The sequence below is a fragment of the Anser anser genome, assembly GCF_964211835.1.
Source record: "Anser anser genome assembly, chromosome: W".
In the NCBI taxonomy this organism is placed as follows: Eukaryota; Metazoa; Chordata; class Aves; order Anseriformes; family Anatidae; genus Anser; species Anser anser.
The window spans coordinates 9,007,657-9,079,745 of NC_139731.1; the positions used below are offsets into that span (position 1 = coordinate 9,007,657).

The following is a 72,089-nucleotide window of genomic DNA, read 5'->3' on the forward strand; positions in this document are numbered from 1 at the left end:
AACTTCCTGAGGAGAGGGAGTGGAGAAGGAGGTACTGATCTCTTCTCCCTGGTAACCAATGGTAGGATGCATGGAAATAGCAAAAAGCTGTGCCGGGGAGGTTCAGACTGGACATCAGGAAAATTTTATTTACCATGAGCGTGGTCAAACACTGGAGCAAGTTTCCTAGTGAGGTGGCCGATGCATTTGAGTAATGCACTTAACAATATGCTTTAACTTTTGGTCAGCCCCAAAGTGGTCAGGCAGTTAGACTAGATGATCTTTGTATGTCCCTTCCAACTGAACCATTCTATTCTATTCTATTCTATTCTATTCTATTCTATTCTATTCTATTCTATTCTATTCTATTCTATTCTATTCTATTCTATTCTATTCCATTCCATTCCATTCCATTCCATTCCATTCCATTCCATTCCATCCTACCCCACCCCACCCCACGCCACGCCACGCCACTCTAATACAGGCCTAATTTTAATAGTTCCCCCATTTCTCTGTGTCCTGGTTTTGGCTGAGATCGGGTTAATTTTCTTCATAATGGATGGAAAGGTGTCGTGTTTTAGATTTAGGACTGGAATAATGTTGATAACACACTAATGTTTTAGTTGTTGAGCAGTGCTTACACTAAGTCAAGGACTTTTCAGCTTCTCATGCTGCCCTGCCAGCAAGGAAGCTAGGGTTGCACAAGAAGCTGGGAGGGAACAGAATCAGGACAGCTGATCCAAACCAGCCAAAGGGATATTCCATACCATATTTAAGAGAGCATATTTAAGAAAGGGGAAAAAAAAACAACTGCTGTTTGTTGTGGTTTAACCCGGCCGGCAGCTAAACACCACACAGCCGTTCGCTCACCCTCCCCCCTCCCTCTCTGGGATGGGGGAGAGAAACGGGAAAGTGAAGCCTGTGAGTTGAGATAAAGACAGTTTATTAAGACAGGAAAATAATAATAATAATAATAATAATAATAGTATTACTAATAATAATGTGTACGAAACAAGTGATGCACAATGCAATTGCTCACCACCCGTTGACCGATGCCCAGCCTATCCCCGAGCAGCCGATCCCCCCACCCTGGCTAGCCACCCCTATATATTGTTTAGCATGACGTCAGATGGTATGGAATACCCCTTTGGCCAGTTTGGGTCAGCTGTCCTGGGTCTGTCCCCTCCCAGCTCCTGCTGCACCCCTAGCCTGCTCGCTGGCAGGACAGAGCGAGAAGCCAAAAAGTCCTTGGCTTGGTGTAAGCACTGCTCTGCAACAATTAAAACATCAGCATGTTATCAGCGCTCTTCTCATCCTAATCCAAAACATAGCACCCTACCAGCTACTATGAGCTACTTAACTCTGTCCTAACTGAAACCAGGACAGATATCCACCCCTTATTCCATACCATTTATGTCATGCTCAGGTTACACTCTCCAATACCTTCTAATTAATCACCATTTTCATCTATGATATATAGCAATCATGGTAGTGATGACATACAGTATTATATAATAATTAACATACTACAATTCAACTCATGGGCTATTCTCACCCAGTATCAAATCCCCTTGAGGTACACACCGGACCTCCCCATTCTTTTGCATTACCCACCAAGTGCATCCAGGTCCCTGAGCAAAAGCAATTCCACGAATGGGTTTGCCTTTTCCTGAGGCAGGAGTAGCCCAGACTGTCTTCCCCAGCATGTTTCTTACGTGCACTACAGGAACTTTATCCCCTTCTACAGTGCGTAACAGGTTTGATTGGGCAGGTCCAGCTCAGTTGGGAGATCCCCTAGTAGGGGATGTCAAGCCCTCTGTCCTGCAGGTGAGCAGCTGGATCAGCTACTGTCCTTTGCAGGGACTTAGGAAGGGGCTGCTGGGCTTCATTGGGGGCAAGTTGATACCTCCTATCTGTCTCCCTCAGAGACTCCCAGTAGCCCCTCAGGCTGCTGCTTTCTCGCTGCAGGCTGGCCATCTTCTCAAGCAGTTCCTTGAGCAGGGCATACCTGCACACGACAGCCCTCTCTTCCCTCAGGACCCAGGGGCGCCTCCAGATTCCAGAGCTCCCCACAGTCTCCAGTCTGGACTGCCACTTTACCCCTCAGGGGATCCACCTGGGTGCCCACATGAGCCCAGAGAGCACCAAATAACATCACAAAGCCCATGGGACCATACATTGGTGGGACATACAGGGCAGATGGGCCTCACACCTGACAGTCGGTTGAACCTAGTCACTCTGGTAATCAATGGCAACGGAATATACTTGCAAGATAGGTAGGAATGGAATGAGCAGAGGAAATTGCTATGACTGATCACAACTCTAAATGATGATATAATGGTGGAATGCTGACTGATTAACAACCTTCAGATTGAGAGAATAAGACACATCTCCACAACCATGACTAACTGCACGGCGAAACGCACGATGGTACTATACTCTATCCTTTAGAACATAGAGTGTGGGCCCAACGAAACGGAAACAAATGGCAAACTGTTGATGTTAATGCATGTGTTGTTCAAGAACAACAAGGTTTCATTTGTGAAAGTAACACTCCTAAAGCTCAAGATACCTGTCTAGATACAGAACAGAATATTTGCCACTTTGAAATACATCATGATGAGATTCCTGAAATAGTAGTTATATACATTGGGAAAGGATGTGTACGTATGCGAGCATTGTGTAAATCCTTGTTAATAGATGATGCTGTTTATAGTGTTACTAACCACTCTAATTTATGTCTGTATAACTGTCCTGGTTCCAGTTAGGACAGAGTTAATTTTCCCTCATAGTAGCTGGTAGGGTGCTATGTTTTGGATTAGGATGAGAAGAGCGCTGATAACATGCTGATGTTTTAATTGTTGCAGAGCAGTGTTTACACCAGACCAAGGACTTTTCGGCTTCTCGCTCTGTCCTGCCAGCGAGCAGGCTGGGGGTGCAGCAGGAGCTGGGAGGGGACAGACCCAGGACAGCTGACCCAAACTGGCCAAAGGGATATTCCATACCATCTGACGTCATGCTAAACAATATATAGGGGTGGCTGGCCGGGGTGGGGGGCCGGCTGCTCGGGGATAGGCTGGGCATCGGTCAGCGGGTGGTGAGCAATTGCATTGTGCATCACTTGTTTTCTTACACATTATTATTATTAATACTATTCTCATTATCACTATTATTATTATTATTGTTATTATTATATTCCTGTCTTAATACACTGTCTTTATCTCAACTCACAGGCTTCACTTTCCCGTTTCTCTCCCCCATCCCAGAGAGGGAGGGGGGAGGGTGAGCGAACGGCTGTGTGGCGTTTAGCTGCCAGCCGGGTTAAACCACAACAATAACTTTTCCATAATCATAGGTTGTGATTTTAATTTATCTGCACCCATAATTACTTGTGAAGATTTGTCTTTTGATTATATGCTATATCATGAATTGCAACCAACATCTATTGGAATGAATTTGACCCTGGTCAAGTAGTGTGCCCTGGTGGCCAAGAGGGCCAGCTCGGTTGGCAGATCCCCTAGTATTGACTAACCAGGTGGCCTTTGCCAAATGCGTATCCCAATTTTTGAATGTCCCAGCACCCATTGCTTTCAGTGTAGTCTTTAACAGTCCATTGTATCGCTCAACTTTCCCAGAGGCTGGTGCATGATAGGGAATGTGATACACCCACTCAATACCACGTTCTTTGGCCCAAGTGTCTATAAGGTTGTTTCGGAAATGAGTCCCATTGTCTGACTCAATTCTCTCTGGGGTGCCATGTCGCCATAGGACTTGCTTTTCAAGGCCCAGGATAGTGTTCCAGGCGGTGGCATGGGGCACAGGATATGTTTCCAGCCATCCGGTGGTTGCTTCCACCATTGTAAGTACGTGGCGCTTGCCGTTGCGGGTTTGAGGGAGTGTGATGTAATCAATCTGCCAGGCCTCTCCATATTTATATTTCAGCCGTCGTCCTCCATGTTATAAGCGAGACCACACAATTTTCTGGTCTATCGAAGATAGTTTATTAATTAAGTAAGCAGGTACAAGCAAAACAGCGCTGGGCGGCTGGGGAGTCTCCGCTCCACCACAGCACGCAACTTTCCCTTTTCAGTGTCGCCGTTTTATAGCATCCAAGTTCGGCTTGTCAGCATCCAAGTTTCGGCTTGTCAGGACTTGTTGAATCTTCTGAAGCTGTGCAGTTCGTTCTGTTTCTTTCAATGATCATGCGTTATGCTCGTGTTCAAGGGTAGCAAAAGCAAAAGCAGCAAACAGTATTTCACAGAGTCTTTGTTTTACCAAGGACGTTTATCCAACACCCCCCCTCCCCACTATCTACTTGCTTAGTCTTCCCCTTAACAAGGTCGTAAATTGCAAAACCTTATCTTCTCAGCAGATTCTCTGAATTCCTTTTAAAGACAATGAACAAACACCCGCTAATTTATCACAATCCCTCCTTTTTCTTTTTCTAACATATTTTGTTCATTGATGAATTTTTGAAGCACTTGTTTGCTCAATATTAAAGTTTCTGCGTCATCCTCCTCCTGTTCAAGAGATTCATATTTCCCACGCACAAGCATAAGGTGAGCTGCCTCTAATCGGTTTTTTACAATCACGATTATTTGATTGAATATACATGGTCCAAAAGTTAGTGTAAATATGAGCAGCAACAAAGGTCCTGCTATAGCTGATAGCAGTGTAGTGAGCCAAGGTGAGTAATTAAACCAGGATTCATACCAATTCTGGTGGGCTTCATTTTCCCTTTTTCGTTTTTCTAGCCCTTCTCTCAATTTAGTCATTGTGTCCCTTACTACTCCAGTATGATCAGCATATACACAACACTCCTCTCTTAGGGCTGCACACAGTCCTCCTTGTTGTAGAAAAATCAGATCTAATCCCCTACGATTTTGTAGTACTACTTCAGATAAGGATCGCACAGATTTCTCTAAAGCTGGTATAGATTGCTCGATATGGGCCAAATCCTCATCTACAGCAATGCGTAGAAAGGTAAATTCTTGGCTTTGTTTTACCAGAGAGGTAATTCCAGTTCCGGCTCCTGCAGCCCCCAGAATCATCAGAGTGGCTAAAGTAACAGCCGTAATAGGCTCTCTCTTCCTGAAGCGGTTTTTTGCCATAGCACGTTGAATGTACATATACTCCTCAGAATGGTAAAGAATCCTAGGTATAATTACTACCTGTACACAAAAATCATGTGAAGAGTTGAACAATTTTAAAGGTAGACATGGTGTTATCCCCAAAGACGAACATACCCATCTAGTGTTCTTTGCAGGAATTAACCAATTATGTGACTGATGCCCATTTTCAGTAATATTACATACATTTCTCTTCCCATTTGGGACTGTCCCCACACATCTACCTTTTCCCGTGACCTGAATTAGTGTTATCCCAATCTCCTGTCGCCAGCTACATTTGTAGGGACTAGTTTCGTTCGAGTATTCAGGGGTCCCCATATCCCCTACTGCTTCGTAGTACGGAGGCCTAATACCAACACACAGCCAACACCCTCTTGTTATATCCGGGTTGGTTTGATTGAACACTTGGAAGCTAGCATTTATGACTTTCCACATACCGTTTATAGGGGCAATCTTATCTCCCTCGGTAACACTGGGGAATTGGGCCAAAGGGGGTGCTGTTTCGGTCGTACTTATGCTTTTGTTAGACTGTGTGAAGCGGGGCACCGTATAAAGTGGTCCCAAACTTCGGTTGGACCCCACGGGTCGCGGTGCCTCTGGTGGCCTATTTTTCTTAATTAGAATAAATCCTCCTCTGTCGCTTCCGTGCTCATAATATCGTATTCCCCAAGTTTTTCCAAAAATCCATCCCTGATCCGTAGGGTTAGTTACATTTATCCATAAAAATGTGCAGTTTCCCCTAACGAGGGGAACCCCACGTATCCACCTTGTTACCCTGTGGTTTACACAGCCCTTAGGTCCAAATTGGACAGCTAAATATTTGTCTTTCCCCCCACCTGGATTCCATGCTGAGGCAATAGTCTCACATCCCCAGGAAGCGCAAAAATACTGAGTTGGGACATTACAGTAACCTTTTCCTGGATGGGAGGCTGGACAAAGATAGAAATCTGATCGATTATTGCACGGTTTTACGGTTGTTATTTTGCAAAGGTCTGTCTTAAAACTGGGGGCACCAGCCGCAATGATTTGTTGTACCATAGTGGTGTCTTCCCTTCTTATCAGACTCCACTGGAAAGGCTGGTGTGGGTGGTGTTGAGTCGCTACGCAGGAGGTGATTACTGCGAGGACCCCCAAATACCAATAGGAATGACCGAGACCCATCTTTCCCCACTAATTCACTCCTCTGCCTTGCTCGTCAGTTGGGTTGCAACCAACTACGAGGTTTTAGTTCTTCTCGGCAGCAGTAGTGTTCTTCAGGGGAGGGCCTTTGCCTTAACCCACGATACTTATCGGGTCCGTCGCAGGGTGAGCTTCAGGTCCTCAGTTCCTGGAGCAATCTCCCACTTTTCGTCATGGATCAGTCCTTTAATACGACTGGCGTGTGTCCATCCCTTTTCCGCAGTTCGAACGGCAGTTTCTGTAGTAAGCAAAACAACATAGGGACCTTCCCATTGTGGTGTCAGTGAAACTTCCTTCCATGTTTTGACCAAAACTTTATCACCTGGCTGTATGTTATGTACTGCCATGTCCAACGGGGGGCGCTGTGCGATTAAACCCTTCCTCTGTAATTCCCTTCTCCGGTTCATTAGCTGTATTAGATAGGGCCTGATTTTATCATCTTGTAAACGAGGGTGATCAAGAGGTACCTCTAAATCATAAGGCATGCCATATAGCATTTCAAAGGGTGAGATTCCCAGGTCAGCCCTGGGTTTAGTACGTATGTTTAACAAGGCTAACGGCAAGCATTTTATCCAAGAAGTCTTTGTTTCTAACATGAGCTTAGTAAGTTGTTTTTTAATTTCTCCATTCATTCGTTCTACCTTTCCTGAACTCTGAGGATGCCAGGGAGTGTGATATTCCCATTTAATTCCTAAAGCTTTCATGGTATCACGGGATACTTTTGACACAAAATGTGGTCCCCGATGAGAATCAATTGTTTCTATTACCCCGTATCTAGGTATGATGTTTTCTAATAATATCTTTACCACGGTTTGAGCTGTGGCCCTTGCCGTAGGGAATGCTTCAACAAAGTTTGTGAGGTGGTCTACAATAACTAATAAGTATCTATATCGCCCCGTTTTTGGAAGTTCAGTAAAGTCCAATTGAATCTTTGCAAAAGGCCGATGTGCCAATTCTCGTCCTCCTCCCGGGACCCTTTTTCTCATGTGTTGAGCATTTACCCTCCGACAAGTTATGCAATCATTTATGATTCTCTTTGCTATATTATAAATCCCTATACACATATAATATGTGGCAAATTGATCCACCAACGCCTGAGTACCCCAGTGCGTCTGTTCATGAAATCTCCGTAGCACCCTCATAGCTACTGATTTTGGTAACACTTCCCGTCCATCGGGCAGTACCCATTTCCCTTTATCGTTTTCTCGAATCCCCATCTGAGTCATCTTGTCCTTTTCTGTGGTAGTGAAACAGAGCAGGGGGAGGGGAACGGGTTCATTTGACCACAGGGAGTTAGCCGGCCCGCACTTGTAGCAGTTTTTATAAGGCGGGCTCTCTTCCTCAGAGCAATTGCATTCAATCCCATCCACTCCCCATTCACTCCAGCAATCATAGCATGGAAATTTCTTCAAATCCTCCCCCTTTCCACAGCTCGGGCAATCAGCCCTTTTTGTCACCTCATATACACACAGGAGTGCTGCCCATTTGGCCTCCTGGTCTGCCAAATTGTTTCCCCTAATTTGAGGGCTTGTTCCCTTCTGATGTCCCTTGACATGTACCACAGCGATGTTTTTTGGTTCCCTTACAGCTTGTAGCACTTGGGTAATTAACTCCTCGTGAACCAGCCCTTTCCCTTGAGAATTAATAAGTCCCCTTTCTTCCCATATTTTTCCAAAGGTATGGATTATTCCATATGCATATTTAGAATCCGTGTATATTGTTCCACTTTTATCTTTCAGCAATTTCAGAGCTCTTAGCATTGCATATAGCTCGCAGGCCTGTGCTGACCAGCTCGGGCTCAGAGGGCCTGATTCTATTACCTCGAATGTTTTTCCATTAACCAATGCATATCCCGATTTTCTTTTCCCTTCAACTACCCTCGAGGATCCGTCTACATATATCTGTTCCCCTAAGGGTAACTCCACATCTTCCAAACCAGGTCTCAATTTTACCTGCTCTTCTATATTTCTAAGGCAATTATGTTCAGGCTGCTCGCTCGGTTCACCATAAAGGAATTGGGCGGGGTTCTGTACTGAGGTTGTTTCTAATGTTAATCTGGGTGAAGATATTAAAATTCCCTCATATTTTAGCAGCCTTGCATCTGTAATCCATTTTTCAGCTTTCTGTTGCAACACCCCACGTATATTGTGGGGGGATATAACTCTGATTTCTCCCCCGAATGTAATCTTTTGAGCTTCCTCCACTAATAGGGCGGCTGCCACCACTACCTGCAAGCAGCTAGGCCAACCCCTACTAACGGGGTCCAATAATTTAGATAAATAGGCCACAGGTTTTTTACTGCCTGCCCACTCTTGGGCAAGCACGCCGTAAGCAGTTCCCTCTGTACTATTTACGAACAAGAAGAATGGTTTCTTTAGCTCTGGGAAGCTTAAAACTGGCGGATGCACAAGCTCTTCCTTTAATTTTTCTAATTGCTCCTCATCTTCTTTTGTCCATTTGAGTAATCCATCCTTATTCAGCTTGTTATATAAAAATTTAACCTTTCCACTGTAATCTTCTATCCATTGTCTACAGTATCCGGTCAATCCTAACAACTGCCGTACCTGCCTTTTAGTAGCTGGGGCTTTTATCCCTAGAATTCCTTTAACCCTTTCAGGATCCAATCCTTTTGTCCCTTTATTTAACAAATGACCCAAATATTTCACTTTTTCTTCTACAAACTGCAGTTTTGACTTAGACACTTTTAATCCCCGTGACCCCAAAAAATTCAGCAGGCTAATGCTAGCTTGCCTCACGGCATCCTCATCTTTCCCTGCTATTAGCAGATCATCCACATATTGAATCATTGTTGTACCCGGTATCCTATTATATTCTTGTAAAATTTGCTCCAAGGCTTGCCCTAACAAGTTTGGGGATTCTGTAAAACCCTGAGGCAAAACTGTCCACCTCAGCTGTTGTTTTCTATGTGTGTCTGGGTCCTCCCATTCGAAAGCAAAATAGTCCCTAGATTTCTCGTCCAGAGGGCATGCCCAAAATGCATCTTTCAGATCGATCACACTATACCATCGATCGTCCGGATGTAGGTGGCTCAACAGGGTGTGTGGGTTTGCCACCACAGGGAACCTGGCAACAGTTCTTTTATTAATTTCCCTTAAATCATGTACTAGTCTGTATTTACCATCTTTCTTTTTTACTGGTAAGATAGGAGTGTTAAAAGGAGACATACAAGGCTCCAACAGCCCTTGCTGCAATAATCTTTGGATCTCGGGTTTCAGCCCTCTCCTTCCTTCTTCTGAAAGAGGGTATTGTTTTATCCTAATCGGTATTTCTGGTTTTTTTACAGTTACTTTGAAAGGTCTTATATTCAATTTCCCTACGCTTTTTGAGGTATACCAGACTTCAGGATTAATATTCGCTTCGTCTTCTACTCGAAGCGGGCACAACTTAATTTCTAACCTTTTACCTATCACTTCTAATCCTATTCCTAACTCTATTATTAAATCCCTACCTAACAGATTATATTCGGCCTCCGGTACTAGGAGCAAAGATCCCTTACCCTCTTTAGAATCAGATTCAATGGTTACTTCCTTTATAACAGGGACCCCAAAGGGCTCCCCCTTTGCTCCGATCACCTGCACTTTTTCTGTAGAGGCCCTACATCCAGTGGGTAAGGTTTGAACTGTTGATCTTTCAGCCCCTGTATCTACGAGGAATTCCACCTCCTCGCGCTGGGGACCCACTTTTAGTTTTATCAAGGGCTCATTTTTATTTCAGATCCCCAGCAGATAGAGCCCCTGACACCCCTATTCAGTTTTGAACATCTTCTCATCTTCCTTCTTCTGTCTGCACTCTCTTTTCATGTGACCCTTTTTGTTGCAATAGAAACAGGTCACATTTCTTTGTCCCTGGCCACTCTTTTTCTCCTTTCTGAATTTCCCATGCATGAGGCCAAACCTCCGATTCAACCCAACTCCTCTCTGTCCCTCCCGTACCGCTGCCACCATCATACGCACTTGCTTCCGTTCCTTTTCATTTTCTCTACGAACATACACCTTCTGTGCTTCCCTCAGGAGTTCATCTAACCCTCTGTCCTGCCAACCTTCTATCTTCTCTATTTTTTTTCCTAATATCTATCCATGATTTTGCTACAAACTGAGCTTTGAGTAATGCCTCCCCGACCGGGGTTCCAGGATCCAGACCACTATATAACTGCAAGTTCTTTCGCAGTCTTTCTAACCATTCTGTCGGGGTTTCATCCTTTTTTTGTTGTTCATTGAAAGCTTTATTTATGTTCTGTCCCCTAGGGACAGATTCTCGTATTCCCTGAATTATGATTGTTCTTAAGTCTTGCATATGCCCTCGGTGTATAGGGTCTTGGTTGTTCCAATTGGGCTGCTGCATTGGCCACTTTACATCTGCAGCCGGCCCCTGCTGGTGCTGCTGATCCCAAATTCGCATACCGGCACGCCTAATCATTCCTCTTTCCTCTAATGTAAAGAGAATTCCCAGGATGGACTGTAATTCCTCCCAGGTATATATATTGGGACCCAGGAATTGATCTACTCGTTCTGCTACCCCCAGTGGGTCCTCCAACAGGCTTCCCATTTCTTTTTTAAAATCTCAAACATCCCCTGAGTTAAGGGGGACTGCTACATATCCCATCCCTGGCTGGAGTCCTCCCATTGCTATTTCTCGCAATGGATACAATCCTCCTCCTAGATCAATCTTTTGATTTCTTGCCCTACTTCTAGTTATTGGCCCTTGTATCTCATGATCTGACTCTGATTCCTCTGATTCGTCTGATATTATTGGCTCGCAAAGTCTGTTAGGGACAGGGGCCGTTGGTGCAGGCGGTGGTACATAGGGTGGGGGTGGTGGTGGGATTTCTAAGTCTCTCCTCTTCTTATTCTTCTTATTCCGCCCTCCTTTTTCTTTTAGAGGGTATAAATGCGTCCTCAAATCTGAATTTATCCAGAGGTGCGCATACTCGCTTTCCTCCAAGTTAGAGGGCTCTTTGGAGTTTACATAAATATTTAAGGCTTGACATACCCAATCCTCAAAAGAACCAAACGGGGGCCAGAAAACACTGTCCCCTTTTATGGGCTTATTGCCCCACACTTCAATACTATAATAAATCATTTTAACTTTGTTCTTTCCCCACCTAGAAGGGGAATCATTCCAATGTTTAATCATTAACCCTAACGGGCTATCAGAGGGAATGGAGGGTATCCCTATACCACTGGATTCCCTTCCCATGGGGCCAGAAGGCTTACTTTTCTTCTGCCCCATCTTCCGGAACACCTTCACACACTCACACACAACGCTTCCCCCTTTTCGTGGCCCAGTCCCTCGCGGGATGTGGGAACCGCACTACCGAGGGGTCCACACTCACTTCGTCCGCAATTGGACGTCTCGTATGTCGTGTTCCAGGATTTCCAACCCCAACCAAATGGATCACCGGCCTATACTTACTCAATCCTGAGTCTTCATTCGGTCTTCGTGCACAAAGATTGCTTGGGGTTACCGGTTTTATTTGCTTGTGCCTAATTTTAGGGTTCGTCGGTGAAGGGCTCGAGTGAGGCTTTCCGTTCCAGGGGCCGCCGAAATCGGCGGGGCGCCTCCCCCAAAAGGGTCCTCAGTCAATTTGCCTTCATCCGAGTCACGGCACCAAATTTGTTATAAGCGAGACCACGCAATTTTCTGGTCTATCGAAGATAGTTTATTAATTAAGTAAGCAGGTACAAGCAAAACAGCGCTGGGCGGCTGGGGAGTCTCCGCTCCACCACAGCACGCAACTTTCCCTTTTCAGTGTCGCTGTTTTATAGCATCCAAGTTCGGCTTGTCAGCATCCAAGTTTCGGCTTGTCAGGACTTGTTGAATCTTCTGAAGCTGTGCAGTTCGTTCTGTTTCTTTCAATGATCATGCGTTGTGCTCGTGTTCAAGGGTAGCAAAAGCAAAAGCAGCAAACAGTATTTCACAGAGTCTTTGTTTTACCAAGGACGTTTATCCAACACCCCCCCTCCCCACTATCTACTTGCTTAGTCTTCCCCTTAACAAGGTCGTAAATTGCAAAACCTTATCTTCTCAGCAGATTCTCTGAATTCCTTTTAAAGACAATGAACAAACACCCGCTAATTTATCACAATCCCTCCTTTTTCTTTTTCTAACATATTTTGTTCATTGATGAATTTTTGAAGCACTTGTTTGCTCAATATTAAAGTTTCTGCGTCATCCTCCTCCTGTTCAAGAGATTCATATTTCCCACGCACAAGCATAAGGTGAGCTGCCTCTAATCGGTTTTTTACAATCACGATTATTTGATTGAATATACATGGTCCAAAAGTTAGTGTAAATATGAGCAGCAACAAAGGTCCTGCTATAGCTGATAGCAGTGTAGTGAGCCAAGGTGAGTAATTAAACCAGGATTCATACCAATTCTGGTGGGCTTCATTTTCCCTTTTTCGTTTTTCTAGCCCTTCTCTCAATTTAGTCATTGTGTCCCTTACTACTCCAGTATGATCAGCATATACACAACACTCCTCTCTTAGGGCTGCACACAGTCCTCCTTGTTGTAGAAAAATCAGATCTAATCCCCTACGATTTTGTAGTACTACTTCAGATAAGGATCGCACAGATTTCTCTAAAGCTGGTATAGATTGCTCGATATGGGCCAAATCCTCATCTACAGCAATGCGTAGAAAGGTAAATTCTTGGCTTTGTTTTACCAGAGAGGTAATTCCAGTTCCGGCTCCTGCAGCCCCCAGAATCATCAGAGTGGCTAAAGTAACAGCCGTAATAGGCTCTCTCTTCCTGAAGCGGTTTTTTGCCATAGCACGTTGAATGTACATATACTCCTCAGAATGGTAAAGAATCCTAGGTATAATTACTACCTGTACACAAAAATCATGTGAAGAGTTGAACAATTTTAAAGGTAGACATGGTGTTATCCCCAAAGACGAACATACCCATCTAGTGTTCTTTGCAGGAATTAACCAATTATGTGACTGATGCCCATTTTCAGTAATATTACATACATTTCTCTTCCCATTTGGGACTGTCCCCACACATCTACCTTTTCCCGTGACCTGAATTAGTGTTATCCCAATCTCCTGTCGCCAGCTACATTTGTAGGGACTAGTTTCGTTCGAGTATTCAGGGGTCCCCATATCCCCTACTGCTTCGTAGTACGGAGGCCTAATACCAACACACAGCCAACACCCTCTTGTTATATCCGGGTTGGTTTGATTGAACACTTGGAAGCTAGCATTTATGACTTTCCACATACCGTTTATAGGGGCAATCTTATCTCCCTCGGTAACACTGGGGAATTGGGCCAAAGGGGGTGCTGTTTCGGTCGTACTTATGCTTTTGTTAGACTGTGTGAAGCGGGGCACCGTATAAAGTGGTCCCAAACTTCGGTTGGACCCCACGGGTCGCGGTGCCTCTGGTGGCCTATTTTTCTTAATTAGAATAAATCCTCCTCTGTCGCTTCCGTGCTCATAATATCGTATTCCCCAAGTTTTTCCAAAAATCCATCCCTGATCCGTAGGGTTAGTTACATTTATCCATAAAAATGTGCAGTTTCCCCTAACGAGGGGAACCCCACGTATCCACCTTGTTACCCTGTGGTTTACACAGCCCTTAGGTCCAAATTGGACAGCTAAATATTTGTCTTTCCCCCCACCTGGATTCCATGCTGAGGCAATAGTCTCACATCCCCAGGAAGCGCAAAAATACTGAGTTGGGACATTACAGTAACCTTTTCCTGGATGGGAGGCTGGACAAAGATAGAAATCTGATCGATTATTGCACGGTTTTACGGTTGTTATTTTGCAAAGGTCTGTCTTAAAACTGGGGGCACCAGCCGCAATGATTTGTTGTACCATAGTGGTGTCTTCCCTTCTTATCAGACTCCACTGGAAAGGCTGGTGTGGGTGGTGTTGAGTCGCTACGCAGGAGGTGATTACTGCGAGGACCCCCAAATACCAATAGGAATGACCGAGACCCATCTTTCCCCACTAATTCACTCCTCTGCCTTGCTTGTCAGTTGGGTTGCAACCAACTACGAGGTTTTAGTTCTTCTCGGCAGCAGTAGTGTTCTTCAGGGGAGGGCCTTTGCCTTAACCCACGATACTTATCGGGTCCGTCGCAGGGTGAGCTTCAGGTCCTCAGTTCCTGGAGCAATCTCCCACTTTTCGTCATGGATCAGTCCTTTAATACGACTGGCGTGTGTCCATCCCTTTTCCGCAGTTCGAACGGCAGTTTCTGTAGTAAGCAAAACAACATAGGGACCTTCCCATTGTGGTGTCAGTGAAACTTCCTTCCATGTTTTGACCAAAACTTTATCACCTGGCTGTATGTTATGTACTGCCATGTCCAACGGGGGGCGCTGTGCGATTAAACCCTTCCTCTGTAATTCCCTTCTCCGGTTCATTAGCTGTATTAGATAGGGCCTGATTTTATCATCTTGTAAACGAGGGTGATCAAGAGGTACCTCTAAATCATAAGGCATGCCATATAGCATTTCAAAGGGTGAGATTCCCAGGTCAGCCCTGGGTTTAGTACGTATGTTTAACAAGGCTAACGGCAAGCATTTTATCCAAGAAGTCTTTGTTTCTAACATGAGCTTAGTAAGTTGTTTTTTAATTTCTCCATTCATTCGTTCTACCTTTCCTGAACTCTGAGGATGCCAGGGAGTGTGATATTCCCATTTAATTCCTAAAGCTTTCATGGTATCACGGGATACTTTTGACACAAAATGTGGTCCCCGATGAGAATCAATTGTTTCTATTACCCCGTATCTAGGTATGATGTTTTCTAATAATATCTTTACCACGGTTTGAGCTGTGGCCCTTGCCGTAGGGAATGCTTCAACAAAGTTTGTGAGGTGGTCTACAATAACTAATAAGTATCTATATCGCCCCGTTTTTGGAAGTTCAGTAAAGTCCAATTGAATCTTTGCAAAAGGCCGATGTGCCAATTCTCGTCCTCCTCCCGGGACCCTTTTTCTCATGTGTTGAGCATTTACCCTCCGACAAGTTATGCAATCATTTATGATTCTCTTTGCTATATTATAAATCCCTATACACATATAATATGTGGCAAATTGATCCACCAACGCCTGAGTACCCCAGTGCGTCTGTTCATGAAATCTCCGTAGCACCCTCATAGCTACTGATTTTGGTAACACTTCCCGTCCATCGGGCAGTACCCATTTCCCTTTATCGTTTTCTCGAATCCCCATCTGAGTCATCTTGTCCTTTTCTGTGGTAGTGAAACAGAGCAGGGGGAGGGGAACGGGTTCATTTGACCACAGGGAGTTAGCCGGCCCGCACTTGTAGCAGTTTTTATAAGGCGGGCTCTCTTCCTCAGAGCAATTGCATTCAATCCCATCCACTCCCCATTCACTCCAGCAATCATAGCATGGAAATTTCTTCAAATCCTCCCCCTTTCCACAGCTCGGGCAATCAGCCCTTTTTGTCACCTCATATACACACAGGAGTGCTGCCCATTTGGCCTCCTGGTCTGCCAAATTGTTTCCCCTAATTTGAGGGCTTGTTCCCTTCTGATGTCCCTTGACATGTACCACAGCGATGTTTTTTGGTTCCCTTACAGCTTGTAGCACTTGGGTAATTAACTCCTCGTGAACCAGCCCTTTCCCTTGAGAATTAATAAGTCCCCTTTCTTCCCATATTTTTCCAAAGGTATGGATTATTCCATATGCATATTTAGAATCCGTGTATATTGTTCCACTTTTATCTTTCAGCAATTTCAGAGCTCTTAGCATTGCATATAGCTCGCAGGCCTGTGCTGACCAGCTCGGGCTCAGAGGGCCTGATTCTATTACCTCGAATGTTTTTCCATTAACCAATGCATATCCCGATTTTCTTTTCCCTTCAACTACCCTCGAGGATCCGTCTACATATATCTGTTCCCCTAAGGGTAACTCCACATCTTCCAAACCAGGTCTCAATTTTACCTGCTCTTCTATATTTCTAAGGCAATTATGTTCAGGCTGCTCGCTCGGTTCACCATAAAGGAATTGGGCGGGGTTCTGTACTGAGGTTGTTTCTAATGTTAATCTGGGTGAAGATATTAAAATTCCCTCATATTTTAGCAGCCTTGCATCTGTAATCCATTTTTCAGCTTTCTGTTGCAACACCCCACGTATATTGTGGGGGGATATAACTCTGATTTCTCCCCCGAATGTAATCTTTTGAGCTTCCTCCACTAATAGGGCGGCTGCCACCACTACCTGCAAGCAGCTAGGCCAACCCCTACTAACGGGGTCCAATAATTTAGATAAATAGGCCACAGGTTTTTTACTGCCTGCCCACTCTTGGGCAAGCACGCCGTAAGCAGTTCCCTCTGTACTATTTACGAACAAGAAGAATGGTTTCTTTAGCTCTGGGAAGCTTAAAACTGGCGGATGCACAAGCTCTTCCTTTAATTTTTCTAATTGCTCCTCATCTTCTTTTGTCCATTTGAGTAATCCATCCTTATTCAGCTTGTTATATAAAAATTTAACCTTTCCACTGTAATCTTCTATCCATTGTCTACAGTATCCGGTCAATCCTAACAACTGCCGTACCTGCCTTTTAGTAGCTGGGGCTTTTATCCCTAGAATTCCTTTAACCCTTTCAGGATCCAATCCTTTTGTCCCTTTATTTAACAAATGACCCAAATATTTCACTTTTTCTTCTACAAACTGCAGTTTTGACTTAGACACTTTTAATCCCCGTGACCCCAAAAAATTCAGCAGGCTAATGCTAGCTTGCCTCACGGCATCCTCATCTTTCCCTGCTATTAGCAGATCATCCACATATTGAATCATTGTTGTACCCGGTATCCTATTATATTCTTGTAAAATTTGCTCCAAGGCTTGCCCTAACAAGTTTGGGGATTCTGTAAAACCCTGAGGCAAAACTGTCCACCTCAGCTGTTGTTTTCTATGTGTGTCTGGGTCCTCCCATTCGAAAGCAAAATAGTCCCTAGATTTCTCGTCCAGAGGGCATGCCCAAAATGCATCTTTCAGATCGATCACACTATACCATCGATCGTCCGGATGTAGGTGGCTCAACAGGGTGTGTGGGTTTGCCACCACAGGGAACCTGGCAACAGTTCTTTTATTAATTTCCCTTAAATCATGTACTAGTCTGTATTTACCATCTTTCTTTTTTACTGGTAAGATAGGAGTGTTAAAAGGAGACATACAAGGCTCCAACAGCCCTTGCTGCAATAATCTTTGGATCTCGGGTTTCAGCCCTCTCCTTCCTTCTTCTGAAAGAGGGTATTGTTTTATCCTAATCGGTATTTCTGGTTTTTTTACAGTTACTTTGAAAGGTCTTATATTCAATTTCCCTACGCTTTTTGAGGTATACCAGACTTCAGGATTAATATTCGCTTCGTCTTCTACTCGAAGCGGGCACAACTTAATTTCTAACCTTTTACCTATCACTTCTAATCCTATTCCTAACTCTATTATTAAATCCCTACCTAACAGATTATATTCGGCCTCCGGTACTAGGAGCAAAGATCCCTTACCCTCTTTAGAATCAGATTCAATGGTTACTTCCTTTATAACAGGGACCCCAAAGGGCTCCCCCTTTGCTCCGATCACCTGCACTTTTTCTGTAGAGGCCCTACATCCAGTGGGTAAGGTTTGAACTGTTGATCTTTCAGCCCCTGTATCTACGAGGAATTCCACCTCCTCGCGCTGGGGACCCACTTTTAGTTTTATCAAGGGCTCATTTTTATTTCAGATCCCCAGCAGATAGAGCCCCTGACACCCCTATTCAGTTTTGAACATCTTCTCATCTTCCTTCTTCTGTCTGCACTCTCTTTTCATGTGACCCTTTTTGTTGCAATAGAAACAGGTCACATTTCTTTGCCCCTGGCCACTCTTTTTCTCCTTTCTGAATTTCCCATGCATGAGGCCAAACCTCCGATTCAACCCAACTCCTCTCTGTCCCTCCCGTACCGCTGCCACCATCATACGCACTTGCTTCCGTTCCTTTTCATTTTCTCTACGAACATACACCTTCTGTGCTTCCCTCAGGAGTTCATCTAACCCTCTGTCCTGCCAACCTTCTATCTTCTCTATTTTTTTTCCTAATATCTATCCATGATTTTGCTACAAACTGAGCTTTGAGTAATGCCTCCCCGACCGGGGTTCCAGGATCCAGACCACTATATAACTGCAAGTTCTTTCGCAGTCTTTCTAACCATTCTGTCGGGGTTTCATCCTTTTTTTGTTGTTCATTGAAAGCTTTATTTATGTTCTGTCCCCTAGGGACAGATTCTCGTATTCCCTGAATTATGATTGTTCTTAAGTCTTGCATATGCCCTCGGTGTATAGGGTCTTGGTTGTTCCAATTGGGCTGCTGCATTGGCCACTTTACATCTGCAGCCGGCCCCTGCTGGTGCTGCTGATCCCAAATTCGCATACCGGCACGCCTAATCATTCCTCTTTCCTCTAATGTAAAGAGAATTCCCAGGATGGACTGTAATTCCTCCCAGGTATATATATTGGGACCCAGGAATTGATCTACTCGTTCTGCTACCCCCAGTGGGTCCTCCAACAGGCTTCCCATTTCTTTTTTAAAATCTCAAACATCCCCTGAGTTAAGGGGGACTGCTACATATCCCATCCCTGGCTGGAGTCCTCCCATTGCTATTTCTCGCAATGGATACAATCCTCCTCCTAGATCAATCTTTTGATTTCTTGCCCTACTTCTAGTTATTGGCCCTTGTATCTCATGATCTGACTCTGATTCCTCTGATTCGTCTGATATTATTGGCTCGCAAAGTCTGTTAGGGACAGGGGCCGTTGGTGCAGGCGGTGGTACATAGGGTGGGGGTGGTGGTGGGATTTCTAAGTCTCTCCTCTTCTTATTCTTCTTATTCCGCCCTCCTTTTTCTTTTAGAGGGTATAAATGCGTCCTCAAATCTGAATTTATCCAGAGGTGCGCATACTCGCTTTCCTCCAAGTTAGAGGGCTCTTTGGAGTTTACATAAATATTTAAGGCTTGACATACCCAATCCTCAAAAGAACCAAACGGGGGCCAGAAAACACTGTCCCCTTTTATGGGCTTATTGCCCCACACTTCAATACTATAATAAATCATTTTAACTTTGTTCTTTCCCCACCTAGAAGGGGAATCATTCCAATGTTTAATCATTAACCCTAACGGGCTATCAGAGGGAATGGAGGGTATCCCTATACCACTGGATTCCCTTCCCATGGGGCCAGAAGGCTTACTTTTCTTCTGCCCCATCTTCCGGAACACCTTCACACACTCACACACAACGCTTCCCCCTTTTCGTGGCCCAGTCCCTCGCGGGATGTGGGAACCGCACTACCGAGGGGTCCACACTCACTTCGTCCGCAATTGGACGTCTCGTATGTCGTGTTCCAGGATTTCCAACCCCAACCAAATGGATCACCGGCCTATACTTACTCAATCCTGAGTCTTCATTCGGTCTTCGTGCACAAAGATTGCTTGGGGTTACCGGTTTTATTTGCTTGTGCCTAATTTTAGGGTTCGTCGGTGAAGGGCTCGAGTGAGGCTTTCCGTTCCAGGGGCCGCCGAAATCGGCGGGGCGCCTCCCCCAAAAGGGTCCTCAGTCAATTTGCCTTCATCCGAGTCACGGCACCAAATTTGTTATAAGCGAGACCACGCAATTTTCTGGTCTATCGAAGATAGTTTATTAATTAAGTAAGCAGGTACAAGCAAAACAGCGCTGGGCGGCTGGGGAGTCTCCGCTCCACCACAGCACGCAACTTTCCCTTTTCAGTGTCGCTGTTTTATAGCATCCAAGTTCGGCTTGTCAGCATCCAAGTTTCGGCTTGTCAGGACTTGTTGAATCTTCTGAAGCTGTGCAGTTCGTTCTGTTTCTTTCAATGATCATGCGTTGTGCTCGTGTTCAAGGGTAGCAAAAGCAAAAGCAGCAAACAGTATTTCACAGAGTCTTCGTTTTACCAAGGACGTTTATCCAACACCCCCCCTCCCCACTATCTACTTGCTTAGTCTTCCCCTTAACAAGGTCGTAAATTGCAAAACCTTATCTTCTCAGCAGATTCTCTGAATTCCTTTTAAAGACAATGAACAAACACCCGCTAATTTATCACACTCCATACCAAAGAGGCTTTGACCATTTGGCTTGCTTGATTGCAGCACATGTTTCACAGTCAGGAATAACCTGTGCTATAGTGTCCATGGTCAGGTCCACCCTTCGATCACGAGCCCATCTGTATGTTGCATCTCTACCTTGATGGCCTGAGGTGTCATGGGCCCATCGAGCTATAAATAATTCGCCTTTATGTTGCCAGTCCAGGTCCACCTGAGCCACTTCAATCTTAGCAGCCTGATCCACCTGCTGGTTGTTCTGATGTTCTTCAGTAGCCCGATTCTTGGGCACATGAACATCTACATGGCATACCTTTACAACCAGGTTCTCTACCCGGGCAGCAATATCTTGCCACAATGCAACAGCCCAGATGGGTTTGCCCCTGCGCTCCCAGTTGCTCTGCTGCCATTGCTGTAACCACCCCCACAGGGCATTTGGTACCATCCATGAATCAGTATAGAGATAGAGAACTGGCCACTTTTCTCGTTCAGCAATATCTAAAGCCAGCTGGATGGCTTTCACTTCTGCAAACTGACTCGATTCACCTTCTCCCTCAGCAGCTTCTGCAATTCGTCGTGTAGGACTCCATACAGCAGCCTTCCATCCTTCTTCCATCCCCAGAAGGGTCCTCTGAGAGACCCGGCAAGGTAGACAACTGTTTCATGTCCTCTGTCTCTAAGGCAGCTATGCCAGAAGCCCACTGGAAACCTTTTGGGTCCTTGAAATATCCTCTTCTCAAACAGTGTATGCCAAGGATGCACGGAGCATCCGGGCCAGTCACAATACGGTGCTTTTGCCACTCATTACCGGTTAGACTCACTTCAGCCTCCAATACAGTTAACTGCTGGGATCCCCCCATCACCCCATAAATACGGATGGGCTCTGGCCCTTTATAGCTTGATGGCATTAGATTACATTGTGCACCTGTGTCTACTGAAGCCTTATACTTCTGTGCGTCTGACGTGCCAGGCCATCGAATCCACACAGTCCAATAAACTCGATTGTCCCTTTCCTCCCCCTGGCTGGAGGCAGGGCCCCTCTAGTCCTGGTCAGAATCTTCGTTTCTGTGTTTAAAGGACTGCCTGCTGGAAGTTGGAGCAGCAAACTTTTCAGAGAACCCCTTTTTCCCGATTGTTTTATTTGCAACTCATGTACCCGTGCCTCTAGGGTCGCGGTAGATTTTCCATCCCATTTTCTCATGTCCTCTCCATGGTCACGCAGGTAAAACCACAGGGTGGCGCGGGGTGTGTACCCACCATATTATCTTCCTTGCACGGATGAACGCTTACCCCTAATAGCTGAGACACTGGTTTGTACAGGTGGGGAGGAAAATAAACTCTCTTTAAGTTGGTGGACTTCTTCAGAGAGTTTCTCCACAGCTGAGACGCAGGCCTGTAGGGAAGTGGAGAGACTTTCTTCGTACTGCCGGAGCTGTTTAGCCACTTCATCCACTGTGGGTTCCTCATCCTCTTTCCAGGCCATTATTGCCAATGAGCTGGCATATGATGATGGTGCACTCCGTACAAACTTCCGCCACATGGGTCGTGTACACTGGACTGCATCTGGATCTGTGGATATTTGTGCGTCATCTAGGTCCTCATAAATCACCTCCCGTATGGCTAATTCCCTCAGGTACTGGATTCCCTTCTCCATGGTGGTCCACTTGCCTGGTAGACATACAAGTTCTTCCTTGTAGGGATACCTTTCCTTCACAGCTGACAGGAGACGCCTCCAGAGGCTGCGAGATCGTGCTCCATCTCCAATTGCTTTGTCAATGCCTGCATCTCTAGCAAGGGATCCCAGGCGCCTGGCTTCCCTGCCCTCTAATTCCACACAATTGGCTCCGGTGTCCCAGCACCGGAGCAGCCAGGTGACAAGCTGCTCACTTATGCAGCAACCAAAATCTTTTCGCACATCTCGTAGCTCACGCTGGTATAGGTTTCAGGTAATTACTGTTGATTTTTCGACATCCTCATCCTCATCTTCATCCTCCTGCACATTTGATGGCCCAGCCTCGTCTTCTTTATACCTAGACATAGCAGAAGACTGTCTGCGTTCTAAACGACCTGAATCTCTATACCATTTAGTCACCTTGTCTACAGGGGCAACTTGCACTGCTACAGCTCGTTTCTCTGACCCAGCCACAGGAGTGGGAGCGGCTGCAGGAGCTGGAACTGGAACGGCTGCAGGAGCTGGAACTGGAACGGCTGCAGGAGCTGGAGCGGCTGCAGGAGCTGGAAGTGGAACAGCTGCAGGAGCTGGAACTGGAGCGGCTGCGGGAGCTGGAGCGGCTGCAGGGTCTGTCACTAGGTTGATAGTAGCATCGATTGCCGCTCGATAGGCACAAGCCAGACCCCAGCATGCTACAGTGATTTGTGTCTCTTTGGAACTGCCAGAGTCATGACACCTTTTTTTCAAGCATTCTGCCAGCTTTTTAGGATTTTGCAGTTGTTCAGGGGTGAATGTCCAAAACACTGGAGGTGACCACTGCTCTAGAAACCTGCGCATATCCTCCCACACTCCCTGCCACTCGCAACTATCCCGCCTCAAGACAGATCTCCGGATGAGATTCCTAAATAGTTGTTTAACCTTAAACAAAACCTGAAGCGCATTCAGGAGACATAACAGCAAGAGCAGGCTGGTCTGAGTATCCCAAGGATATTCAACATCTCGGAGAACCACCGTAACTAGCTCGGGGGATAAGAGGGTGGTGAAGGAGAAAGGGAGAGTGAACAGGTAGGAAAAAATATCTTCTCCTGTCCCCTCCACAGATTGGCTCCCTGACGAAAAAAGGCAATAGGTGCAATTGTTAATAGTTTCTGAGATATGGTTTCCAAAGTATAGAGTCGACGACAGTGCTGAGTACAAATACCAGGTTAGAGTCATGACCAGAAATCTCATCATTTCATAAGCCATTGTTACACTGCACAGTACCATAAAGATCTTAAACCAAGGCCCGGAGAGGATAAACAGCACGACAGGGAGCACATACAGAAAGTAACGTGCTATATAACTCAATTTGGAAAACAGGCACAGCAGACTTGAGATTAAGGCAATCAACATTGTGACTAGCAACTATTAAGCAGGTCTAATACTGATACCAATTTTGGTTTAACGCACTCTGGTCAGATTTGTCGATATCTCAACCCTTCGAGGCCCCACGTTGGGCACCAAAAGGACTGTTGTGGTTTAACCCGGTCGGCAGCTAAACACCACACAGCCGTTCGCTCACCATCCCCCCTCCCTCTCTGGGATGGGGGAGAGAAACGGGAAAGTGAAGCCGGTGAGTTGAGATAAAGACAGTTTATTAAGACAGGAATATAATAATAACAATAATAATAATAATAGTGATAATGAGAATAGTATTAATAATAATAATGTGTAAGAAAACAAGTGATGCACAATGCAATTGCTCACCACCCACTGACCGATGCCCAGCCTATCCCCGAGCAGCCGATCCCCCATCCCGGCTAGCCACCCCTATATATTGTGTAGCATGACGTCAGATGGTATGGAATACCCCTTTGGCCAGTTTGGGTCAGCTGTCCTGGGTCTGTCCCCTCCCAGCTCCTGCTGCACCCCTAGCCTGCTCGCTGGCAGGACAGAGCGAGAAGCTGAAAAGTCCTTGGCTTAGTGTAAGCACTGCTCTGCAACAATTAAAACATCAGCATGTTATCAGCACTCTTCTCATCCTAATCCAAAACATAGCACACTACCAGCTACTAGGAGGAAAATTAACTCTATCCTAACTGAAACCAGTACACTAGGGAAGGGGGCATTGACAAAAGAATTGGAAAAGTGACTGTAGTGGGTTTACGTGGCAAGGTTTTGGTAGCAGGGGGCCGTAGGGTTAGCTTTTGTGAGAAGAATCTAGAAGCTGCCCCATGTTAGGTAAGGGCCCCACTGCTGACCAGAGCTGAGCCAATAAGCTATGTTTGCGCCTCTGTGAGAGCATATTTGCGACAGGGGAAAAAAACGCTGCGCCACACAGCAGCTGGGAGAGTGAGAGGAGCGAGAAACAGCCTTGCAGGAGCCAAGGTCAGTGAAGAAGGAGGGAGAAAGATGCCCCAAGTGCTAGTGCGGAAGTCCCCTGTGGCCTGTGGTGAGGACCATGGTGAAGCAGGCTGTCCCCCTGCAGCCCATGGAGTACCACGGTGGAGCAGGGTTCCACGCTGCAGCCCGTGGAGGAGACCACCGTGGAGCAGGTGGACGTGCACCGACGGAGGCTGTGGCCTGTAGAAGACCCCTGCCGGAGCAGATTCCGGGCCGGACCTGTAGCCCGTGGAGAGGAGACCACGCAGGAGCAGGTGACCTGGCAGGAGCTGCTGCCCGTGGGGGACCCAGGTTGGAGCAGTTTGCTCCTGAGGGATGGACCCCGTGGTACGGACCCATATCTGGAGCAGTTCTTGAAGAGCTGCTGCCTGTGGGAAGCCCACGCTGGATCAGTTCGGTAAGGACTGCATCCCGTGGGAGGGACCCCACAGCACAGGGGACGAGAGTGACCGAGAAGGAGTGGCGGAGAAGAAGCGCTATAGACTGACCATAACCCCCATTGCCCCGTTCCCCTGCGCCGCTCGGGGGAGGAGGTGGAAGAGGGTGGATGGGGGGGAAGGTGCTTTTGGTTTCTTTCCTTTGTTTCTAGCTTCTCTAGCTTGTTTTTAATAAGCAATAAATCTTACTATCTCCCTATGCTGAGTCTGTTTTGCCCATCACGATAATTACTGTGTGATCTCCTCGTCCTTATCTCAGCCCTTGAGCCCTTTTCATCATATTTTCTCCCTGTTCCTCTTTGAGGAGGCGGAGTGAGAGAGAAGTTGTGGTGGAGCTCGGCCGCCCACCTGAGTAAAACCATCACAGGGGCACAAGCCCTCACCCTCTGGAGGTGACTCCTGTCAGGCATTGTATGAGTCAGCACAGGCAGGCAGCAGGAACAACCGCAGACCCACGGCCAAAATGCAATGAGTAGATTTATTTTCATTACCTCATCAACTCGGAGATCCCCAAAGCAACATGTGGGCAGAGGCACACAAGTCAGGACATAAGCACTGCTAAGCTCAGTCCATGCTAGATCACTAGCCTGCTATTTACACCTGTTTATCAAGAGTTCGCACAGGCACAGTTTTTACCACCGTGCTGTCATCCTCACTGTGCTTCTTTGACCTTCTCTGTACCAAGGCTGGGAGCTCAAGCACGTTCGATAGGGTGCCTCCAAGTCTACCAAACACCTATGTTTTCTATACACAGATGCGCTGCTTGCCAAACCCACAGAGCACAAACAGCAGTAGATACAATTTATGTGCTTTTCTACATTACTGCTCCCCAGACTTCATGCATTCCCAGCTGCAAGTTCACTTGAGAGTATTTACAATCCTCCTTGCCAGTCTTCCGTTCTGATCCCATCCTCCTCACCAGTCTTCTGCTTTTAACTCATTCCTCCCAACATCTCACCCCCTTCACTCAAGCGACCACTGGTGCTGGGGCAGGCAATGTGAGACAGGATAATTTACAAGGCACATAATAAAACATATAGGGAAAGGAATAAACATATCTCATTCCCCTGCCTGTCAGGGAATTAAACCACTCAGCTAGCTGGGCACCACCAGTAGATTGTTTCATTCAAAGCATTAAGCCCTGAAGATGTTGAATGTTGTCCTCTAAGCTAGATGATTCATAAGTTATGTTGAGGCATTGCATGCCTTCAAACTCAGAACAGTGTCTATGATGTTGAAGAAGGAGGTAGTCCATCACCAATCGATGTTGTAAAGTTCCTTGGCATACAGCAGTTACTTCCAAATTTAAGGCAACAATTACCTTTGATGTCCAATTTAAACCCTGTGTGAGGGCACATGCCAGGTGCTCTATATTTGCTACTCAGAAAGAATAACAATGAGTTATTTACAGTAAAATCCAACTACATACAAGTATTTACATATTGATCTTGCAGAAATGTATCCAGGCTATGTGCTTATAGTAGAAGACTGCATTCTCAGGGGTTCTTATATGAATTTTCAAATATAGATTAATAGGTTGCAGTCCCACCACACAGTCTGTTGGTGTAAACAGTTCCATTTCCCCTGTGGTTAGTATTTTTGGGGAGACACCGTCTGGAAGAATTTCAGTCCTCACCATGTTTTGTACTGGAGGTGTTATGATACAGTCATAGGGTGTCTGATTATGAATATTCTGGTTCTTTAACAAAAAAAAATGCTTTAAGTATATTCCAATGTTGTAAAGTTTTAGTTCTGGTTAACTCTTAGTTAAACCTCCCTCTTTTAGTTTCAAATTCTTCCCCCTTGTCCTATCACTATCTGCCTGTGTAAAAAGTTGCCCTCCATCTCTTTTATAAGCCCCCTTTAAGTACTGAAAGGCCACAATGGGGTCTCCCTGGAGCCTTCTCTTCTCCAGGCTGAACATCCTCACCTCTCTCAGTCTTTCTTCGTAGGAGAGGTGCTCCATGCTAGTACTCCTCTAGCATAGATGGATCGTCATCCACCTCATCATGTCCTTGTCCGTCCAATTCCAGAGCCTCATATCTTTTGTGTAAGGGCACCTGGGAAGGCAAGGTAGACAAAGAGAAAAATGATCCTTCTGTATTCAGCACCTGTGAGAATGCATGCAGGGTACTGTGTCCCATTTTGGGCTCTCTAGTACGAGAAAGTCATTGACATGGTAGAGCAGGTCCAGCAGATGGTTGCCAAGGTGGTCATGGGGCTGGAGCACATGCCAAAAAATTATATTTTATTATATGACCTGAAAAATTCTCTCTCCTCTTTTTTTTTTTTTTTTTTTTTTTTTTTTTTGTTACGGAGTCACAGTAATGTTTTTAGACTGGACCAATACAGCATTATCTTTTAATATTCCTAACTGGTACTTTAAGATGACATTATTACAACTAGCTGTTGCTTCCTTAGGAAGGTAGCTTCCTAATGAACCAAACATAGTCAGATACACTGTGGATGTAGAAGTTTACTTGACAACTGAAAAAATATGAGCAAGAAAAAGTTAATTTCTAAAATAGCATGGATAAGGGAGGATGGAAAGAGCAGGAACTGCTTTCTGCTAGAGGAATACATGTAACTCATGAGAGTGGCTGCTGCAGCAACTGTCTTCAGCAGCTTGCACAGGAATTCTGTTGTACACTTTAGTAGGAGGCATGATCATACCTTTGTTCTAGATCACTTCCAAAATCAACTGAGGTTGCAACTTATTCCCTGAATTTGGCCCGTAATAAGAACTCTGATTATTTGAAAGACTGAGACATGCATGACTGCTTGGCACATGGAGGCAACATACACACAGATCAAAAGCATTAGGACTGGTCGTAGAGATCTTGGTTCTGAGAGCCAGCAAAGTGGATTAAGTATGAATTAACGATTGGAATTTCATACACACAACCACATATGCCATTTTCTGTTTGACGTGCTACCCTTAACAGAGCATGTATTCTCGGAAATCACAAAATCTCAACATTTAAGAAAATTAACAGCACCTTGAAGGCACAAGAGAAAGCATGAACTTTTTATTAGCAGAGATAACTAATCCTTAATACAAATGCAAAAAAGGGGTAGGTGTGACTTGATCAGATGAGACAAAGATTACACTTAATTTGATTCCATTTAAGTGGTTTGAATGACATTGTTCTAAATCCATGGGCTACTAGTCTAGCTTTAAGGACTCCCAGCCTTTTTCCACAATAAAGACAAAACTTCAAAGGAAATTAAGCTATTTCCATAGCTCATAACAAAATAATAATAATATTTCAAAAAAACGCACTAGAGGTTTACAGTCAGCTGAATTTCCTGTTAAAGTGATTACATGAGATGAAGTTTGGTCAGTTCCCTACTAACAAATATATATATTTTTTGAAACATTAATCAAAGGTCCAGCAACACAGGTTGCACACAGACAAAAGCTTTTGATGTTACAGTTCTAAATCATGCACAATCCCCCCCATGACAAAGGGTCATGGTTTGCTCAGGTTTTCTTTGGAGAGGGAAAAGGGAAGAGAGGAAGGGAAGGGACACAGGAATTCATCCATTTATTACCTGTATGAAATAAAGCCTAAAAAGGCTCATTCTTTACAAAGCCCTTCTTCTATCTCCCATTTTTACCTTACTCGGCAAATTATCTCTATTTTTCTTTAGGTCACTTGGAGTCTCAAAGGATGCCTCAAATTTGGAAGGGGGGGAAAAAGGCAGTAATGATAGCCTCTTACAGCAGTTTCCAATGGTCTAACAACTATTATTTGAAAGAAGAAAAGGCCACTAAAGAAAATACTAACAATCCGATCAAAAAACTCCTCTTAAAACTAACGGGTTTACATTCTTTGAAAAAAAAATCAAGGAAAAAACAAAAAGCAAGTAAACAATTTCTGATACTCTATACAAACAATAAGGTGTATATTTTCCTCTGAAAACTACTTAAGAGCTTCCACCAAAACTTTTTCATTTACATTTGATTAGGCTTGTTTTTTAAATGCATTCTGAAAGCAGGAATTAAAAACAAAAAAAAAAAATAAAAAATACAAAAATTTAAGGCCAACATAGTCATACATGTACAATATATTTGGAATACAAGTATTTGACTATATTATGAAAAGATTAGACTAGTAAACAATTAGTAATGAGTAATTAGCAATGAAACACCAAAAAAAAAAGATTCCCTGTATGTTACAATCATTCTGTTACTAAGTGGTTAGAAATATTTGGAGTTTTTTTTTTTCTTAAGTACATAACTTTTTCCATTTATGCATACACTTTTTTCCCTCACCTGAATATTTAAAGATAATCTTTAATTTCTCTATGTTTTAGGTTCTTTCACATTGAATACATATTTGAGTTTTCAAGTTGGCATTGTTAGAAGTAACAACATCTAAACAATGATTTTTTTTGTTTCGATTTACTCAACTGCTTTCCTCCAAGACAAGGCTGGCAGTGTCCTATAGTTACCTTTTGAAAATCAAGAAAGCAATCATCCTTGAAAAAGTATAAGAACGAGCAGATTTGTTCATTATCCATTTCCTGATAAAGTCTGCTACCCCAGATCATCAGTCAAGAACACAGAGGATTCTGCAGAATGAAAATGACACATGAGTATTTTAAATCCAGCCAAAAAAAAGTTTTTTTAAAAAAAATTCAATATTATCACCATAAGAAACAAATTACTACCTGCCAACACATCTCCTCGTCTCACTTTTCCACTGTTGTTCCTGAGAGAGAAAAGGCACAACACTGAAATTTAATTTTCAACAGTCCTGCAGGGCAAATCTCAACTTGAACATTTCCTAATGTATAATCTACAAGTTTACACGTTATTTATTCAAACAGTTCTTCATTTGTTCTAGATGCCTTGCATCATCATCCTGTAGAATACAGCAGCTTTAGACTTAAAAAAGGACTAAATTCTATAATCATCAGAGATCTATCAGTTCTCTTTGACATTTTTCTAAATATCCTTAAGCTTTGGATGTTGAATGGAATCAACAACAACAAGCGCTTGTTATGTTTCCAGTAAGAGTTACAATAAAACATATAACTTCCTGAATCGTAACAGTTTCTGGCTTTTTTTTTTTTTCCCAAGAGAAATACAGGTGAAAGGCAGAGAATCTGAATCAAGATCGCTTGTCTCTATTGCTCTACAAGGAAAGGCTTGCATATCATTCTCTAGCTGATCTGCTTCTGAATAAGTTTTTGGAAAACATACCAGTTCACTGTTTAGCAGCCTCCTAGCAGAAGCGTGCTGGAATTTATGCCCGCTCTCAACTAGGCTTATATCACTCCACGTTTCTGTAGATTTCTCTTTGGAAAATACTACCGAAGAACTACAAATTTAATGTACGCTGTTATGCTGTTGTGAGAAACTAAGTTGTGTTTTTGCAGTCGAACATGTTTTTGAAGTAGAGTGTGTTTTTGCAGTAGAAAACTAACCTTCTGTATTCAAAGGTAGTTGTGTAGTCATAACAAAGAGAAATGCTAAGTAGATAAGTGGACAGTAGAAGGCCTCACTGTTCCAAAATAAGGTAGAAGCTTGAGAAAAACAGGATGAGCAGTGTGAGAACAGTAAAAAAACAAAGATCACAAGTTCTCTAAACATACAAAAGGAGGAAAAAAAAGGAAAAAGGAGAAATTAAAGGGTTGATCAAAAAAAAAAAAAGTACATATATGGTATAGAGGAGCATCGAGTAGCTTGTGAACCTGTAGTACTCAGCCAATGAGGAAACAGGGGAGGTGATCAGGCGTCGGTTAATAGGGAATAAAAGGTTATATGTTTACTATAATGTGCTCCTAATTGGCAGGATGCCCGCCATTGCAATCGTGAATAAAATAGCTTCACAGAAGATCCTGTCTGAAGAAAATTATTGAGATTTTTTTTTCTCACAATTTGGGGGCTCGTCCAGGATCTTGTTGCCTACCAAAGAGTTCTTGCCACCACAGACAGGAAGGTGCACCCCGCTGATTTCAGCAGTCCCATCGGGGGTGGCGGGTCATCTCGGTATGGCTGGCAAAGGACCGAGACTGTTAATCTGAAGACAGGCTCTGCCAAGCACTGGAGAGAAGGGAGGCCAGCACAGACACAGCCCAGACACAGGCATAATTGCTGATAACCTGGACCGGGAAGTCCGTGCACGGACTGAGGTAAGGCAAACTTTACTGTATATTGCCTCAGGGTGGGCTCAGGGAGACTCTTGTGTGGAGTGTGAATGAGACGCACTTTTAGTGTGGAGCGAGTGTGGAGTCCCGATCCACGAGTTTCTGTAGTCCTGCAAGGGGCACGGCTGGAGACGGACGAAGCGAAAGATAGATGAGCGAAAGAGAGTCTTGGGGGTTTGGGCACTTAGGTGTACGGTACCCCAGGCACGGTGAGGTGAGGTGCTCGGCAGTACACCCCACTACTGTCCTAATCCTAGGTGAAGGCGTGTGGAACCCTATGGGTGGTAAACTCCACAGCAGCACGTCAGGAAGAGATGGGGAATAAGGGCTCCAAGTATAAGTAGAATGGGGATGGAGACCCCAAAACTGTGCCTAAATATAGTACTTTGCAAAGAATGATAAGGAATTGGAAACACAACCAAAAACCAGGGGAAAAGATAAGAAAACAATGGTTAGATGTTGTGTAATTGTGTGGCCTAAAAAGCCAATAAAAGGAACTTCAGTATTTTGACCAAAATACGGGTCTGATTGAAATTCAGGCTTTAAATTTATAAGTAAACAATAAGACTCCTTTTTCGGGGGAGGAATCAAGTTATGCTCCCTATAATCCTAATATTGCACCAGAGGCAGAGGCGGCTGCTCCAGGAGGGGAGACAGGGACTGCAATTGACGCTGTCCCTGGAGGAAGAGCGCACTCTAGGCTCTGGCAAGAATTAGAACAATGTAGAAGAGATATTGAGAATTTCGCCTTCCCTGATGCTAACAGTACTGACACTAACTGTGTATCCTCTTAGGGAGGTTCCAGTGGGACAAGGACAAATACATTATGTGGACTCTCCCCCTTACCAGCAGAGAGTTTAGGAGTTTTAAGAAGGAAATTAAGTCTTTAACTGAGGACCCTATAGGACTCGCAGAACAGTTAGATCAGTTTCTAAGGCCTAATTTGTATTCCTGGGGGGGAAATGTCAATCTTGAGTATGTTATTCGCTGGAGAAGAATGTTTAGGAGGGGAATGATTTGGCAGGCAGCTATGCAAGAATGGGAAAGAACTAACAGCCTCCCCCCCCAGACTGAGAGTAATTCCGATAGAGTAGAAATATCTGCTTATCCAAATGATAACATAGAAATCATATGAGAGACTCGGGACCAGAATTAGAAAGTACTCGGGGATGAATCCTGAGGACCCGGTAGCCCAAGGGCTCTTTAAAGTTCATTTTGTGATTAAAGCCTGGCCAGATATACAGAAAAAGCTCCAGAAGGTGGGAGGATGGAGTGAACAGTGCAGGTAGTATGAAGGTGTATGCCAGAAGGGGAGATGAGAAGGAAAAGTAGAGAGCAAAACAAATGGTATTCACAGCGTACTGGGTAGTGAGGCAGAGGGTTGGAGATAGAGGGACTCGCAGGAGGAGTCGGGCCCAGGATGGAAAGGAGAGGAAGAGAGAGAAAGGAAGGGCAGACAAGGAAAGCTACCTGTGTTGCAGCCTAAATCCTAGCAGGGACAGGCTTTGAGAAGATGTTTTAAGTGTGGCCAGGCCGGCCACTTCAAATAGGAATATCCAGAGTGGAAGAAGGAGGAGAGATTGCTGTTATAAATTCAGAATAGGGGAGTTGGGGCTTCTCAGAAAGCTAGTTCCCTGATAAATGAAAAAGTATACCTCAAGGGTTCCTCAAGTGTACCTCAATGGGGATTACTCTACAATTATCGTTGCGAGCAAAACAGACTTAGCATAGGAAGATTAATAAAATTTATTACCTATTGCTGACAGGCTGGAGCGGTGAGAAACAAAGAAACAAGCTGGGAGCACCTTTCCCCATCCACTCTCTTCCACCTCTTCCCTGCCCTGAGTGGCGCGGGGGGGCTGGGAGTGGGGGCTGCAGTCAGTCCGTGGTGTTTCATTTCCACCACTCCTTCACGGTCGCTCTCTCCCCTGCTCTGGTGTGGGGTCCGTCTCGTGGGGTGCCGACCTTCCTGGGCTGGTCCTGTGTGGGTTTCTCCACGGGCAGCAAAAAACGGTTTCTTTGGGAGCTGCTCCAGGCGTGGGTCTGTGCTACAGGGTCTATTCGTCAGGAGCAGGTTGGTCCGGCTTGGGACCCCCTGGGGACACCCCCCCCTCCTGCCCCGATCACCTGCTCCTGAATGGGCTCCTCTCCATGGGCTGCAGCATGGAGATCTGCTCCGCCATGGTACACCATGGGCTGTGGGGGGGGTCAGCCTTCTCCACCAGGGGCCTCTCTGTGGGCCACAGGGGAGCTTCAGTTCCGGCACCTGGAGCACCTCCTCACCCTCCTTCTGCACTGACCTTGGTGTCTGCAGAGAGGTTTCTCACTCCTCACTCTCCCAGCTGCTGTTGTGCAGCAGGTTTTTTTTTCTTTTTTCCTTTTCTTGGATGTGCTCTCACAGAGGCACAAACTGCATTGCTCATGGTGAAGCCAGGGATAGAAAAATGGGGGCTTGCTTAATCACATTAATGATTTCTAAATAAAACAATCGTAATTATTAAAGCCAGGAATGGAAGAATGGGGGCTTGCTTAATCGCATTAAAATAGATATTGCTGAGTGTCTTTGCTTAATACTGTGCAAATTAACCAAAACGAGGAGTCTCGAGGCCCCTCACAGAGGATGTTTCCTGACAAAATGGGGAACCTGTCTCAAAAACCAGCTGAGACCGACCTTGTGGTTTGGACAAGAGCCAAGGAGTAGCTGAGTCTGTACAAAGGCAGGGGGTGAACTAGTGGTGATGAAGAAGAGTTATCAACCTTCATCCCCACGACCCCCTGACGACCACCACCAGAAGGCACTGCGCAAGTGCAGACAGGAAGAGTTTATGGAAATGACTTCTTGGAGCTAATTTTAATACAAAGCGGGGATAGGTTATGAATATGTATAGGCGTATTGGAAAACTTCATACATATGTAACTTTTTACTGCATATAACCAAAGCAATTTGCCGTGTTAGGGTGCGCATGCCTTTGGGAGCTATCCCGCATGCGCCCGGCACCAAAATAAACCACGTACCTACTTCATAACTCATTTGCTTTGAGTTGTAGAATTCTTCCACGAATCAATGGCTCGGCTCTGGGCAGTGGTGGAGCTGGCTGAAACTGGCCCTTATCTAACAGGGGGCAGCTGCTGGATTCTTCTCACAGGAGCTAGCACTGCAGCTCCCCCCCCACCCTGCTACCAGAACCTTGCCATGTGAACGCAATATGCTGAGGCAGCAAGGTCATTAATGGCCTGTAAACTATCAGGGCTTATTTATTAAACAATTCAATTAATTAATTTAATTTAATTTAATTTAATTATTTAATTAAATAATTAAATAATGAAATCCTAAATGTGATGGGGGTAGAAGGTACTGGGATAACAGTGCCACTTTTTGGGGACACCAAGCTGAGACTAGGTGATAAAACAATCACTGGGCAATTATTGTATGCACCCAAGGCAGGGACTAACTTGGTGGGAAAGGATTTGATAATGAAATTGGGCATTCAAATAGTAAATTGTTAGACTGGAATAATGATGTTATTAATGGGGTGCTCTCAGACCCTGGGAACAAAGATATATTTGCCTTTGAGTGGAAAGACCCTGAAATGGAGCAGAAGCAGCAATACAGATGGACAATTTTACCTCAGGGGTTTACAGGGCCACTGATTTCTTTGGGCAAGTTCTAGAACAAATTTTGGAGCAATTCCAACCTCCAAAGAAGGTGTTACTGTTACAATATGTTGATGATCTTTTATTGTCAGGACAGTGAAGGGAATGACGACACGGACTCCAAGATAGTCGAGAAATGGAGACCCTTTATTGTTCCAATGCCAGATCTTATATAGTTTTCTGAACCCGCTACACGCGCTGCACGTGGCTGGCAAACATAGTTACAGACTTCTGATTGGTGCATTCCTTTTGATCACGCGTAGCCCTCTATAGGCCCGTCCGAGCCTAACAACTTCTTATTGGTTCCCACTTTCTCTTATTCTAGCCTAGTTACCACTCCATGCCTCTGAGTAACCTTCTTCTTAACCCTTAGTGCACCACCGTGTCAATCAGCTCCAGTTTGTCAACGAACGGGTCACCCATAATTCCCCCTTTTTTTGTTTCTACAAGCCAAATCGTGCGCAACGAACAATTAATCATTTTTTACAACCATTGCAGCAGGCATGGTGTAACTATTACAATTGCAACAAACGCGATAAACAAAATAATCACCCCTTTTACCAACTCCGTTAGCCACCCGGTTATTCCTAATCCTTTTAGCCAAGACTCCAATCCCAGTGAGCTTGTTGTTAGCTTATCAGACAACTCATTCAGTTTTTTAAGCTGTTGAAATATCGTCTGGGCTGGATTGAGACCCAGGAGGCGCCGAAACTGCAGAGGTGGAGGAGGGTGGTGGTCCCAACCAAGGCCGCATGCCACGGGCTGGCACCCATCGCGGTCTTTGTCCTGTGGAGACACAAGCGTACCCTCGCCCCCAAGTTATTAGCTGGTATGGTCCTTCCCACCCCCCGGTATCCAAGTTTCGCATCATAACCATCGCTTTCCCTGTTTTAACTGATGTTAGTCCTGATTCCATTATTTTAAAATGCTTAATAAGGGGTGGTACATCTTCGTGTTGAAAATGTAGTGTTAAATGATTCATAACATAGATTACTTTAGCTAACCTATTCTGTGGTATCTTTTGAGTCTCCTCCTGTTTTTGTTTTGCTAGCAGGTCCTTTATTGTGCGGTGTACTCGTTCTACTATGGCTTGTCCTGTGGGTGAGTGTGGGATGCCTGTCTTGTGCGTGATACCTCAAGTGTGGAAAAATGCCGTTGTAGAGTGGCTGACATATGCAGGGCCATTATCTGTTTTTATTTCTTTTGGGATGCCAAGGGCGGCAAAGGCTGCACGAAAATGTGCTTGGACATGGCGGCTAGTCTCACCTGCCATAGCCGTGGCCCAGATTGCATGTGAAAAGGTGTCTATGGATACATGAACATATTTTAACCTTCCGAATTCGGGAATGTGAGTAACGTCGGTTTGCCAAATCTGGAGGGAGGAGAGGCCCCTAGGATTGACAGTAGTCAGTGGGCCTGTCTGCTGTTGACAATCTGGGCAGGTTTGGACTATGAGTTTTGCCTCTCCTATAGGGATGGCAAATTGTCTGGACAATACTTTCGTTGCCTGGTTTAAGAATTGGTGTGACAAACGAGCCTGAGATAGTGTATTCGGTACCGGGACTTGCAATGCTACGTTAGCTAGGTGGTCGGCTCAGGCATTCCCCTCTGTAAAGAAACCCGGTAAGGTGGTATGACTCCTAATATGAATTATGCAGTATGGATGGGTACGTTGCTCAACAAGGAATAGCAATTCCTTGAATTTTGCAAATAATGCTTCATTCTGAATGTGCCTGATTTGAGATCGTTCAATTCGTTGTACCACTCCCACTGCATATTGTGAATCTGACACAATATTCACTGGGACCTGATGTCATTGTTTAAATGCCAATATTATTGCATGTAATTCTACTATTTGTGGGGAGCCTTGAATGTTTTCAATTATGTGATTCCACTGGCCCCCTTGTTCCCATGTAACTACTGCTTTTCCCATTCACCCCAACCCATCAGTGAATACAGTTCGTCCTTGGACAGGGTGCCATCTATATAGGGGTTTAACCTCGAGTTGAACATTATTATAAAAGGTGAACATTTTGTGAGATGGGAGGTGTATATCTAATTGACCATCAAAGCCCAAAAGGGCTGCTTGCAGCTCAGTGCTATTCTGGAGGCACCAGTGGAGGTAGTCCTTAACTATCGGGATAACAATGCTTTTTGGTTCCTCTCCAGCTATCTCTACGATACGTTCTCTGCCCTTCTAAATTAAGGCTGCAAACATTTCAATGCGAGTCACGAATGTCTTAGTAGGTTGATGAGGTAAGAACACCCATTTTAGTAACAATAGTGGATTCGCTGCAGCGGGATCCCATTGCGCGATGATACCTAAAGGTTGCAGATTCTGGTTGCATATGTAGAGCTGAATGGGTAAATTTTCCACGTGTCGTTGGCATTGTTGGGCTGAATTTTTTTCCTCAACGTTGCTTAAAGCTACTCTGGCCACATTAGTCATGTCCGTGTCCCCCTTCAAAAGTTCAAACAATGGTGCTAAGGTTTGATTGTCAATGCTGCAGAGCGTTCGTATCCAATTTATATTTCCTATAAGCTTCTGGACATCATTCAGCGTGCGGATTTCCATTGTGATGGCTACATTTTGGGGTTGAATACTCTGTTGTAATATCTTCCAGCCTAAATATTTCCAAGGCGCTTCCGTCTGGATTTTTTCTGGCGCAATTTGTAACCCTCTTTTTTGCAACTCCTGCTGTAGAGCAGGCAGCACTTCTTGCGCTAAGCTCTCGGATGGGCTGGAGAGCAATATATCGTCCATATAGTGATAAATGTACACGTGAGGGAATTGCCTTCGCACAGAGCGCAAAGCTTCTGCAACGTATGTTTGGCATATAGTTGGGGAATTTTTCATCCCTTGGGGTAGTACAGTCCAATGATATCTGTCTATGGGTTCACTCCTGTTGATTTTTGGGACTGAAAAGGCAAATCGGGGAGCATCTTCAGAGTGAAGTGGTATAGTAAAAAAACAATCCTTCAAGTCAATAATTAGTATATTCCAATTTCGAGGGAGCATAGTAGGGGAAGGCAATCCGGGCTGGAGAGCTCCCATGTCTTCCATGATGTTGTTTATCTGGCGCAGGTCATGGAGCAGTCGCCATTTCCCATTTTTCTTTTTGATCACAAATATTGGTGAGTTCCAAGGCCTAGTTGTGGGGGTGATATGTCCTAATTTCAATTGCTCCTAAGTTCTTGGAGCACAGCGATCTTTTCCGCTGGAAGCAGCCATTGATCCACCCACACTGGCTTCTCAGTTTTCCAGGTGAGTTTCATGAGTGGTCGCTCGTCAATGGCTGCTATCAAAAATTTTCCGGAGAGCTCACAGTGAAATTGCCCTGCCCCATCACATCTCTTCCCAGGAGGCTGACAGGTATTGGGGCAGCATATGGCTGAATGTGGTATGCCAAACCTTCATGAGTTTTAATGGTAAGCATATACTTACTCTGGCAAGTATTGGAAATGCCACCCACCCCCATGAGGCCTTCTGCAGTTGAATCCAACGGCCATCCGCTGGGCCAGTCCTTTAGGGCTATTACTGTTACATCTGCCCCTGTATCCATTAACACCATGACTGGGGCATTCGGGGGCTTGGCGGTCAGGTGATGTAGTGTCAGGGTCAATATAGGTCTTTTGGTGGCAATGGTCGAGGCCCAAAAGACTGACGGGGGTCCTGTTGACCCAAAACCCCTGTCACATTGCTCGCGCTGTTCTGCTTGGGGAACTGTTGCTTTGAATAATATTAACTGGGCAATTCTGGTACCCTTTGGCACGAGCACCGGTGGCGAGGGAGTCCATGCCATGGCTTGTATGACCCCTTCATACTCAGCATCAATAACTCCAGGCAGTACAAAAAGTCCTGTCAAGGTGGTGCTTGAGCACCCCAACAGGAGTGCGCTATATCCTTTACCTATTGGTCCCTTAACGTTCAGCATTATTTTGCGCACCCGAGTGTCCCAAAGGGTGCAGTCCTCTACTGTGGAGACATCCAAACCGACGCTTCCTTGGGTTTTGGCAGTGAGGGAATCCACAGTGATATATTTGGCGAGGCCACTGGAGCAGTGCTCTGCTGTTGTTGTGATCCGGCTGTCATCATTACTCGAGGCGGGTCCCATGAGGGCGGCCTGCCCACCACCGAGGACCGGGGCACTTGTGTCATTGTGTGGCCCCGCCCCGTGCTCCGCCTCCCATTTCTCTGCCACGGTTGCAGGGACCGACCTTCTGTATTATATCTCGAGCAACACTGGCTAGCCCAGTGCCACCCTTTTCCACACCGGGGACAAGCAGAGGGGGGAGCAGGGTTACCACGGCCTCCCCCCATGCCCCACTAGGGGCATTCGACAGGAAAGTGTCCTGTAGCTTGGCAGCAGAAACGTTTACCCACGATTTGAAGCGCTGCCGCAAAGGCTCCAGCTAAGGTGGCAGTGTGGTGCTCCACTGATCCAACTCCGTTACACGCCTCTATCATCTGCACTAACGTAGTATTAACTGGTAACGCTTGGATTATCTTTTTACAGTCCGTGTTTGCGTTTTCTACAGCCAATTTTAACATCAATACCTCTTTTGCCTCACGATCGTCGACCTGTTTATTTACAGCATCCCACAATCTACCGATAAATTGCATGTACGGTTCACTTACTTGTTGTTTAATACTCGTAAATGAGTGTTCAACTTTTCCTACTTCCGGTAATTTCAACATTGCCTGGAGAGCCAGAGATGCAGACTGCCGCAAGATGGCATCATTGAGCCTAGCCTGCAATCTCGGGTCCAGCAATGGCTCAGTCCCCATTAGCTCCCATAAGAGGGTCGCCAGGCTGTCTCTCCAGGTTTTGTAAGGCGGCCATTTCGCAGCCTCCAAGAGACCTCCAAGATCACCCAGTCCAACCTCTGACCTAACACTAACAAGTCCTCCACTAAACCATATCACTAAGCTCTACATCTAAACGTCTCTTAAATACCTCCAGGGATGGTGACTCAACCACTTCCCTGGGCAGCCTATTCCAATGCCTAACAACCCTTTCAGTAAAGAAGTTCTTCCTAACATCCAACCTAAACCTCCCCTGGCACAACTTTAGCCCATTCCCCCTCGTCCTGTCACCAGGCACGTGGGAGAATAGACCAACCCCCACCTCGCTACAGCCTCCTTTCAGGTACCTGTAGAGAGCGATAAGGTCACCCCTGAGCCTCCTCTTCTCCAGGCTGAACAATCCCAGCTCCCTCAGCCGCTCCTCAGAAGACTTGTTCTCCAGACCCCTCACCAGCTTCGTTGCCCTTCTCTGGACTCTCTCAAGCACCTCCATGTCCTTCTTGTAGCGAGGGGCCCAAAACTGAAGACAGTACTCGAGGTGTGGCCTCACCAGAGCCGAGTACAGGGGGACAATCACTTCCCTGGACCTGCTGGCCACACTGTTTCTTATGCAAGCCAGGATGCTGTTGGCCTTCTTGGCCACCTGAGCACACTGCTGGCTCATATTCAGCCGACTATCAGCCAATACTCCCAGGTCCTTGTCTGCCAGGCAGCTTTCCAACCACTCATCTCCCAGCCTGTAGCGCTGCTTGGGGTTGTTGTGCCCCAGGTGCAGGACCCGGCACTTGGCCTTGTTGCATTCAATGAGAACTATCATGGCTAGGAACAATGCAATTAAGTGCAATTTATTACAGCAACAGGTACACAGGTTTTTTGGATTGCCGGCAATAATTTACTGTAGGCAAAAGCAAGCTAGCATGCATGAAATACACAGGTACACAGCCTGGCTATTAGCGCGTTAAAAGGCACAAAGACTCTATAAAGATTTCTAAGTTTCCGCGGAGACACCTGATATAACCAAGTGTTCAAATCTCACCCAAAGGCATCCCAGTGTGGGGGGGGGGGGGGGGCATGGAGTACCCACGGTGGAGCAGGGTTCCACGCTGCAGCCCTTGGAGGAGACCACGGTGGAGCAGGCGGACCTGCACTGACAGAGGCTGCGGCCTGTGGAGGACCCCTGCTGGAGCAGATTCCGGGCCAGAGCTGTAGCCCGTGGAGAGGAGACCACGCAGGAGCAGGTGACCTGGCAGGAGCTGCTGCCTGTGGGGGACCCAGGTTGGAGCAGTGTGCTCCTGAGGGATAGACCCCGTGGTACGGACCCATATCTGGAGCAGTTCTTGAAGAGCTGCTGCCTGTGGGAAGCCCACGCAGGATCAGTTCAGCAAGGACTGCATCCCGTGGGTGAGACCCCACAGCACAGGGGACGAGAGTGACTGAGAAGGAGCGGTGGAGACAAAGCGCTATAGACTGACCATAACCCCCATTCCTCCGTTCCCCCGCGCCCCTCAGGGGGAGGAGGTGGAAGAGGGTGGATGGGGGGGAAGGCGGTTTTGGTTTCTTTCCTTTGTTTCTCACTTCTCTAGCTTGTTAGCAATAAGCAATAAATCTTACTATCTCCCTGTGCTGAGTCTGTTTTGCCCATCACTATAATTGTTGAGTGATCTCCCCGTCCTTATCTCAACCCTTGAGCCCTTTGCGTCATATTTTCTCCCCCTTTCCCTTTGAGGAGGGGGAGTGAGAGAGCGGCTGAGGTGGAGCTCGGCCACCCACCCGAGTAAAACCACCACATAGTCAAGCATATCTTAATTATGATTGGTGAAAATTTTTCTCACTTTCGTTTAAAGGTATAGGCTCTGAGAAATTCACAGCGCGTGCTCAGTGAGGGGTGGTCGCAACTTGGAGGCGGGTAGCTTTTGGGATGGAGGTGTGTTTTAGTATTATAATGATATTATAATGAGCAAAAGTACACTAGAGTACAGCATTTTGTCAAAAACATGACAGGTCGTTGGCTCAGGGTAGTGACTGTGCATATTATCAGTCTCGGTGTGCACAAGAACAGTCGAGTCCCTACCTGGCCACAGAGCCTAGCCGCGGTGTCTCCACTCCACTCTATGCTCCGTACTGTTCCTTAGAATCAGCACACCAGGTTCCCCCAGTGCAATAGCATCTAAGGTTGAAAACTTAGGGAACGCTCAGGTAATGCAGCTATGCCCTACCCTGAAAGCCTCTTCAATGCTGTACATTTTCTTTAAAATGTAAATATTAGTTTAATTTTCCTAGTTACTTTAGGCAATTACACCACATATGCCCAGTCCAGAAGAATTGCTACCGTAGGATGAGTCATTTTTTCCTCTTCATGTGTTTGTCAGTTTGGATCCCATCAAAGCTGAATGGCAAATAGTGCACGCTCAAGTTGAGAGTTTCTACTGAAACAGTCAAAACCTCACGGTTTTGGCCTCTGAATCAGCAGGTGATCATTTATTTATCCATTAATTATGTCCTGGATGGTGACAAGATTGTGACTGACATCTTTTTGTTGTAGATATTAGAGGTACAGCCACCAGCTCAGTACTGGGAGAATATGATAGGGGGTAGATGGAGAAGCCTCCTGCTTATTTGATACTTAGCAGAGTCAGAGTTCTGAGGGTTTTTAAGCAGTGTCAATACTCCAGAGACATAGGCTCAATCAAATTAACCCTGCCAAATACAATATTACCCTAGTCAGAAACAATCGAAGTTGAGGAAATCTGTCCTTACTGCTTGTTGCTGTCATGGCATCTATTTTGATCACTATTGCTTACTATAGAAAACAAAAAGTTTCATTTTAGTTTATTAAGAAGCCTGGTCGACACTTCTCAAGATTCTCCTGTTATGAGCAGCCAATTGTCTAGATATTGTTGCATTAAAGGGGACTTATCTAAGTCAAACATTTGCTTGTTTCAGAGCCCTGCTGAGGGCTTTCACTGAAACAACTTTGCAAAGTTGAACGTCTTTAATAAGGCAACAGATATAACAGACTCAGAGTTGCCGTTGATAAATATACTTACTGCAATAGCACTAATATATGATAATAGTGCTAGCAAAAATTCTATCCCAGGTATTCCTCACCAAAAGGTGAAGGCACAGAGCTTGCCAAGAAGGCATCCCTGTCTTGGTGAAGGACAAGGACCACAGTTCATTGACTGCTTCTTATAGGATTCCAATTTCTTCTTTCTCCCTCCCCTAGCTCTTCCTTCTCTTCCTTTTTCATCACTCCATCACTCTAACTTTCTTTTCCTAACACTAACTTCTTTATTTTCTTTTTACACTGACTCATAACACTCTTTTATAGCCTAACCTTATCTGTTCCCTCCCTAGGTGATGTTTATCGTGATTTGGGTAAAGAGTTGAGTACTATAGTCACATACGTTTAGTGTGTACTTATTTAAGCCCCTTATCATATTCAGGGCCGTTAACTCTAATATTCATTTTACACATAATGAAGCAAAAGGTTTCACTCGGGCACCATGGCCCTTAAAATTATTTTCTGCCACCAAAACAGGACCGTCCCACCAATGCCAAACTCCCTCCTTCAGCAACCTCTCATACCAAGCTTGTGGACCTCCATCCACAAAGTCTGTATAAGAGATAAGCAGGAGCAAGCTGCTCAACTCCCCTTTGCCCAAGGCTGGTGCTTATGAGTGACGCTAACAAGTCTGTTCTCCACAGATATTAGGTGATAACAAGGTTTTAATTAAGATCTCAGAGTCCAAGGGCAGTTCTGTGTAGTAGTAAAATTGGCTCAACTGTGAGTCACAGGTACAATTCTCAAAGCTGACATGGACAGCAATATGACAACTTCTGTGGGGAGGAATGGGTAAAAAGTGGAAGATTGGCAAGGGGGGTGGGTTAACAACAGAAAATTGGTGAGGAGGATTATGAATACGATCAACTGACCTTGCAGCTGGGATGACCTAGAGCCTGGAGAGTAGTCATGTAGGAAAATACACATATACTTACTGTTGTTTATCCTTTGTGCGTTTCACAAGTAGTACAGCTGTGTATAGAAAACATAGGTATTTGGTAGACTTGGAGGCACCCTATCAGACATGCTTGAACTCCCTGCCTTGGTAAAGATCAAAGAACAGTAAAGATCAATACACAGTGATAAACTACACCTGCATGAACCCTTGATAAACAGGCATAAACAGAAGGTCGATGATCCTCTAGCATGGTGTGGTGGTTTTACCCTGCTGGACAGCTGAATTCCTCCGCAACCACTCTTTCACTCTCCCTTCTGGAAGAAAAAAAGGTGAGAAAATACACTGGAAAGGGCTCAAGGGTTGAGATAAGGACAGGGAGATCACTCACCGGTTATTGTCACAGGCAAAACAGACTCAACATAGGGAGATTAATAAAATTCATTTCCTATCACTAGCAGACTAGAACGGTGAGAAAATAAAAGTAAACTAAAAACACCTTCCTCCATCCACCCTCTTCTACATCCTTCCCTTGAGCAGCACAGGGGAATAGGGAATGGGGGTTGGGGTCAGTTCATAATGCTTTGTCTCTTCCACTCCTTCATGGTCACTTCTCTTCCCCTGCTCCAATGTGGAGTCCCTCCCATGGGATACAGTCCTTCCCGAACTGATCCTGCATGGGCTTGCCACAGGCCCAGTCTTCTTCAAGAACTGCTCCAAATATGGGTCCATACTAAAGGGTCCATCCATCAGGAACAAACTGCTCCAACATGGGCCCCTTCACGGGCAGCAGCTCTTGCCAGATCATCTGCTCCTGCGTGGGCTCCTCTTCACGGGCTACAGGTCCAGCACAGAGTCTGCTCTGGCAGAGGCTCTCTCCATGGGCCACAGCCTCTTTCAGGCCAGATCCACCTGCTTCACTGTGGGCTCCTCCACAGGCTGCAGCATGGAAATCTGCTCTGCCATGGTACGCCATGGGCTGCAGGGGGACAACCTGCTCCACCATGGGCCTCTCCACAGGCCACAGGGGAACTTCAGCTTTGGCACCTGGGGCATCTCTTCCCCCTCCTTCTGCGCTGACCTTGGTGTCTGCAAGGCTGTTTCTCATTCCTCACTCCCAGCTGCTGTTGTGCAGCAGTTTTTTTTGTGTGTGTGTTTTTCTTTTTTTTTCCTTTCTTAAATATGCTCTCACAGAGGCGCAAACAACGTCGCTTATTGGCTCGGCTCTGGGCAGCGGCAGGTCCCTTTGGAGCTGGCTGAAACTCTCTCTGATCTGACATGGGGCAGGTTCTAGCCTCTTCTGACAGAGGCCACCCCTGCAGCCCCCTGCTACCAAGCCCTTGCCGTGTAAATCCAATACACATGGACCAAGCTCAGCTGGGCCTGCATCCCAGCTTGTGTGCCTCTACCTGAGCATTGCTTCGGGGATCCCCTGGTTGACAAGGTAACAAAAAAAATGTAGTGTTTGCATTTCAGTCATGGTTCTGTGGTTGTTCCTGATGCCTGCCTGTGCTGACTCACACAACCTTTAAGTCAAAAACATGACTCTGAAATGATGGAAAGAAGTATTGCCATTCAGTATTTGTGGTAACATACATAGTGTTCGGTTTCCTTTGATCTAGGATATTCTGAAGTTTCCTCTTCTTCAGAATAGAGAAATAAGAATTTCTGCTTATACTTCTACATAATCTCTCCTACAACTCCAAAGTAAAGCACTTCTTCAAAGCAACCACATCTTTTATAATAATTTCCTTGAAAAGAGCTATCGAAGAGGTGCAAAAATCGCCATAGGAGCATAAGATGTTTACCACTGCTGAAAACATCTACTGTTTGTAATCTCTGATCACGTCCATTGGAAATCAGCTTTCCAACAGTCAGATCCAGGATGGTTTTAATGTGATTCATGCTCATGTCATGGAACTGTAAACAAGATAATTATTTTAAGAACAGATGAGACACTTTCCCCGGCTGGAATCCCAGACACCTCTAAATAGTGTTCCAAATTGTGACTCCTGTGGCCATGGATCAAGCATACTAAAAACTCTTTTGTTACACAGATGATTCATATGAAGTCAAAGTTATTGACATCAACATAAACACAACCTGTTTTAATGTAGGTGTTTTATTTTTTTTTTCCAAAATGTGTGTCAGATCTTCAGTTCAGGACTTAAAAAAAGCAAAATCTCAAGGATACCAACAGTTACAGCAATCCACGGGTGGTCTTTGCCATTGTTCATGTGTTGGACCTCACTATGGGATGCTTTCTGGATTTTAGTTTTGTGATTACTACTACCATGTCTGCTAAATGAAGATGAACAAAGTGTTTTCAAAGATACTTTGGTACCAGGAAGAATTTATCTAGGCTGGTATGTTTGGTGTCAGCATTGAAATATTTTTTTTTAAATTATTATCACTGTCATTTGTTATTGTTCCACAAATGTTTTAATGAATTGGCTTGGTTTGGCTTTTCTTTATAAGTTGGATGCATTTGTATTAATTTATAAATATGGCACTAGGTATGTGAAACTGAAAATGTGTTGTCTGTCACAGAGATGATGCTGATGAAAGGGTAATTGTTAAAGTTTCCTAAATTTTGGCTGAAGGAAAGTAACAGATCAGAACAGTGCTGTATCTGAGTATTCAGGTGTGGGATGAAAGAGAGCAAGAACAATGGGTACAGTATTTGTCAGGAATGTGTCCTCTCATTGGGGAGAAGATTTACCTGCTACATTTGTTGACTGATGATGTGAAACAGTTATGTAAGACCAATTCTAGTCATTATTGATAGCTGAAGGTGAGGGGAATATCTGTGTCTATTCCTGAGTGTTCTCTAACTTATTTGGGGGAGGAAGAGTATAAAATAACCAGGAAAAATACTTATGAAAGGAAATGTTACTTTTTCTTCAAAGATAGGGTTTGAACTTATGCTGATTCAGACCACATCTCCTTGCCATGAGTAAGAGTTTCAATGCTATCCCGACCTTTCCCTTGTACTAACACATAAGGTATGTATATAGCTTAAAAAAAAAAAAAAAAAAAAAAAAAAAAGCTATTCAGGAGTTTATGGGCTCTTGGTAAAAAGGCATGTACAATAGAATCTACACTGAACCACATGCAAAATAAGAATTTTTTTCCACAAAGCCAGACAGCATACTCAAATGACAGATTTAATATTCAGTGGTAGACTTAAACCCACTGTACAGGTCTGCCCTTTCTACTGAGGTTTCACATAACCGAGACAATTTATCTTAAGAAGCAAAAATGAGAAAAGAAGCCTGGGGAAAACTGAGTAGGGAGGAAGAGGGTGCAGAGCATTCATTACCAGCATGTAGTCTTAAGCTGGGGAAAACAAGGAAACCTTGAAGAAAACAGGGAGACTGGTAGCTTTGTGTAGTCAGGAAGGAGAAAAACAGCTAAAGGAAGATTCCAGACTGACCTATGCTAACCTTTTGCTCATTAAGTGTCATTAACATATTAAAAAACACACAGATAATGTGTGCTAATGCTGGATTTGGGGCAGGGGGTCCTGCTGGTCCTCTGTAATGTGCAAACTCAGTAGAGATAAGTTAGGCGAGCTGAAACAGCCAATTAAAAGTAGCCAGAGAGATAGTTTCACAAGTTTGCTGTGTATGAATAACGGTAATTCAAGCCAGAGGTGTGTTTGCTTTCCGAAAGATCACCAAGCACCTGACTCTGCAGAGTTATTTAATGAATTATATCATTAAAAGACCTTCGTGTGGATTCCAACTCTGTGTGCTTATTGGCAGAGCGCACTGGGCACGAACCTATGGATAACAGTTTTGGCACCCCAGATGGGACCCTAAATTAGCCTTGCCCAGTCCAACTTGCCATCATCGAAGTTGGAGGGGAGTACGCCAGAGACCAGGCACGCACTGGTGATTTTATTGGGGTCCGGCCTCGACCTTCCGAAAGTCCAGGGCCAGCAAGTGATACAACTTCGGAACACTCTGAGGAATCCACCAAACGCCTGGGGATAAAGGGGAAGTCACCAGACTGGTGAGTACGATTTATATCTTCCTATGGGTATTTAGAGAGTGGATTGTCAGCCTCACATGTAGATGCTGTGGTTTAGCAAGAACAGGAGATGGCCCCGTGACCTACCTGACCTGACTGGTGGGTTAAAGCCGAGTGTGAGCAGCCGCCAAACAGAAAATGGGAAGCTGTCAGCCCAGAATCCCCCCTTCCTTCTCCCTTGGACGCATCCTCAAAAATTGATCTAAATTTTATGTTGAATACATGACAAAGGGTAAAATGAGGCAATATTGTAATCAGGAGTGGCCTCAGTACAAAATGGATGATGGTGAACAATGGCCAGGAAACACAGAATCACAGAATTGTAGGGGTTGGAAGGGACCTCAAGAGATCATCGGGTCCAACCCCCCTGCCAAAGCAGGTTCCCTAGAGCAGGTTACCCACGTAGGCATCCGGACAGGTCATCCACCCGAGGGTACTGGGAGAACTGGCGGAAGAGCTGGCCAAGCCGCTTTCCATCATTTATCGGCAGTCCTGGCTACCAGGGGAGGTCCCAGTCGACTGCCAACTAGCAAATGTGACGCCCATCTACAAGAAGGGCCAGAAGGTTGACCCGGGAAACTATAGGCCTGTCAGTCTGACTTCAGTGCCAGGGAAGCTCATGGAGCAGATTATCTTGAGTGTCATCACGCGGCACTTGCAGGGCAACCAGGCGATCAGGCCCAGTCAGCATGGTTTTATGAAAGGCAGGTCCTGCTTGACGAACCTGATCTTCTTCTATGTCAAAGTGACACGCAGGGTGGACGAGAGAAAGGCTGTGGATGTGGTCTACCTTGACTTCAGTAAGGCTTTTGACACCATTTCCCACAACATTCTCCTCAAAAAACTGGCTGCTCGTGGCTTGGACTGGCGTACGCTTTGTTGGGTTAAAAACTGGCTGGATAGCCGGGCCCAAAGAGTCGTGGTGAATGGAGTTAAATCCAGTTGGAGGCCAGTCACTAGTGGAGTCCCCTAGGTCTCAGTACTGGGGCCAGTTCTCTTTAATATCTTTACTGATGATCTGGATGAGGGGATCGAGTGCACCCTCAGTAAGTTTGCAGACGACACCAAGTTAGGTGCGTGTGTCGATCTGCTCGAGGGAAGGAAGGCTCTGCAGGAGGATCTGGATAGGCTGCACCGATGGGCTGAGGTCAACTGTATGAAGTTCAACAAGGCCAAGTGCCGGGTTCTGCACCTGGGGCACAACAACCCCAAGCAGCGCTACAGGCTGGGAGATGAGTGGTTAGAAAGCTGCCTGGCAGAGAAGGACCTGGGAGTATTGGCTGATAGTCAGCTGAATATGAGCCAGCAGTGTGCTCAGGTGGCCAAGAAGGCCAACAGCATCCTGGCTTGCATAAGAAACAGTGTGGCCAGCAGGTCCAGGGAAGTGATTGTCCCCCTGTACTCGGCTCTGGTGAGGCCGCACCTCAAGTACTGTGTTCAGTTTTGGGACCCTCACTACAAGAAGGATATCGAGGTGCTCGAGCAAGTCCAGAGAAGGGCAACGAAGATGGTGAGGGGTCTGGAGAACAAGTCTTACGAGGAGCAGCTGAGGGAGCTGGGATTGTTCAGCCTGGAAAAGAGGAGGCTCAGGGGTGACCTTATCGGACTCTATAGATACCTTAAAGGAGGCTGTAGCGAGGTGGGGGTTGGTCTGTTCTCCCACGTGCCTGGTGACAGGACGAGGGGGAATGGGCTAAAGTTGTGCCAGGGGAGGTTTAGGTTGGATATTAGGAAGAACTTCTTTACTGAAAGGGTTGTTAGGCATTGGAATAGGTTGCCCAGGGAAGTGGTTGAGTCACCATCCCCGGAGGCCTTTAAGAGATGTTTAGATGTAGCACTTAGTGATATGGTTTAGTGGAGGACTTGTTAGTGTTAGGTCAGAGGTTGGACTCGGTGATCTTGGAGGTCTCTTCCAACCTAGATGATTCTATGATTCTGATTCTGTGAATATCTCCAGAGAAGGAGACTCCACAACCTCCCTGGGCAGCCCGTTCCAGTGCTCCGTCACCCTCACCGTGAAGAAGTTCTTTCGCATATTGGTGTGCAACTTCCTTTGATCCATTTTGTGGCAATTGCCCCTTGTCCTGTTCCCACAAACCACTGAAAAGAGGTTGGCCAAATCCCACTGTCTCCCACAGTTAAGATATTTGTAAACATTAATAAGATCCCTTCTCAGTCTTCTCTTCTCCAGGCTGAACAGACCCAGGTCTGTCAGCCTTTCCTCATAGGGAAGATGCTCCAGGCCCCATATCATCTTTGTGGCTCTCCGCTGGACTCTTTCCAGGAGATCCCTGTCTTTTTTGTAGCGGGGAGCCCAGAACTGGACACAGTACTCCAGGTGAGGCCTGATCAGGGCAGAGTAGAGGGGGAGGATCACCTCCCTTGACCTGCTGGCCACGTTCCTTTTTATGCACGCCAGGATCCCATTGGCCTTCTTGGCCACCAGGGCACACTGCTGGCTCATGGCCAACCTGTCGTCCACCAGGACCCCCAGGTCCTTCTCCGCAGAGCTCCTCTCCAGCAGGTCATCCCCCAGCCTGTACTGATACATGCTGTTGTTCCTTCCCAGGTGCAGGACTCTACACTTGCTCTTGTTAAACCTCATTTGGTTTCTTCCTGCTGAGCTCTCCAGCCGGTCCAGGTCTCGCTGAATGGCAGCACAGCCTTCTGGCATGTCGGCCACTCCTCCCAGCTTTGTGTCATCGGCGTACTTGCTGAGGGTGGACACTATTCTCTCATCAAGGTCGTCGATGAAGATGTTGAACAAGACCGGGCCCAGCACCAACCCCTGGGGAACACTGCTAGTCACAGGTCTCCAGCCGGACTCTGCGCCGCCGGTCACCACCCTCTGAGCTCGGCCAGTCAGCCAGTTCTCAACCCACCTTACTGTCCTCTCATCTATCCCACACTTTCTCAGCTTTGCTAGCAGGATGTCATGGGAGACAGTATCAAAAGCCTTGCTAATGTCAAGGTAGATGACATTCACTGCTCTCCACCCATCTACCCAGCTGGTGATGCCATCATAGAAGGCAACGAGGTTCGTCGAGCACGACTTCCCCTTGGTGAATCCATGCTGACTACTCCTCATAACCTTCTTCTCTTCCAATGGCTTGGAGATGGCATCCGGAACAAGCTGTTCCAACACCTTTCCAGGGACAGAGGTGAGACTGACTGGCCTGTAGTTTCCCGGATCCTCCTTCTTGCCCTTCTTGAAGACCGGACTGACATTGGCTATCCTCCAGTCTAAGCGCATCTCTCCTGTTCTCCAAGACCTTTCAAAGATGGTAGTGGTTCGGCGATCACCTCCACCAACTCCCTCAGCACACGGGGATGCATCCCATCAGGGATCCAAAATGGATCCTTTAAGTATGATACCATGTTGCAATTAATGTTATTTTGCCATTCGGAAGGAAAATGGAACGAAGTGGTGTATGTTAGTGCTTTCATATCATTGTATCAGGACTTGAGAAGTCAGATGGAGTGTGGATTGTGGGAAGATCATATTATGTTATGCACCAAAAAGAAAAGGAAGAAAGGGAGTGATAAACACCCTAAAATCTATCCGGATCTAGAACAAGAAGTTCAGTTTTTGGTACCCTTGGCACCACCACCGTATAAACCAGACGTTTCCCCTATTTCTGAGGCTTCTGTGGGGATGTCAGAAGCCTCCCATAGCAGGTGAATTTCCAAGGTTTCAACTAGAACATTGGAAATCTCTCCTGAAGCTCAGGCTGCGGGTGTTTCTGCAGGCATTTCTGCGGGGACGGGGATTGCTCCTGGGGCTTGGGCTGCAGTTGTTTCTGCAGGGACAGATCACTCCTGAGGCTCAGGCTGCAGAGGTTTCTATGGGGACATCAGAGTCCTCTCCTGAGGCTCAAGCTGTAGAGGCTTCTGCAGGAACATTGGAGACCTCTCCTGAGGCCCAGGATGATTCTAATTTTAGCCCAATAGCGCTTCCAACCCGACAAAGGGTAGGGCCAGTTATCGAGGCTCCGTTAAGGCAGGCGGTGGGACCAGAAGGAGAACCTGGTTTTGTTCATGTTCCATTTACAACATCTGATTTATTAGACTGGAAACACTGTGTTGGACCTTATAGAGAGAACTTGGCAGCAATGCAACAGTTGTTAGAACCTGTTATGATTTCCCATAACCCTAACTGGGGGGGTATTCAAGTCATATTAAACACCTTCTTGAGTGCAGAGGAAAGAAGAATGGTTTTAGAAAAAGCTCAGGCAGAAACAAAGAGGTACCCCAAGAGAGGAGGTAGAGGAAGTGTTACCTATTAAGAAAGATCCCAAGTGGGACCCAAATACTAGTAGGGGTCAGCAATTAACAGAACAATATCGGCAATTAATCCTATATGGTATTCAACATGGAATTTGTTCCAAAAAATGTGTCTAAATCATATGAGGTACACCAGGGCCCGGATGAGAACCCATCTGTGTTTTTTTTTGAACGCCTCTGTCAATCAGCCAGAAAGTGGACAGATTTAGATCCTGATAAAGAGGTGAATAATAGAGTGTTTGCCATTCTGTTCATAGGGCAATTAGCCCCAGACATTAGAAAAAAGCTGCAAAAGATAGAGGAGGAGGATGAGAAGAATGTCATTCTCACAGCTGATTGACAAAGCCTATAAGGTTGATAACAACCAGGAAGTAAAGAGAGACAGAGAAAGAATGAGAGTACAGGCATCACTGATAGCAGCGGCTGTGAGAGACAGCGGTAGGAGTAGGGGTAAAAGAAATGAATTTTCAGGGAGGCAAGGATGAGGACAGGCAAGGGAAGCACAGAGAACTGCTTGCTTGGGCCCCAATCAGTGTGCTATATGCAAGAAGGAGGGGCACTGGAAGAAAGAATGTCTGCTGAGGAAGAAAAATAAAGCAGGCAGTGAGGAACAAGAGTGTGCTTTGATTATGCTGGAGGACTCAGACTGATGGGGACTGGGAAATTAATTTCGTTTCCCCAGCAGGTCCCTTGGTTCCAGTGAAGCTGGGAAAAGAAATAATTGATTTCCTTTTAGATAGCGGAGCAACCCATTCAGTAGTAACAGATTGCAAAGGACCTTTAATTAAAGCAAAAGTCCCAATTGTAGGAGCAACTGGGAAAAGGACTTTAAGACCCTTTTTTACAACCTATGGATTATGAGATCGGAGGGAAGGTTTTGACACACCAGTTCTTATATATGCCTGAATGTCCTCTCCCTTTGTTGGGAAGAGATCTGCTGCGCAAACTGCGTGCACAGGTAACCTTCTCCACAAATGGGATAAAAGTTAAAATTCCATCTGAGAATGCATGGAAGGCCCAAATTTGTTTATTGACAGAGCCAATGGCAGAGGAAAGGCTACAGATCCCCGAAGAGGTGTTGAATGCAGTAGCCCCTTTTGTATGGGCAGGAAAACAGCCTGGGAGAGCAAAAAATGCACTTCCAGTTTGGATTGAGCTAAAACCGGGAGCTATACCTGTACGAGTGCCACAATATCTAATTAGCCTTACAGCAAGGAAGGGGCTGGAGCCTCTGATAGACAATTTCATATCTTATGGATTAATCCATGAATGCCAATCTAGTTTCAACACCCCAATACTGGCAGTAAAACAAACAAACAAACAAAAAAAACCCACAAAAACAAATAGCAGTGAGTATAGGTTTGTGCAAGATTTGCGAGCCATAAACAAAATAACTGAGGCCATCCACCAAGTAGTGCCAAACCCGTATACCCTTCCAACAACACTATCCAAAAGAGATTCTTACTTCACAGTTTTGGATCTTAAAGATGCCTTCTTTTGCGTACCCCTGGAGCCTGATAGCCAGACTATATTTGCTTTTGAATCGGAAAAATCCCATGGCAGGGAAAAAGACCCAAATGTGTTGGACAGTATTGCCACAAGGATTTGACTTGCAGAAAACAGACGCCACAATCAGTAAGATTGTAAAGTAGGTATGTTTATTCAGCACTGGGCAGCACGGGGGGTAGTCCCGCCAAAGTCGTGCACGCCCAATGCAGCAACTTGCCATGGTTATTTGCAGTAAAGAGTTACATATGCATGAAGTTTCACAATGCGTCTATACATATGCATAACCTGTCCCAGCTTCATATTAAAATTAGTTCAAGAAGTCATTTCCATAAGCTCCTCCCATCTGCGCTTGCACAGTGTCTCCTGGTGGTGGTCGCGGGGATGAAAGTTGGTGACTCTTCCTCATCACTGCTAGTTGACCTCTTGTCTTTGCGCAGACTCAGTTGCTCCTTGGCTCTTGTTCATCTGCAGGACCAGTTTCTGCCAGTTTCTTAAGATAGGCTCACGCTCTTATTAAGAGACTAACCTTGGTAAGGGGCCCAAGGCTTCTTGCTTTAGTTAATTTGCACAATGCACAATAGTTAGGAAAGACATTAAGCAGCATCCACTAGTTTGATACTGTCAGCGCTCTCTCTCTACTTGATAAGATTCTCCTAACTCCCTCTTTCAGATTCAAGAATAGCCCCACATTATTTGGGACTGCCTTGGGGGCAGATTTAAATAACTGGCAAAGCAAGAATGAAAGGATCTTATTGCAATACGTCAACGACTTGCTGCTAGGAGCCCCAACCAAAGAAAAATGTTTACAGTTGAATATTAGCTTGTTAAATTACCTGGGAACAGCCAGATACCGAGTATCCCAGAAAAAGGACCAGATCGTCTCACCAAGGCAATCAGCTCCGGGGCGGACACGTTCTGCAGTGGAGCAGGGGATCAAAGCGGGCAGGGCTTTCGTTCCAGCATCGAGGTCATTCGAGGGAGCCGCCAGGACCGGCAGCCCTCGCGAGGCAGGCTGACGAGGCGTGGGCGGAGCCGGCAGCGGCAGGCCATTTAAATCGGGCGTCGCCGCCATTTTGCAGTTATTTGACAAGGCAATCGTATCTGGGGCAGAAGCGTTCTGTAGCAGAGCAGGGGATCGAGGCGGGCAGGGCTTTTTTTTCTGGCCTCGAGGCTACTCGAGGGAGGCTGACAAGGCATGGGCGGAGCCAGCAGTAGCAGCGGCAGGCCATTTAAATCGGGTGTCGCTACCGTTTTGCAGCCACTTGCTGAGGCAGCTACCCCCTCACTGTATAAAAGCAGTCAGCAGGAGTGCTGCAAACAGGATGTGCAAGCAGGGCTGGCTTGGCAGTTAACGCAGGCAGCTTGCGCAGGGCAGGCAGTTCAGGTGGGGTAGGGAGGATCACCTCCTCCCTTTCCCAACTTCCTTTCCTCTTCTCTGGGAACTTTGCCTCTTACAACTTATAATTTTAGCAAGGAAGCTACCGTAGAGAGTACTGGCAATCCTGCTGGTTTGCCATGGTTGCACCCAGGCGAAAGGCTGTTGTCAAGAAAATGGGGAGACCCAGACAGAGGCCCCACACAAACATGTGAGTGTATAGGTCTTTGGTTGCAGCCTGTGCCAGAGCCTAGCCCTTGCAGTGCAGGGTGACATAGATAACACCTGCGTCAGATGCGACCTGGTGAATGATTTACTCAGTCTTGTGGCTGACTTGAAGGAAGAGGTGGAGAGGCTGAGGAGCATTAGGGAGAGTGAGAGTGAGATAGATTGGTGGAGCCAGTCCCTACCAGCCCTGAGACTTAGGCAGCCAGCAGAGGCTCCATGAGAAACACATCATCCCCACCTACCACCTTGCCAGTAGGTAATAGGAGGGGACCAGCAGGCAGGCAGAGTTCCTGCTACAGTGAACCCCCTCTCCTCTCCTCCCCCTAACAATGATGGTGATGAATTGGGGGACAGGGGGCAATGGCAAAAGGTCCCTGCTTGGTGTTACAAGTGTAGCAGGTGCACCTGCCCGGTGATTCCCCTACCTCCCCAGCTGCCCCTGCAGAACAGGTACACTGCTCTGCGAGGACAACTGGACAATGGTGAGGGTGATGGTTCTTCCTACTTGGAGGTGTCACCAAAGTCTAATCAGGCTACCCACTGCATTAAAACCCCCTCAGTAAAGAATAAAAGACAGGTCATTGTCATTGGTGGCTCACCGCTGAAGGGAGCGGAAGGCCCGATATGCAGACCAGACCCGCTACGCAGGGAGGTCTGCTGCCTTCTGGGGACCCGGGTTAAAGATGTAAGGAAGAAACTTCCTTCGCTAGTACGGCCCTCGGACTATTATCCTCTTTTGTTGTTTCAGGTAGGCAGTTATGAAATAGGAAGAACTCCTCTAAGGACTATGAAGAAGGACTTAAGAGCCTTGGGAGACTGGTCAAGGGTTCGGGAGCACAGGTCGTGTTCTCCTCTGTCCCTCCAGTTATAGGAAATAATGAGAGACTGGACATGATGAGCCAGCGGATTAATAATTGGCTCTGAGCCTGGTGTCACCGGCAGGGGTTTGTGATTTTTGACCTTGGGTCAATTTACATGAGACCAGGCCTGCTGACAACAGACAGGAATATCTTACTCCACCGGCAGAAAAGGGTTTTAGGATGGGAGTTGGCAGGGTTCATTGACAGAGCTTTAAACTAGGTATGAAGGGGGGTGGGGGTGGAACCGGGGACACTATGAAGGAGCCTGAATGTAACATGCCAGTTCTTGTGGGTGAGGAATGCGCTAGGAAGACCTTGCAGTCTTGTGTCTTGGTGAAGGAGGAGGATGACATAACATTTTGCAGGAAGGACACAAGGGTTGGTGAGAGATTGGTTACTATGGAAACACCTGAGTATGGTCAAGAGGGTATTAGGGCTTCTCCCTCCCAAAAGGTGGCCCAGCTGAGGTGTATTTACGCTAATGCATGCAGTATGGGTAACAAACAGGAGGAGCTGGAGGCCACCATGCTAGTAGGAAACTATGATGTAGTTGCCATCACGGAAACCTGGTGGGATGATTCGCATGACTGGAGTGTGGCTGTTGATGGCTACAAACTGTTCAGAAGGGATAGGTGAGGAAGGAGGGGAGGAGGAGTTGCCATCTATGTTAGGAAGCGGATAGATTGTGAAGAGCTGTGCCTGAGAAACAGCCATGACCAGGCTGAGAGCTCGTGGGTGAAAATTGAGGATTGGTCTGGTAAAGGACATCTAGTGATTGGGGTCTGCTACAGGCCACCTGATCAGGGGGAGTCTGTTGATGAGGCCTTCTTGCTTCAGCTGCAAGAACTGTCACGCTCACAAACTCTTGTCCTGATGGGGGATTTCAACCACCCAGATATCTGCTGGGGTAGTGGCACGGCAGGTTCCAGGCAACCCAGGAGATTCCTGGAGACTGTTGAGGATAACTTCCTGGTCCAGGTAATAGACGGATCAACCCGAGGTGAAGCCTTACTAGACGTGGTGCTCACCAGTGTGGAAGAGAGCATTAGAAAGGTTAAGACTGGAGGCTGCCTGGGCTGTAGCGAACATGCCCTGGTGGAGTTTGTGATCTTGAGGAATATGGGTCTGGCAAAAAGCAGAGTCAGGACCCTGAACTTCAGGAGAGCAAGCTTCCGGCTGCTCAAGGAATTACTGGCTGGGATCCCCTGGGAAACTGTCCTTAAGGGCATAGGAATGGAACAGAGCTGGCAGCTCTTTAAGGACACCCTTCTGAGAGCGCAAGAGCTCTCCATCCCCCAGCAGAAGAAATCGAGCAGAGGAGGCAGGCGACCGGCATGGCTGAGCAAGGACCTGCAGCTTAAACTGAGGGAAAAGAGGGAAATGTACAGGAAGTGGAAGCAGGGTTGTGTAGCCTGGGAGGAATACAGGGGTGTCATCGGGATGTGTACAGACGGGATCAGGAAAGCCAAGGCACAGATGGAGCTGAACTTGGCAAGGGATGTGAAGAATAACAAGAAGGGGTTTTACAGATGCATAGGCAGGAGGAGACAGGCCAAGGAGAGTGTTCCCCCTCTGATAAACGAGACGGGAGAACTGGCTTCCTCAGACATGGAAAAAGCTGAGGTACTCAATAAGTGCTTTGCCTCAGTCTTCACTGGTGGTCAGGTTTCCTATGTCTGTCAGGACCCTGAACCTCGAGGAGAGGGTGAGAGGAGCAGATTCTATCCCACTGTGACAGTGGAACAAGTCCGGGACCACCTAATGAAATTGGATGTGTATAAGTCCATGGGGCCAGATGGTATATATCCCAGGGTGCTGAGAGAGATGGCTGATGTGGTTGTTGAGCCGCTCTCCATCGTATTTGAAAAATCATGGCTGTCGGGTGAAGTCCCTGGAGACTGGAAAAAGGGAAACATTACTCCCATTTTTGAGAAAGGAAGACCTGGGGAACTACAGGCTGGTGAGCCTCACCTCTGTGCCTGGGAAGATCGTGGAGCAGATCCTCCTGGAAGACATTTTAAGGCATTTTAGTGCTTTTACTCGGGTGGGCAGCTGAGTTCCACCACGGCCGCTCTCTTACTCCCCCTCCTCAAAGAGGAAGGGGGAGAAAATATGACACACAGAGCTCAAGGTTTGAGATAAGGATGATTTAATTAAAGGGAAAAGGGAGAGGGGAAAACAAAAACCAAAACAAAAACAACAAAAAAAGGCCACGCGGAAGCACAGAGAGAGAGGAAAAAAATGTTCCTCTCTACTTCCCATCGACGAGTGATGTTTTGCCACGTCCTGAGAAGCAGGGCCTCAGTACACGTAACGGTTGTTCGGGAGGACAGGCCCTTCCACCACGAGAGCCCCCCTTTTTATTGATGAGTGTGACATCATATGGTATGAAATATCCCTTTGGTCGGTTTAGGTCAGCTACCCTGGTGATGTCCCCTCCCCATCACTTGCCCACCTCCAGCCTGCTGGTTCTTGGGGGCTTGGTGGGAATCCTGATGCGGTGGCAGTATTATGCAGCAATAGACACAACACTGGAGTGATACCAGTGCTGTTCTAGCTACGAGTGCAGAGCACAGCACTGTATGAGCTGCTGCAGGGGAAGTTAACTTCATCCCAGACAGACCCAGCACAGGCATGCACAAGATAAAGAGGTGATCCGAGACAGCCAGCACGGCTTCACCAAAGGCAGATCTTGCCTAACCAATCTGGTTGCCTTCTATGATGGAGTGACGGCATCGGTGGACAAAGGGAGGGCAATGGATGTCATCTACCTGGACTTGAGCAAAGCCTTTGATATGGTCCCTCACCACATTCTTCTCTCTAAATTGGAGAGGTATAGATTTGAAGGATGGACTGTTAGGTGGGTAAAGAATTGGTTGGCTGGTCGCAGCCAAAGGGTTGTGGTCAACAGTTCTATGTCTGGGTGGAGGCCGGTCACAAGTGGTGTCCCTCAGGGGTCGGTCTTGGGACCGGTGCTCTTCAACATCTTTATCAATGACATAGGTGACAGAATCGAGTGCACCCTCAGCAAGTTTGCAGATGACACCAAGCTGAGTAGTGCAGTCGATACAATAGAGGGAAGGGATGCCATCCAGAGGGACCTGGACAGGCTGGAGAAGTGGGCCCATGAGAACCTAATGAGGTTCAACAAGGCCAAGTGCAAGGTGTTGCACTTGGGCTGGGTCAATCCCAGGTATTTATATAGACTGGGCGAAGAAGAACTTGAGAGCAGCCCTGCGGAGAAGGACTTGGGGGCTGCTGGATGAGAAGCAGTGCGCGCTTGCAGCCCGGAAGGCCAACTGTGTCCTGGGCAGCATTAAGAAAAGTCCTCCTTCACCATCCCTGGAGGTCTTTAAAAGACGTTTAGATGTAGAGCTTAGTGACATGGTTTAGTGGAGGACTTGTTAGTGTTAGGTCATAGGTTGGACTAGGTGGAGGTCTTGGAGGTCTCTTCCAACCTAGATGATTCTGTGAAGAAGCTAGGGACCCAGGTACTTGTAAGCATTTGGACTCGGTAGCTGAATACCTTTCACAACTCTAGCCATGAGGAGCTATAAATGGCAAAACTGCTTTTATTATTTTTTTTTAAATGCCACCCATGTGTGGGAAAGGAATTCGCAGGTGGCTTTGCGCTGTTTCACACGTCCCTGAGTTAGAGATAATGAGGAAAACAGCGGTAGAACCAAAAACTTGAGCAAGGTCGAGATAAAGTAAATTGGCTACAGTGTTAAAGATGAGCTTTGGGCAGTGGCCAATTGCTGGCTGGCTTGAGGAGTGTGTCTGAGGGTCTCTAACCAATTGTATGACAGATTCGGGCGCGTGGACAGCGCATGGGGCTACGGGGAAAGTATATGTAGTGGTGAAAAATGGCAATAAAGGCCTTATGTTCAAGAGCCATCAGGAGTCCGTGTCTTTCATCCCTTCAAATGGTGACCCCGATGTGATCGGAAGAGAGCAACGCTGAGAGAAGCGTCTGAAGGGACCCCAGCTGAACGACTCAAGCTGGCGGCGGGACCATGGCTTTAATCCTGGGACATCACCTCAAGAAGCAGGTGAGCGGCTGGGGCATTAACTATGGGAGGTAATCTATCGGCCGAGGAGGAGGCGATAGCTAAGCTACTGACTCAACTCCTGGTAAAAAGAGGAGTGAAATATGACCCGTATAAAGTGAAACTATTGCCAAAGTTCTTACAAAAGAATGGGGCCCCGTTGACAGTTTTGGCGATGTTTGATTTAAAAACTTGGGAAAATGCTGGGACATCTATATGGGACACTGCCTTGCGGGGAGATACAACAGCTACTGAGGTGACGATGACGTGGCGCTTAGCAACTGAGACACTGAGATCATGGCAAACGGAAAAAAGGGTACAGACAGCGGCCGCTCAGGCTACACAGGTGGGTGAAATAAAAAGCGGTGACTGCGTACCGCCAGAGGAAGTAAACCTGATAGACTTGGGAACAGAGGCAGAGACAATATCCCAACCCATGGCGGCCACTTCGCGCTCGATGCCATTGCGGCCATCAGCGCCGCCGTCGCCCGCCCCGCTGTCAGCTCCGGGCACCTGCCCGCCCGCCCCGCCGCCAGCTGCTGCGTTTCTCCAGTTTGAGCGCCCGCCTGCACGCACCGGGCGCTGCCATGTTCCGCCTGCTGCTGCGCCCGGGCCCGCCGCCCTGCGGGCCCCCGCTGCTGCCCCCCCGCCGCCACCTCCCCCCCCCCGCCGGGCCGGCCTCCCCTCAGCCCGCCGGCCCCTCTGCTGGCGCTGCGGGCCGCCGCCGGCAGCTCGGCCAAGGATGTGGGTGGATCCCCTGAAAAGGCAGCCACAGATCTCAGCAGTGAAAACAAGAAACTCAATAAATCCTAGCAGCTGAAAAAAATCCATGATAACTTCTTATGTTTTTTTACTTGCCCAACGTGGGGCTCAAGGAATTTGAGATAAGGATGATAGTTGAGAGAAGTAACGGGCAAAACATGGACTGGATGATTGTTATGAATGTAGTAGTTGTGAAGAATTTAAGAAAGCAACAATTGTGAAGAATATGTTTCATATTAGTGTGGTGAAGGGACGAGGGGTGGTGTGTGTGTAAATTGTCCACCTCGTCAGTGTTGTGATGATGTTATGTTTATTTTGGTGTGGGGAATTCTTTTTCTTTTTGATGTAAGTTTGTGAAGATTGTGATGACTGTAAAGTAAGAGTATATTGTGATTATTCTTAAATATACTTTTCACAGAGGCGAGGGGTGGAATGTAGTGGGTTTACGTGGCAAGGTTTTGGTAGCAGGGGGCCATAGGGATGGCTTCTGTGAAAAGAATCTAGAAGCTGCCCCATGTTAGGTAAGGGCCCCGCTGCTGACCAGAGCCGAGCCAATAAGCGATGTTGTTTGCGCCTCTGCGAGAGCATATTTAAAAAAGAAAGAAAGAAAAGAAAAAGAAAAAAACACTACACCACACAGCAGCTGGGAGAGTGAGAAACAGCCTTGCAGGTGCCAAGGTCAGTGAAGAAGGAGGGGGAGAGGTGCTCCAGGCACCGGAGCAGACGTCTTCTGCGGCCTGTGGTGAGGATCATGGTGAAGCAGGCTGTCCCCCTGCAGCCCATGGAGTACCACTGAGAGAGGGAGTTAGGAGAATCTTATCAAGTAGAGAGAGAGCGCTGACGGCATTAAACTAGGATGCTACTTAGTGTCTTTGCTAACAATGGTGCATTGTGCAAATTAACTAAAGCAAGAAGCCTTGGGCCCCTTACCAAGGTCAGTCTCCTAATAAGAGAGTGAGCCTATCTTAAGAAACTGGTAGAAACTGGTCCTGCAGATGGACAAGAGCCAAGGAGCAACTGAGTCTGCGCAAAGACAAGAGGTCAACTAGCGGTGACGAGGAAGAGTCATCAGTCTTCATCCTCACGACCCCTGACGACCACCACCAGAATACACTGCGCAAGCGCAGATGGGAGGAGTTTATGGAAATGACTCCTTGGAACTAATTTTAATACGAAGCGGGGACAGGTTATGAATACGTATAGGCGTACTGTGAAACTTCACGCATATGTAACTCTTTACTGCATATAACCAAGGCAAGTTGCCGCGTCAGGTGCGCACGACTTTGGCGGGACTACCCCCCGTGCTGCCCAGCGCTGAATAAACATACCTACTTTACAATCTTACTGATTGTGGAGTCCGTTTTCCACAAGTCAGTTTGGCGAGCCAGGCAGGAGACGCTCTGCTCGGCTGCGGGATCGACTGCGGAGCGGATGCCCCTAGGTGCACCCCGAGTATTTTCCTCGGAGGAGCCACCACTCTCAGCCACTCACCGCGGGAGCAGACAAGGACCTCCTGAAGCTGCAGACAAACGGTATGTTTTACAGTACAGGAAGGGCCTGTAAGTCGTACGCGTGGCTGGGGCGGCTGGTAAATCGCGCAGAGACATCTGGCGTGCAGCATAGTCCCCATGTGGGAGAAGGGTACCCTACAGGCTGACCAATAGAGCGGTCACGGGAGATTTGGTGACCAATGGAGTGGTCAAGGGGTATTTGCTGACCGATAGAATCAAGGGGGATTTGCTGACTGATAGAGCAGCCGCTAGCGATCTTGGAAGTAGATCGAGCAAATCCGAGGTTACCGCTGCATCCCAGTTTTGGGAGCCAGGACGGACCTGCTAATGACTGTATACGAAGCAGGAGAAGGGTAAGCGGGCCTCTCAAAATTGTGACAAGGTTATCTGGGTAATATTTGCAGCTGCTGTAGGGATAATAATTTGGAGTGTTGATAATTGTATGTCTTATTTGTGGATGTCTGGGTATCTCATGTTGAAAGCATTTGTGTATGTGTTTTGTGATAAATTAGCGGGTGTTTGTTCATTGTCTTTAAAAGGAATTCAGAGGATCTGCTGAGAAGATAAGGTTTTGCAATTTACGACCTTGTTAAGGGGGAAGACTAAGCAAGTAGATAGTGGGGAGGGGGTGTTGGATAAACATCCTTGGTAAAACAAAGACTCTGTGAAATACTGTTTCCCGCTTCACTACCCTCCCCCTTGAACACGAGCACAACGCATGATCATTGAAAGAAAAACAACGACCCCCAACAACGAACTGCGCAGCTTCAGAAGGTCCAACAAGTCCTGACAAGCCGAAACTTGGATGCTATAAAACGGCGACACTGAAAAGGGAAAGTTGCGTGCTGTGGTGGAGCGGAGACTCCCCAGCCGCCCAGCGCTGTTTTGCTTGTGCCTGCTTACTTAATTAATAAAATATTTCTGATAGACCAAGAAATTTGTATGGTCTCATTTATAACAAATTTGGTGCCGTGACTCGGATGAAGGCGGATTGACTGGGAATCCCTCTAGGGGAGGCGCCCCGCCGATTTCGGCGGCCCCGGGAACGGGAAATCCCGCTCGAGCCCTTCACCGACGAACCCAAAATTAGGCACAAGCAAATAAAACCGGTAACCCCAAGCAATCTTTGTGCACGAAGACCGAACGAAGACCCACGGGGTGGGTAAGTATAGGCCGGTGATCCGTTCGGTTGGGGTTGGTGATCCCGGAGTGCGTCTGTGTGAGACGTCCAATTGCGGACGAAGTGAGTGCGGACCCCTCAGTAGTGTGGTTCCCACATCCCGCGAGGGACTGGGCCACGACCAGGGGGAAGCGGCTCTGTGTGTGTGTGAAGGCACTCCGGAAGATGGGACAGAAGAAGAGTAAGCCTTCTGGTCCCATGGGTGGGGTAATGCCTAGTGCTAGGTTGCCCCCTATTCCCCCAGATAGTCCACTGGGGTTAATGATTAAGAATTGGAGTGATTCCCCTTTTAGGCGGGGAAAGGATAAAGTAAAAATGATTCATTATTGTGTTGAAGTTTGGGGAGGTAGGCAAATTATTGGCCCATATTCGGGTCGTTTGAAGACTGGGTTTGCCAAGCCTTAAACATTTATGTAAGTGCAAAGGAACCTTTTTGTTTAGAGGAGAGCGAATATGCAAGCCTTTGGATTGGCTCAGAGAATCGAGTTAATCTGTACCCTCTGTACCCTTTAAAAGAAAAAGGAGGGGCAAAATTACAAATTGTGGAGCAAGAGATAAAGTACCTGGGTCACCAGTTAAGTAAGGGGACTAAGAAGTTAGACCCAGGCAGAATCAGTGGAATATTGGCTTTAGCATCCCTGCGAACTAAAAAGCAGGTACGGCAACTGTTAGGGTTGACCGGATACTGTAGACAATGGATAGAAGATTACAGTGGAAAGGTTAAATTTTTATATAACAAGCTGAATAAGGATGGATTACTCAAATGGACAAAAGAAGATGAGGAACGACTGAACAAGTTAAAGGAGGAACTAGTACGCCCCCCCCCAGTGTTAAGCTTACCAGATTTAAGGAGGCTGTTTTGTTTTTTTTTTTGTGAACAGCGCAGAAGGCACAGCATACGGAGTGCTGGCCCAAGAATGGGCAGGGAGTAAAAAAAAAAAAAACAAAAAAACAAACCTGTGGCCTATTTGTCTAAATTATTGGATCCGGTTAGCCGGGGTTGGCCAAACTGTTTGCAGGTAGTGGTAGCTGCTGCCTTGTTAGTGGAAGAAGCACAGAAGATCACTTTTGGGGGGGAAATCAAAGTAATATCTCTACACAATATATGCGGGGTACTGCAACAGAAGGCAGAGAAATGGATCACTGACGCCAGATTATTAAAATATGAAGGAATTTTGATTTCCTCTCCAAAATTAACCTTAGGAACAACCTCCCTACAGAACCCTGCTCAATTTCTTTATGGGGAACCAAATGAGTCCTTAGGACATGATTGCCTCCGAAATATAGAAGAGCAAACGAAATTGAGACCTGATCTAGAGGAGGTGGAATTACCCATTGGTGAACAGATATATGTGGATGGTTCCTCGAGAGTAGTCGAGGGAAAGCAAAAATCAGGATACGCGTTAGTAAACGAGAAAACATTTGAGATAGTGGAATCTGGACCTTTGAGCCCTAGCTGGTCTGCCCAAGCTTGCGAGCTATATGCCATATTGCAGGCCCTAAAATTGTTGAAAAATAAAAGCGGTACAATATATACAGATTCAAAATATGCTTATGGGGTAGTACATACATTTGGTAAAATATGGAAAGAAAGGGGGCTCATCAATTCACAAGGAAAGGGTTTAATACATCAGGAATTGATTACCCAGGTTTTACAAGCTATCAGAGAGCCCAAAGAAATTGCTGTAGTACATATAAAAGGGCATCAAAAAGGCCTCACCCCTCAGGTTAGGGGTAATAATCTAGCAGATCAGGAGGCAAAAAGGGCAGCATTAATGAGTATAAGAATTATAAGAACGAGGGAAGATTGCCCAGACTGTGGGAAATACTTAATACTTATACTTAATATATAATAATTAATATAATAATTAATAATATAATAATATATAATAATGCTTAATATAATACTTAATACTGTGGGAAAGGCTTAAAGGAATTTCCATGTTATGATTGCTGGAGTGAATGGGGAGTTGATGGGATTGAATGCAATTGTTCAGAGGAAGAAAGCCCGCCTTATAAAAACTGCTACAAGTGCAGGCCGACTAACTCCCTGTGGTCGAATGGACCCATTCCCCTCCCCTTACTCTGTTTCACTAATACAGAAGAAGACAAGATGACACAAATGGGGGTTCAAAAAAAAAAAAAAAAAAAACGATAAAGGGAAATGGGTACTGCCTGATGGACGGGAAGTGTTACCAAAATCAGTAGCTATGAGGGTGCTACGGAGATTTCATGAACAGACGCACTGGGGTACTCAGGCGTTGGTGGATCAATTTGCCACATATTATATGTGTATAGGGATTTATAATATAGCAAAGAGGATCGTAAATGATTGCATAACTTGTCGGAGGGTAAATGCTCAACACATGAGAAAAAGGGTCCCGGGAGGAGGACGAGAATTGGCACATCGACCTTTTGCAAAGATTCAATTAGATTTTACTGAACTTCCAAAAACGGGGCGATATAGATACTTGTTAGTTATTGTAGACCACCTCACAAACTTTGTTGAAGCATTCCCTACGGCAAGGGCCACAGCTCAAACCGTGGTAAAGATATTATTAGAAAGCATCATACCCAGATACGGGGTAATAGAAGCAATTGACTCTGATCGAGGCCCACACTTTGTGTCAAAGGTATCCCGAGACACGATGAAGGCTCTGGGAATTAAATGGGAATATCACACTCCCTGGCATCCTCAGAGTTCGGGAAAGGTAGAACGAATGAATGGTGAAATTAAAAGCAACTAACAAAGCTTATGATAGAGACTAAAACCTCCTGGGTGAAATGTTTACCGCTTGCACTATTGAATATCCGGACATAGCCCCGAGCCGATGTCGGAATCTCACCTTTTGAAAGGCTGTATGGTATGCCTTATGATTTAGAGATGCCATCTGATCACCCCCAGGTACAGGATATCCAATTAAAACCTTATTTAATACAGCTTATGAACCAACGGAGGGAGTTGCAAGCGAAAGGCTTGGTGGCTAGATATAGCAATCCATAGGATACAACCTGGAGATAGGGTTTTAATTAAGACATGGAAAGAAACGTCTTTAACACCACGGTGGGGAGGCCCCTATGTTGTTTTACTTATCACAGAGACGGCTATCCGGACGGCTGAGAAGGGGTGAACGCATGCCAGTCGCGTGAAAGGACCGATCCAGAAAAGCAAATGGGAAGCGGTCGCAGGCCCTGATGACTTAAAGCTCACGTTGAAAGGAACTCGATAAGTATGGTCTAACTGTCTATGTATCGTAAAAAAAAAAAAAGGAGGAAAGGGGACCCTGTTTGATCAGAAAAAGGTCGCGGTTACCTGAGAAACTCCCCTGAAGAACACTGCTGCTGCCAAGAAGAACTTGCACCTTGTAGTTCGCTGCAACCGAACTGACAAGCGAGGCAGAGAGTGAAACGGTGGGGAATTACGTGGCCAGGTAAAGAACTCTGGAAAATGGGCCCTAGCCATTTTTTTTGCGATACATAGTAATGGGTACGATTGTTTACACTGTTCCTGGGTCTGCGCACCCTCACAAACCTTTTAAATGGAGCCTGATTAGATGGGAAGATCACCATGTTGTTCAGCAGATAACTACTGCTGGGGGACTGATAGGGAAGGCATCATCTATATAAAGAAGGAAGAGACTAAGAGTCCCCAACGGGTGGGACCAAATCAGAAACTGTCGGGGAGTGTTTTGAGGATTCAGCCTACACAAGCTTTTAGAATGCTAACTCCTAATAGCCCTAAACCACTGGAGGTTGCTAATAAATCAGTAAACCCGGAGTACGGGATTAGAAATGAAGGGGTGACCGGGAATAACATATGGAGAATCATGAATGCTAGTTATCAGTTGTTGAATCAACCAAATCCAGACGTGCCTAGACCTTGCTGGTTATGTCTTGATATAAGGCCCTCATATTACGACGCCATTGGGGATCTGGGAGAAACCACCCGTTCAAACGAAACCGATCCCCCACAATGCAATTGGGGAAGGGATGTAGGAATAACGTTAACGGAAGTAACTGGGAATGGCAGGTGCGTAGGCACGGTCCCTGGTGAGAAGTTCCATCTATGCAATATTACAGAAAATGTTACACAATTAGACAAAGAAAAATGGTTAATACCAGCAGATAACACCAGATGGGTATGTTCGTCTCTGGGGGTAACTCCATGCTTATCTTTAAAATTGTTCAACTCGTCTCATGATTTTTGTGTACAGGTAGTAATTATACCTAGGATTCTTTACCATTCTGAGGAGTATATGTACATCCAACATGCTATGGCAAAAAAAAAAACACTTAAGGAAGAGAGAGCCTATTACGGCTGTCACTTTAGCCACTCTGATGATTCTGGGGGCTGCAGGAGCCGGAACTGAAATTACCTCTCTGGTAAAACAAAGCCAAGAATTTACCTCTCTACGCATTGCTGTAGATGAGGATTTGGCCCGTATCGAGCAATCCATATCAGCTTTAGAGAAATCTGTACGACAAAATCGTAGGGGATTAGATCTGATTTTTCTACAACAAGGAGGATTGTGTGCAGCCCTACGAGAGGAGTGTTGCGTATATGCAGATCATACTGGAGTAGTAAGGGATACAATGACTAAATTGAGAGAAGGGCTAGAAAAACGAAAAATAGAAAATGAAGCCCACCAGAACTGGTATGAATCCTGGTTTAATTACTCACTTTGGCTCACTACACTGCTATCAACTATAGCAGGACCTTTGTTGCTGCTCATATTTACACTAACTTTTGGACCATGTATATTCAATCGAATAATCGCGATTGTAAAAAAACCGATTAGAGGCAGCTCACCTTATGCTTGTGCGTGCGAAATATGAATCTCTTGAACAGGAGGAGGATGACGCAGAAACTTTAATATTGAGCAAACAAGTGCTTCAAAAATTCATCAATGAACAAAATATGTTAGAAAAAGAAAAAGGAGGGATTGTGATAAATTAGCGGGTGTTTGTTCATTGTCTTTAAAAGGAATTCAGAGGATCTGCTGAGAAGATAAGGTTTTGCAATTTACGACCTTGTTAAGGGGGAAGACTAAGCAAGTAGATAGTGGGGAGGGGGTGTTGGATAAACATCCTTGGTAAAACAAAGACTCTGTGAAATACTGTTTCCCGCTTCACTACCCTCCCCCTTGAACACGAGCACAACGCATGATCATTGAAAGAAAAACAACGACCCCCAACAACGAACTGCGCAGCTTCAGAAGGTCCAACAAGTCCTGACAAGCCGAAACTTGGATGCTATAAAACGGCGACACTGAAAAGGGAAAGTTGCGTGCTGTGGTGGAGCGGAGACTCCCCAGCCGCCCAGCGCTGTTTTGCTTGTGCCTGCTTACTTAATTAATAAAATATTTCTGATAGACCAAGAAATTTGTATGGTCTCACTTATAACATGTTTGAGACAAAGTATTGTTGTGAAGTGAATTACTCCACAAGGAACACGGCCGGAGATGATACAAACAAGTTTGGTTATTGTTTTAAGTGAAATATTCTTGTGGTATGAGCGAGAAGTGCAAGGGGCCTCTCTGTGTGATTGCGTGATTGTGCTGTGTGAGTGAGACGCAGCATTGCTGCGAAGCGAGTGCGGAGTTCCGATCCGCGGTTCCGTATTCTCCGCGAGGGGAGCGGCCGGAGACGAATGAAGCGCATGACAGACCGAAAAGAAGTGCTGTTTTATCCAAGTGTTGATTGGTGGTGCCCAATATACGGGCCCGGCGGGGCATCTTGTAATCCTATTTTGTTCTTAAATGTTTTGAGTCTGACAAGGAGGAAGGTGGGAGCATTATCTAAGTAACAGTTTAGAAGTTTTGGTATATTCGCGGTGGTGTTTGGTCAGTTTCCCAAGTATGGGGGGAGGGGGGCTGACTGATTATCAAAGCGGTAGAATGGAGAGTCACTTCTTTGGTGGTTCGGGCTTGAGCCCTGGGAATTTGGTAAGAAGGGGGAGAGCGAATTTATTTAGGCCTCAATACCTTTTAAACCCCCATCTTGACGGATACACAGGAGTGATTCCTTGTTTTGTGTGGGCTTACTAACAAAGTGCATGAGAAAAATTAGCATTCGGCTTGAAATTCGGTCTTGTTGAAATGTAAATTTTGTGAAAAAGGTGGTATTGTTTGTCTAGAAGACGGAAGGCTGAGTGCTTCAGGTGTTTTTCCGAAGTCCTGTGGATTTATGATTGGAACGGGGCTCATTAATAATCTGAAATAGTGAAGTTTGTATGTGGAAAGAAGAGTTTAATCCCAGAGAACTGGGACATTTGGGAAGAAGATTAGGAAAAGATAGTAAAAACCTTCAATAAAAAGGTTTGCGTGGAAATTGAAACAAGGGACAGTAACTAATATAAATAAATAAAAGGGAATGGGAAATCGAGGAAATGGGTAATATCCAAAACAAAGACGTCCAAAAGAAAGCCTCCTTGGGTGCATATTGGCACATTGGAAGGATATTGTTAGAAATGGGGGCACAGAAAGCAAGAGGACTTTCACTAAGTATTGCAATCAACGGTGGCCACTATATAAGCTAAATGGCCACTTTATGGATCAATCGACTATAACAGTGTCTTGCAATTAATGTTGTTTTTGAGGAGAGAAGGAAAATAGGATGAAATGTTGTATACTGATATGTTGTTTCAGCATCTTGGAGGGAAAAGGGTATGGAATTAAGTTGGCCCCTGACTGAGCTTTTGGTGTTGGCATTAGAAAAGTACAGGCTGGAGAAAGATAAAGGAAGTGTTAAAAGGGTTGTTGAAGGTGTTAAAGGTTGTGTGGCATGTAGTATTTAACAGAGCTGTTCGAAGCTGAATGAGCAGGGAAAGAGGATGTAGGAATGCTAATAGTTCCGCCTCAACCCGAGGCTGAGATCTCTAAATCACGGGTGTGAGCCCTCTGGGGCAGAGGGACCGTGATGGGTCCGAGAGAGTTGTCATGGAAACAGAAAAGCAGCTAACTCTTAAAACAACCTGAGTTCATGTGTGAGCTCAGATTGCCAATGGGACCGCTCAGGGAACTGTCAACGATTGCATTCCCCTGACCGACCCCCTCACTGAGACCCTAATCACCCCGGAAATACCAAAATCTGGTTAAACTGGGAATTGAGAATCTGTCCCAACAAGGTCCAAAAGAAACCCCTATGGAATTTTTGAATTTTTGGACCAACTTTGAAATGCAACGAAGAGAAAAAAACTAAAACAAACAGACAAAAATTTGGACCTGGCTTCAGAAAACAAACAGAGGCAATTGGCTAGCCTCTTTCTAGGGCAATCGGCCCCTGATATCAGAAAGAAATTGTCTTAGGCTGCAGGACAAACTTACAACAGTCAGGAATGACGGGGACATGGGGCATCTACCCTAGCAGGTCCACCAGTTGAAATAAAGCTAGGAAACGAAGACAGAGGCTTGAATTTTTGTTGGTTATGGGAGCTTCTTTCTCTGTGTTAATTAGTCAGTAAATGTAATAGGAGCAACTGGCCAACAGGAAAAGGCGGGTTTTTTTTTGCAATGCTTGAAATTTAAATTGGGAAAAATGATTGGAATTACAAACTGAGAAAAACAGTCGAGTTTGGTTCATGGTACTAGATTTAAAGGGTGCCTTTTTCTGCCTGCCCGTGGCAACTGAAAGCCAGAAACTCTTTGCCTTTGAATGGGAAAAATCCTACTAGAGGACGGAAAACTCAGCTTACTTGGACAGTGTTACCACAGGGGTTCAAGAATAGCCCCACCATATTTGGGAAACAACTAGCCTGTGATCTTGAAGCTTGAAAGTCCCCTTCGGGAAAAGGGGACACTGTTGCAATATGAAGAAGAAAAGGAATGTGTATAATGGACTATTAGTTTACTGATTTTTTTCGGCACTAATACTGTGAACCCAGCCTCTTTCCTTAGTAACAGAGTTTCCAGATTACCCATTCATGATTGCATCAAGACCATGGACACTGTATACTCCAGCTGACCAGACCTAAAGGATACACCCCTAGAAGATGCGGAGGATTGGTATATAGATGGCAGCAGCTTCATCCACCAGGGACTTCGCCTCACAGGATATGCGGTAACAAACATCAGCCCAAAAGGTGGATATCATCACCTTGATAAGAGCTTTTGAGCTGGCAAACATTTGGACAGATTTGAAATATGCCTTTGGTGTGGTGCATGCACATGGGGCAATTTGGAAAGAGAGAGAGGACTTTTATCTTCCTCAATTAAACATGCAGAAGAGATACTGAAATTACTCCAAGCAGTATACCTGCCTACTAAAGTTGACATTAAAGGACATCAACTAGGGGATACTGATATTGAAGAGGGAAATAGGTTGGCTGATGTAGGAGCCAAAGGGGTGGCAGAACGGGCCCCTGAGAGTCAAATTTTGGCACTAGTACCAAGAACAGAAAATCAGGCATTAACAAAAGCTTTAGAAAATGAAGTAGGATATTCTAAGATGTAAATGGAAAATGTTACCTGCAGGTTTAATGTAAATAAATGATGGGAGAATTGTGATACCATATTAAATTGAATGGTAATTGTAGAACATAATAAAGCATGCTGGGGAGCTGAAGTAGTATAAGAGTTTTTAAATAGAAAATGGATAGGGCCTAATTTGTATACCATTGTTAGACAGGTATAAAAGTAATCAAGCTCCAAACAGTGGCAAATTATTTTTTTGAACTCCCAAGAAAAGGGAGGTATCAGTATTTATCGGTATTAATTGACACCTTTTCAGGATGGCCAGAAGCATTCCCAACTAGAACAGCCAAGGCTCGGGAGGTAATTAAGATATAAGAAATAATACCACGTTTTGGAGTTCCAGCAACTATATCCTCTGACAGGGGACCACACTTTATC

The 72,089-nt window shown here is 45.9% G+C and overlaps 1 long non-coding RNA gene across 2 annotated transcripts; it reads right to left on the reverse strand.

Moving 5' to 3' along the window:
* Positions 1-3,792: 3,792 nt before the first annotated feature.
* Positions 3,793-32,372, reverse strand: LOC310888743. Of its 2 annotated transcripts, XR_014576125.1 has the most exons (5): positions 29,546-32,372; positions 29,327-29,446; positions 26,799-26,928; positions 11,721-14,513; positions 3,793-6,525 (listed from the first exon to the last, which is right to left on the reverse strand). It is a non-coding gene; the product is annotated as an uncharacterized lncRNA (long non-coding RNA). The 2 variants fall into 2 exon arrangements; XR_014576126.1 differs by lacking the exons at positions 3,793-6,525; positions 11,721-14,513 and having other exon boundaries at positions 26,059-26,928.
* Positions 32,373-72,089: the final 39,717 nt, after the last annotated feature.